This window comes from Rattus rattus, chromosome 1, assembly GCF_011064425.1.
Source record: "Rattus rattus isolate New Zealand chromosome 1, Rrattus_CSIRO_v1, whole genome shotgun sequence".
Lineage (NCBI taxonomy): Eukaryota > Metazoa > Chordata > Mammalia > Rodentia > Muridae > Rattus > Rattus rattus.
The window spans coordinates 237,579,711-237,651,799 of NC_046154.1; the positions used below are offsets into that span (position 1 = coordinate 237,579,711).

Below are 72,089 nucleotides of genomic sequence, written 5' to 3' on the forward strand. Positions count from 1 at the left end.
TGCAAGACATTAGAAAGATTGATGGCAGTTCAGTTAGCTACCAGTGTTAACCAGGGTACCCCAGGCTGTAATGAAACTGCCAGGGATTATTCATGGAGACAGACTTTGGGGTGTAAGTTATAGTCAGCAGGTTGGTGTTACAAAAGACAGACACGTGATTAAACCTTCAGTGTGAATGGAGCAGCAGACACCTAGTCCCAGTGGGCCCCCCTCCCACACTGACTGGGAGTGTCTGCTTTTCCAAACTTCTTTGTCAGGGTGAAAAATGACGGTTTTTTTTTTAACTAAAAAGAAAATGGGTCAAAGAAATGCATTGTTTGAAACTGTTGACTTGGAATGGGACAAGAGTCAACATTAAGGAATTGCTGAGAAGAAACTACAAGAAATACACATGCAAAAATGGTACCTTTACCTAAAGTGAGGTACAAGATTACATTTTTATTATTAATATTTTAAGATCAGTTGGCCATGGCCTTTTTCATGAGCACCAGGGAAGAGGAAACTGAAAGGAGAACAACATTAATTATGTCCTATTGCAATAACCATGATGGAGAAAGCCATAAAGCCCCATTTAACATATGTAAAGTCTACATAGCTTTTCTCAGGACATACTGCTGGAAATTTGATATTTGAATAAATCAAAGTTATGGGAGGGAATAAATGTCAGCCTCAAAACAGTTTTAAATAAGAGTTATATAAGCATCTGTTCCAGTTTGCTTTCTTGTTGCTGTGATAAAACACTGACCCTAAACAGCCTGGAGAGGACAGGCTCTACTTCAGCTTATCCGTTACAGCCCATCATCTAGGCCTCGAACTCAAGAAGGAATCCAGAGGTGGGAATTGAAGCAGAGACCCCGGAAGATTGGAACATAAGTTATTAGCTTCTTCCAGCTTGCTCGGCTAGCACTGTATGTAGCCCAGGCTCATCTGCCTGGGGATGCAATGCACTGTCTGTTCTCAGTGGGTCAGTGGCTAAACCCTCCTAAATTAAATAGCAATCAAGAACATAGCTCCATAAACATGCCTTCAGGCCAGTCTGGTTGAAATAATGCCCTGCCAAGACTCTCTCAGATAACTCTTGGCTGTGTCAAGTTGGCAGGTGAAGGTAGCCTAGAGAGCATCTTATGCATTGCAGTTAGAAATCCTAAGGTAACTAAGGAATGGTACCTTAAGATGTAGTGGCCACTTCTATGCTAGATTCATCATAAGGCATGGCAGAAGGCAAAGGAGTTGGAGTAATGCAATACAATACTTAGCTACTGAAGCCACAAAGAAAGGCAAAGCGAGAATGGAAATGGATTTGAAAGAGGAAAGAAAATGGCTAGCAAATTGTCAAGTTCCTCACTTCTCTAATTACTATATATTTGCTTGTTTTAAGGTATGTGAATGCATGCACATACACACACAAAATGAAAGAACTAAGTTGGAAGAAATGGGATCTCTACAAATATGATTGTGTCTTGTATAGAATATCCAAGAGGCTAAAAATGTAACACGGTCAAAAGTCCCCTTTAAAAGACCCTTTTATCCACTGCCTGAGCATCCTGAACAGAAGGGAAGGAAGGAAACTAATACATAAGTCTGATGATCCAGGTGAAAATGTTTTCTTATTTTTAATTCAGTTCTAAAATATAAGTATCAGATGAAGTGTAAGGATCTGGCTTTCTGAGGCCAAAGACAGCAGACATAGCAGTTAAAGATAGAGCCCCAGATGCCTGTGTCTCCAGAAAATAAGGGGCAGGTGGAGAGGGCAGAGGTGGGCCAGCTAGAATATAAACCATGTGATCTCCAGGGGCCTCCTTGATATAAGCTGTTGATATAGGCTGAAGCTGGAAAGCTGCAAGTTCAAGTCTGATTTGACTATAGAATGAGTTCAAGACCAGATTAGGCAACTTCAAGTGCCTATCTCACAATAAGGATGCTTTTAAAAGATTGAGGATGTAGCTCAATGCTAAAGTTCTTGCTTAGCATATGTAAAGCCCTGCAGTCAATCATTCACACCAGGGGGAAAATGTAAGGGCTTGTAATGGATAAAATAAGGCAGGGAATAAAGATAGTCTAGAACATGAAGAAGATGTATAGAAAACACTGAAAACCAAGCCACTAAAGAAAAGAGGACAAAATTATGCCCCTGATTCATCCTCCAAAATTGATAGTTGCTGCTACAAGACATTTCTGGGTGGCTGCTACACATGCTGAAATGTGGACTGAAACATTAGAGAAATCAACAAAGAAGACACAAAACTCCAGATAAGAGCTAGAGGTGAATTTAGGGGAAGTGATCACATGTGAACTGTGCCTCAGATCATCTTGGCTCAGTCACTTATGACTGATTATGGGGAAAAGGATGTTCGGAAACTGCAAGATAGCTTCACTGTAAAACAATAGCTCAGGAAGGCAAGCTATCATCAGTTGTGTGTGTGTGTGTGTGTGTGTGTGTGTAGATAATATGTCAGCTGTTTACAAAAGTGGATCATGAAAGACAGATGTAAAATGGTGAAGAAAGAAGGTCCGTAACTTGGAATTATGGCAAAGAAGTACATGCCTTTTCCTCAAATGCTCCTGTCTATTCTTTACATTTATAGACACCGAGAGAGAGAGAGAGAGAGACAGAGAGAGACAGAGAGACAGAGAGACAGAGAGACAGAGACAGAGACAGAGACACAGAGAGAGAGACACACACACACAGAGAGAGAAACAGGGAGAGACAGAAAGAAAGAGAACAGCCCTGGAGTATCTTGCAAGGTCCTGTGAACTGAGCAATGTGGAGCTCCTTTTTGTCTTTTCGGAACTACGAATGTTGGATGTGGTTCCGAGGTCACAGTGCCAATAAATATCCAGTACTCATGAAATGTTGGCTGCACATAGTGAATGCTTCCTGTGCTTCATAGTATATTTATTGATGTCATATGATCAATTTATCACAACATATTAACATCCAGGTAGGAATGGAGAACAGATATATTCTCTGGCTTGAACGGACAAAAGTTGTGGGATTAATTTAAAACAAAGAAAAGAGAAGAGAAGAAGACCAATTTACAAACTATGTCTAAAATCTGGACCAGAAAACAAGATTGCTAAATATTCGGGTATTTATAAAAATATTTCTGACTGCATAAAACACTGTGCCATATTAGTCCATTCACTTATTTCCATATCCCTTTAAATTTAGTCATTCATCTACTTCACTTGAAGTTTCTCTTCCTTCTTCAACATACCAACCCTTTGTTATCAGAAATATTGCCACATACATCACTTGAATATTCTCTTCTTTCAACATGTCATCTCCAAAGTACTCTACAAATCTTGGCCTCTGTCAACATATGAAATCTTCACTGAATTCTTATATTATAACCAAAGCTTGACACTAGTTCCAATGCCTGTAGCTCAGTTAAATAAAATAGGGACAGCATTATTTCCTAACATGTAGGAATGGTCAGAGGTCTAAGAGTGCACAGTGGTGATATACAGGCAGAAAGCCTTTGATGAGTGAATATTACATAATACACCCAACCATAAATAGTCCTTTATGTCTTTGTCTAGTGGATAGCAAGGAAAAGAAAAGTCAGAAATTCCAGTTCCTTCCTTGGAGATATTCTCATTTCATCACAGGTTCCTAGCTTAACTATTTCAAAGACACGCCTTGTCTTAGTCACTATCAGCAAGAAGACACAACCCTTGCGTTCAACTTCTAAATATAAAAACAAGGGCCAGGTAACACCTCACCCAAAGCCTTGACAATGTGTCTGCCTTGAAAACGTTAAATGTTTCTTAGTCGAGGAGATGAATGCCATGCAAAGAGTAGAAGTTAAATGTTAAAAGCAAACCAGCTGGACAGCAGCAGAAACATGAGCTATTAGACTCCCGTCTCTGATGCCCAAGGGAGTTTATCCATTCCTATTTTTCACCAGGCAACACAGTCAGAATATCACTTGATGCATTTCATAAGACAGCAAAGCAATAACAGGAATATATGTGTACTTGAAGTGTCCTACATCTAAGCATTTCTCTAAGTGTTCTTAACTCCAGGCTTGTACCATGAAGACCACTGGGAGTTAGTGTTTAATAACACACCTACCAAGAGAATCAGCATCCATAATAACTCTCTGTTTCCAGTGCTGGCTAGATGCAAGGCAGTTTATAAGTCATATTCATGACTACCAGCTCATAATACCTAGAATTCTCATGAGAAGGCAACTAATATTAGATGGTAGGCAAGCCAAGAGCATGGACAGACTAAGACATTGTAGAATAGCCTTCAATATAAAGAGAAACAAAATGTTAAGGAACTACCAATAGCAATGTGGATACTAAGGACTAAAATAAAGCCTCAAACATCTGATTCTATATCCTATACCCTATGACCTTCATGCTAAGTGTGCCTGCTTAGGCCTTCAATACTACCTGACTCATAATTGTTTGATTCGTAAACTTTCCATGGAGTATTCAGAAAGCGTCAAGACTGCAGAACTGCAGCCACCAACCAATCTACTAAACATGTCTCTTTTAAAATCATAATCTGTAAAGTACATTTCATCAGGAAATCTATGTTATAAAATAAATTCAGTGGGTCAATTTTCTCCAACTATAAATTTTAGAAAGTATACCGGAACAATTCTGACTCCTCCTCACAGAATGCTGACATGCTCCACTGCTTGTAGTCCAGATGGATTCAGATCAGTCTCAGAATTTCATCATTGAGGAAAAGGAATCCAAGAGAGAGGAAGGGAACTAGTAAAAGACAACCTCATAAAGTCTTCAGAAAACTCTTTTCTCCATCCCTTAGGAAATCTTATTTTCATTTTCTACATTTTTATTCTTTGGCAATGTTATATGTGTATATAATAAATTGCATTAATTTTCACGATCAATCTTTTTCTCTCTTCCATCATGTTCCCACTGAAAACCTTCTTCCCAAGATCCTGCTCTGCTTTTGTTCTTTCCTTTGTGTGTGAATCATGTATTTAATTAAGGTTTCATGTGTTAGCATTCGTGGAGAGTTTTTCACTGGACCGTGGACAATTTATCAGTGGCTATAAAGACCAGAGTTATGACTGTCAACTGTCTCTTAAAATGGGGTGGGGGTCTTTTTAATCCTTCCCTGATACACAATGGAATGTTGATCAGCCCAGTAGGTCGTAGACAGACAAACAACTACAGTGAATTCATGAGTGCAATGTCTTGTAAAGCCCAAAAGGTGTCTTTTTGCAGCATAACTCCCTCATCTTCTAGCTCTTCCATGATTTCCATCTCCTCCAATAATTTTCCTTGAACCCTGGAAAGGGGTATATAGAAAACCTACTTACATTAAGCATTTCGTGATGTTCTTTATTCTCAGCAACTTTACCAGTTATGAGTCTCTAGTATTAACTGTGAAAACTCATTACTATCTGTTGCAGTGAAAAGTTTCTCTGATGAAAGATGAAAGCAATATTAATCATTAATATTTAAAAGGCAATTTGATCACATTTTCATTTAGAAAAATAATTCTTGTGAGTTCCCCACTGAGGCTTATTATTTCCTCAGCCTCCAGCTCTTCACCAAGTTTACAGTACCAGGTATGAGCACCAGGACCAAGACGCCAATCAGAAAGCAGTTTGTTTCACCGATAACAGCCATACCATTATTGCACTAGTGGGCACGTCTTGCCTGATGTGTTATTATTGTAGCTCACCAAGTTTAGAGCTAGATAGGACTATTGATTACTTTTCTATCCTACATAGCATCTCCCAGAACTATGACATCTGGTCTGTAGGGAAGAAGCTTCTACCTCAATTACAAACTTCATTTCTCACTGTGACTAAAATATGCAGTATCTTCAGACATGTTGAAACCCCTAGTTTCTGTGTGTAATTATATCATGAAATATTCTGAATCGCCCATTTGAACCTGAAGAGGAATAACTGGATTTTACCTCAGCTCTTTTGATTCCTGGATCTGCATCATCCCACATCTGCAGCTCAGGCCTGTCAGGAGTTTAAAAAGATATGCTTTATTAAAAGAAAATTCACATAGCTTTGGAGGTATTCTGTATAATTCTGAAATATCCTGATGGTACTGGCTAGTTTTATGTCAACTTGGCACAAACTAGAATCATCAGAGAGGAGGAAGTCTAATGTCTTCATAAAATCTGGTTATAGGGCATTTTTTTAACTAGTAATTGATGTGAGAGGGCCCAGCCCATTGTGGGTGATACCATCCCTGAACTTGTGGTTCTGAATTCTATAAGAAAGTAGGCTGAAAGAAAGTCAGTAAGAAGCACTTTTCCATACCCTCTATATCAGCTCCTGCTACCAGCTCCCTTCTCTGTATATATTCCTGTTCTCACTACCTCTGATGGTGACATGTTATATGGAACTCTGAACCAAGTAAATTCTCTCCTTCACAATTTGCTTTGGTCATGATGTTTCATCATTGCCATAGTAACCCCAACTAATACACTGACTGTTACCCATTAGTTCCTAATATTTATTTAAAAAGACATCACTTCAGTGGTTCATTTTTAAGTCACCTTTTCAGAGTTTAAACTCAGGACCAAAATCATTCCTTATATCTGCCTCTCTTCCTAATCTCTTGCAGGAAGAAATAACTATATATTGAAGAATGTATATCTGCTGTTCGCCAGTCATATTTTTCTATCATGCCTAAGGCAATGGTGTCAGGGAGAACGTGTTAGAAAGAAAAATGAGTTTGGAGTTAACTATGGAGTTAACACAGGAAGAAGGCAAAGGGAGAGCTTAAATATAGAAAAAGATATTACAAAAGGATGAATCCTAAAGCCCTTCCTAAATTGTCAATTTCCAGATGTGGTCCCCATGGGAGTCACCAGACACCACATCCCAGCACAGCTTTATGTGTTTTCTCCATTGCTGGAGAGTAACAAGGGCACTGTATAACTCTTCATTCTGCTGGCTGTTTAACCCACAAGCAACAGCAGGATTAAACTTTAAAAGCTGCCACATTTAAATAAATGTGTTTGAGTCTCTTAAGTAACAATTCAACATTTATCCAATTCTGTGCCATTTTTAAGCCACTCAGCCATTCCGTCTGTGTAATTTATGCACATGAATGAAGTATTTACATAGATGCACAGGGTAAAAGTGGTAAGTACAAGACATGTCAGCTGATTAAGTGCCAGTGCTTACCAGGTGCCTATTAGATGACATGTGCTATATGAAGCATCTCATGAACAACCACATATAATATTTCTGATACTCAAAATGTCACCATTCCTATTTAAATAATAGTAACCAGAGAGCCAAAGTCATGGGACTAATAAGTAGCAGTAGCTCTGTTTGTTCACTGTGCTCGACAGGAATAGCATTTTCCCCTGTGGACTTTACATTTTAATTCAAATACAGCAACACATGATCCTGAACTGGCTTTCATTTCCCTGAATTCATTTTTATTGATGCATAATAAATTGCAGAGAATTGGCATCTTAAAACAAGGCATGCTTTTTATTTTGCTCTTTCCTTGAGTCAGGAGTCTGGTTATAGCTTTGGGCTCCTACTCAGAGTTTTTACAGTGTTGTAATCAAGGTGTTGGGCAGGACCAAAAACCACCCATATCTCCAGAGTTTAAAGCGCTCCAAACCTGAGAAATATCAATTTGATCACCCTTCAGTATCATATAATTATTTCAATTGAATTAAATTTTCTGATCATGCTTTCTTCACCATCCATGGACAAACATTCTGTGATTGTTACAGAACTTCATACTCTTTTATTGCTGTCAAGTTTCAAGTTATTCCTAGAATCTACATACCTTAGCATGTATCAGAATATTTTACCGTAGCAACATGTGGCCTAGATGTCATCTTGTATGTGCATATGTGTTAACAACTGTGTTAGTGATGGTAAAAATAAGTTATAAATTTATCCATTTTTAGCATAACTAGGGCACATATATCAGTTGGTTACTGTTAAGTAACAAACCTTGCCAAGTCAATAGCCAACATTTAGCTTACAATTTTATGGGTCAAGTAGCTGGGTAGCTCTTCTTGTCTCGGCTGGTTCACTTAAAAAACTGTCATCACTTGATGTACCATCAAGTAGATGTCTGGAACACCTTTTCTTTCCTTACATCTTCTTCTGGTCATTATCTCTTCTACTCTTTCTTCTTTAAGATATTGCTACCTATTTCTTTTAAAACCCATGTTTCGGGGTTGGGGATTTAGCTCAGTGGTAGAGCGCTTGCCTAGCTAATGCAAGGCCCTGGGTTCGGTCCCCAGCTCCGAAAAAAAGAAAAAGAAAAAAAAGCCATGTTTCCCTGCAAGAGTCATAGGATCTCAGTCATAGTAACTTTATCCTTTCTGTCATCTAGCAAGACAAGCAGTCCTCCCTGGACACTGTACTTGGCCAAAAGATAGTTATGCAGTTTAATCAAGATTTATCACAAATCTGCTTTGATGTTCAAATATATTAAGCAACAGAAATGATCATAGGTGGGACAATAAGTTTCAAGGACAAATAAACATTCACAGACTTTTGCATAAGGCTAGTCCAGTCCTATACAGACTCATCTATTTTTAATGTCTAGCAAATAGTAATGAATCAGAGCAAAGAGTTGCTAAGTTCTCCCACACTTTTTACAAAGGTAACAACAGTCTTCCTCCCATGTCACCATCATTCTAATCATTTTAAGATGTCAGAAGTTATGTGCAAGAACTGGAATTTATCTCATGAAAGAAGAAAATTTAAAGAAAAGCTAATTCACTAATACTTTGAAAATGAAGAGCAGTCAGCTTATAGCCACTAACCTATTTCCTGTGAGCTAAAGTTACACCAAACAGAGTGTTCCGTCATCAGTACCATTCTCTTCTACTAATTAGAAATTGGGAACTATTTGCACCACTGATCTGACTAAAACCATACTTGTTGAAATGTTAGAATAGAGATCTAGGAAGGACATAATATAAAACAAGACAAGACCCTGCCATTGCTTTGTAGTAAGGAATGACATTATCTGGGTAGAGATGACGCAGTAGCATAACAGCTACCTTATTGTACTGTACTGTACTGTGTTGTGTTATATTGCATTGCATTGCATTGCATTGTATAGTATAGTATTGTATTGTATGTATTATATTGTATTGTATTGTATTGTACTGTACTGTACTGTACTGTATTGTATAGGCTTGAACTCCCTTCAGCTTTGAATTCTGAAAGCAAGAAGTTGGAGAATGATTAACCCCCAATGGTAGTGGCAGGGAAAGAGGCCAAACCTCAGCTAGGATCCTCTCAAAAAAGGTGACACTCAGAATATAACCAAATATACATTATGAGAAGGCCAATACTTGTGTTCTGGACCTACAGGCTACAGGTCAGAACAATAGCAAGAATAAAGAAACTCTGACATGATAAACAACCTGGAACAACCACAAAAGAAATCACTTTTTCTATCTCTTCTTTTCTCATGCTTAAAACCAGGGAAAGATGGGCAGGGGATCAGGAAGAACACATGGAACTCCTGTCAGAGGCGCACCAGTTGGTAACTGAGGCAAAATAAGGGGTTCTTTAGTCTTTAGTGGAGGAGAGCAAATTGTAGTCCTTGAAAGTGACAAGAAGTTAAAAATATCTTCCAGGATCGCACTAAGTAGGTGGCCATAAAATTTATTGCAAATTCCATCACACTAATGAGAGTTAAAGGGGACGCAAGAGGTGAGCAGCTAAACAGTGCCAGAAAAACTAGCACATATGTCATTCGGCCCTCACAGGAAGGAACTTCAGTGCAGTACAGTTGTTAACACATTTGGGAAAATATGTGCACCGGACTCATATTTAAAATTCAATTATGGAGCCGATTAAGGTCCACTTTAAAATTTGTCTACACTGATGCTATGTTAATAGGACACTGGGAGTCATCTCCAAGTAATATGCCAATAGAATAATAAAGGCTTATCATTATCACAAAAGAGTAAATAAACATTGGTACTAGAGCGTGGCTGGCTCAGGAACATTGACACAGACTCTGCAGTGGTAGAAAACCTGGCATGTGCTCTTAAGTATAAGCAGGAGACATGGGATGGATGGGATGAAGGGAAGGCAAGGGAGAGGTGTATGAAAATAAATGTAAGGCAAATGCTTGCTTCAAGAGGTGAAAGTTGTTCCGATCTAAGAGGAATAGAGGCAACCATAGTACCATGCGAACTCTGCCATTCTTTGTCAATAAATCTTACTGAAACATAATCAGAATCACTGCTTTTTTAATACTGATGCTTGCTTTCACACAAGAGCAGCAGAATTGAATAGTTTAACAGACTACCTTGGCCCATTAATGTCTGAACTATTTTCCATCTAGCTTGAGACTGAAAATCTTTTCTGACTTCCATTTGAAGCTCTAAGGAGTCAACTAGTTGCTTCTGCCCATCATTATTTATTCTAAGAGAAGTATACCAAAGGAAGATAGTCTGTGTTTATCACTACACATAGACCTTTGATTTCACAACTCAGTTCTCCTGCCCTATGAGCATGGCTAGATCCTTCAACAGCATTCCTCTGACATGTGTATATTACAGGAATCTATGGGGATTCATTTAACACCCTGTCCCATGAACCCCATTTTCTAAGTTAAATGCTCACAGAAGCAAGGACTTAGAGCATGTAGCTTATTTTGAAAGAAACATTAGAAGAAGAATGGCAAGGTTATACAACCAGAAGAAACCTGGACAAGAGAAAGTATATTATTCAGTCAGCCACAGTGTGTAATCAGATTCTTTGTGTTTAAATAAGGCCTTGGAACTGTTCTACCTGAGAGAGAAAGAATGCGAGATGCTTACATTCCACCCATGGAAGTTACTTGTTACTGCTCCCTTTATAGATGTCAACTCACATCATGAACTGGGCAATGACGACTCTAATGACTGGGTATGACAGTCTCCCTAAAATAGGCAGGCGGGCAAATCATTGGAAATTAGGCTGATATGCAGGGAAATGTCAGTGGGTCTACAGGATAAGGGCAGAGGATCAGATATCAACAGTTATGTCCATCAGAGCTCTGAATTGACTTTATTCTACTAAAAGGGCTCCATGGAATTTGGAATTTCCTTTGGATTACTGAAAGAAACATTGGAGAGGATACATCTGGAGAGGCATGGGGTGATAATTTCTTTTCCAGTACACTCTATCCCAGATATCAGTTTCCTGACAGAAGGATATTTCTACACTGCTAATCTCATCAGAAGATGGACAAAAATAAATAGAGAAATATGATAGGAAATGATGAGAAGAAGATGGGAGGAAGAGAAAAGGGAGACTAGGGAAGTTGAAACAGATAAGAAGTAGAATTTGTATACCTCAGTACACATGATGATATGCATCACGGATCCAGAATCATTTCCCCAATACCACAGTCCACTAAATGGAAAGAACTAGTGTAAGGTTTTCTACCTAGGAAACTATAATTTTTATAAGACCACATACCAGCCCACTAGTCTTTAAATTTTTGGTTATCAAGTGCTATCAGCCAATAAAAATTAAAGAGTTTGTACATTTTATATACAGAAAATTTCATAGGTGAATGCTATATACATGTAAAGGCTCATGAATATACAAGCTTATGCCTATTCTAAGTGTTAGCAACTAATGTTCTTTCTCTATTACCTTCTTCTTTCCCTTCTTCCATTCATCTATATGCTCTTGCTTCTTCTGTCTTTCTGAAGAACCCATACTAAGTGAGCTATATGCATGATCTATATAGTACATATAACTTCACAGCTTTGCTAAGTTCTATCCTATATTATCTTATTCACTCTATCTTTCTTTTATGTATGGGCTTGACTGAGCTTCTGCATCATGAACAGGACTCCACATCTCAACACATCAATTCAAAGCTCTGTAGCTTTATTCCCTATCTTCCCAATATAACAAATCGTCTTTTTTTCTTGGTTATTTTATTTATTTACACTTCTTTTCTTTTTTTATTGGATATATTTCTTTATTTACATTTCAAATGTTATTCCCTTTCCTGGTTTCCTGTCCATAAGCCCCCTATCGCTCCCCCATAAGGGTGTTTCCCCCATCCACTCCCCTTTATCCCCCCAATATTCCCCTGCAATGGGGGTCTAACCTTGGCAGGACCAAGGGCTTCCCCTTCCACTGGTGCCCCAACAAGGCTATTCTCTGCTACATATGCAGTTGGAGCCCTGGGTCAGTCCATGTATAGTCTTTGGGTAGTGGTTTAGACCCTGGAAGCTCTGGTTGGTTGGCATACAACAAATCCTCTTGTATACAAAGATCAAAGATATGTCTTCAATAACCCATAAAATCAATCTCTCTCTCTCTCTCTCTCTCTCTCTCTCTCTCTCTCTCTCTCTCTCTCACACACACACACACACACACACACACACACACTACACTGCATGTAGTTCTAATTTCTATTCACACAGTCTCATACACATACATTATTCCAGGTTTCATACAGTTCTGTACATCTTTATCCAAATGTTTCAACCTTAACTAGATCCTTGGAGAAGACTGCAAATAAGATTGTAAAAGTAAAGCCTAAGCTGCAATGGAGGCCATAGGACGGTGAAAATACTACGTACATGGAACATCTCTTCAAAAAAGTTGCAGGCATGGAGTGGTCTTAGTCCAAGACAAATGCCATGTGTTCCTTAGTCAATAGTGCTAGAGGAATGGAGCTGTCCAAGCCTGCTGAAGGGTAGACAATTCCACAAGATTCATATGTTGGACATGGAGCTTCAGGATTTGATGTTCATTCTTATGAGCTGATGTCTTGAATTTAATGGTCTTTCCTTCCTTGGACCATTTCTTATTAGCATGAATGCATTTACATCACTCATGGGCATAACTTGTTCTTTGTTTTTATCCAATCTCACAGTCCAATTGCCTTGAGACACAGAAGACAGATATTTCAGATCTTTGAAATATGTTTGGAATCTAAGACTATGAGAATTTTGAAGTGTAAACTGAATACATTTTCCATTTCGAGGTGGCCATAAATGTGCAAGGTTCAGGAAACTGAATTCTACATTTGAATGTGGAATGCCTTTGATGGCTTGACATGTTTGAATATTTTCTCTCCAGCTAGCAATGCTGTTTAAGGAAACAAGGAGGTAGGTTTTAACTAAAGGAAGAGGAGTTGACCCCTGTCTAAGCCTGATCTGCCAAGGTGTAGGTAAGCAACCTCCCACTACCACTCCCACAGCTGTGAGTCGCCATGAATTATGATATGCCTTCTGCACTGTGACAGACTATGTATGAACTCTCAAACCATGAGTCAAAACTCAATCTGTCTTCCTTTAATGAGTAGATGTCAATGTCAATTTGACAGGAACTTAGAATCACCAGTGAGATACACTTTTGTGTATGACTGAGATGTGGTGTTTGGAGAGGTTTAACTGAGGAGGGAAGACTCTTCCTAAGCATGGTTTGGTTGCTCACACTGAATACAAAAGGGGGGAAGACAGAAAAAAACAGGAACACGAGCATTCACCTCCCTTTATTTTTGAACTGTGGGTAGAATGGGACAAGCTGACTCAGTCTTGCCCTCATCAGGAGCTACCCTCAACACCAAATTTCTTTCTAACACTATTGAGTGGACCCTTTTTCTATGAGCTGAAAACTTTTTGCCTAACCTATTTCTTCTATCAGGTATAACACCACTGAAATAAAGAAAGGAACAAATGAGAGAAACAGAGACAGAAGGCAAGAGACAGAGATACAAAAGCTATCAGAAAGGGAGGGAGAGAAAAGGAGGGAAAGATGGAGAGAAGGGAGGGAGAAGAAAGGGGAACAAGGGAGGGAATAAGAATAAAGGAAGGGGAAAGGAAGGAAGGAAGGAGAAATGAAAGGAAGAGGATGGAAGGAAAGGGAAAGGAAGAGAAGGGTAGGGTAAGCTTCTGCCTTCAAAGGAGATTTTCCCAGATGCCCTTTCACCTAATTCAGCTTACCCACACTCGTCTTTTCTAATGTTCACAAGTGAATCAATGTCTCATTTCACATTTTCAGAATGCTTACCACCTAGCACTGCTGACTTGTTTTTACATCTATTTTCTCTTTTGGTCCATCTTCACTTGTAGATGAAGAATGCCTTCTATTTCCTATGTAAATGTATTTATATTTGCATGTATTTATAGATCCCGTATGATGGACTGGCAAAAGAGACCTTCAACAGACTGGCAATCTCTCCAATATATGCTGGTTCATCATTGGAAACCAGGCAGAAATATAAGAAAATATAATCTCCCAACAGAGATTGAGTTTGAACTGGTAAAGTGATCTTGGAAAACTACTGAAGTTCCGTCACCCTATGAATTGAAGATAAGAAAGTACAGAAACAATATAGCTATCAATTGTGGGTGTCAACCGTATTTCAGGCATTGCTCTAATCATTTTATATTCATTTTGTTTTCTCAATATTATAGCATGTTTTAAACTTATGTTTCTGTAAGAGCTGAAAACACCTAAGCTGAGGCTGAGGTATGGAATTTGGTATCTTTCAAAGCTGGAAAGAGGATGGGGGAGAGTACTACCCATGTTGAACTTTCCAATCTGAATGAAGCAAAATTGTTTGAAATGTAAGTTCCATATGCCTATCATCAGGTCAGCTCAACAAACTGATACCATAATATTTGAGGAAGGAAACTTACCTTACGGCTTACTCTTCTGGACTACTATTACAAAATTGAATTTTATAAAAGCAAATTGACTCTTGCAGTGGTAATAAATCACAATCAGGAAGCTAATCAAGATGATAATTTCCTACTGGGGCTAGATCATTCAGAGATGCATACAATTAAGAGTATACATGGTAGAGCATGAGTTTTGCCTACACAAGCCTGGGAACTTAACTACAATGACTTTACTTCCTCCTTCTGGAGGCCTACTTCGGGCTCACTGGAATACCAACCAACATTTGATGCTTGAGCTTGAGAGGGAGTTAGTAAACCTTATTCCTTTCAGAGGCTTTCTACATTCAAAGCAAGCAACCTAGTGACCTCTGTTCAACTTGATTCAGAAGTAGATACTTTATTCCAAAATTAGTTGCCTCATAGTCATGTCAGTATTCACCTTATACAGGGTTAGTGCCATCCTTACTCTAAATGCCAGACCATCTGTTCAAGATTAGTCAACAACAGAAAGTCATGGCCAGTGGAAATGATGACCACTTGGACTAAGACCACAGTCAGAATCAGAGGAACTTTCAATGGACCCCAGTGTTATACACACTAACAAATTCAAGGCCACACTTTGAGATGCATTTCTTACTTCTTGCTTAATTCTTACTTCTAGTCACTACCACGATGCAAATATACTCCACAAGTGCCTTGAGCACCACATGGTTGTGTTTGTAGAGTGTCTTTGAGAAGGAGTTTTGGGTGACTGGGCAGAGATCCCAGTAAAGGGTTAAAGACACCAATCCACCAACAAAAATTTAGACCTAAATTTTATCCTACCTTCAAAAGGTACAGGAACAAAGATAGATCAGAGACTGAGAGAATAGCCAATTAATGACTAGAAAATTTGAGACCCATTCCATGGGCAAGAAGTAATCCCTGACACTACTAATGATACTCTGTTATGTTTGCTGACAGGAGCCTAACATAACTGTCACCTGAGAGGCTCCACACAGCCGCTGACCAAACAGATGCAGAGATCTACAGACAAACATTAGTCAAAGCTGTGGTGTCTTGTAGAAGAGTTGGGGGAATGATTGAGGAACCTGCAGGGGATAGGAACTCCATAGGAAAATCAATGGGATCAACTAAGCTGGACCTTTGGGAGCCCCAAGAGACTGAACCAACAAGCAAAGAGTCAGCATGGGCTAGACCCAGTCATTACCACACACATATATGTATCAGAGGTACAGCTTGGCCTTCTTACAGGTCCCCTACCTGGAGCAGGGGCCTTCCCAGACTCTGTTGCCTAGCTGTGGATCTGCTTTCCCTAACTCCGCTGCAAAGTCCTGTAGTGACTTGATGTACCAAGTAAGGTTGGTACCTGGAGGATATCTCCCACTTCTCAGAGAAGAAGGGGAGAGGGGTGGGAAGAGAAACTGTGTGAGGGAGGCACTGGGAGGAGGCAGCAGTAGGCAACTACAATTGGGACATAAAGTAAATAAATAAATTACTGGAAAAATAGTTTAAAATTAAATATAAATAAATAGAAGGAGTTTTAGAGGGTGTCCTTAGTGTCTATATAAACATGCTAAGACTACCATTATAATAACCATTGTAGCAAAATGAAGTAAGAAAATTAGTTGATGGTCACAGCATCATTATGATACTCTAAATTTTAAACTGAAATAAAAGTCTATGCCAACTCCTTGCATTCCAGATCGTCATTGTTATTTAATTAATAATCACAAAGGAAATATCCACAGCTTGTGGAAATAGACTTGCTTATATGTTGGTTTAGAAAGCACTATTAAGAGCATCTACCATCTGCCACACATAACCTGGCATAGATTATTTTTCCCTTGTTATTGGTCTCATTTCACTGTCTGAATATAAAGGGGTACCCTACACAATCTCTGAATCACTTTTTTATGACTCTGTGAATTGTTACAATTTATTTTTTTATTTAAGTGAGGACATACATTCAAACTAAATTTGCTATAAGGAAGGATTCTATACCCCATTTTTATAATGTAGCTTATTAAAGGCATATAAATACAAGGAAATTTTTAATTTCCTATCTTCAGGCAGTTTTGCCACTCTGAACTTCAGCTTTGGGCCTCATCATAAATTGCAATGCATTGAACATTGAGAGAATATGCAGCTCAGATTAAGGGCACTTTTAATGCCCAATAGCTGGTGCTGGAAACTGTATGACTGAAGACAACAGGATTATAAACATACAGTCTTTGGAAAAGCAATACAGTATCAGGTTCACACCTCAGGTTCATAAAATAGCTCCTTAGGTTATATGAAAGTCTTTGTAAAGTATTGAAATTGATCCATTAGTGGTTGGGTTTTGTGCAGGATGATAAATATGAATCCATTTGTCTTCTTCTGCACTTAGTTTAGCTAGCAGAAGTTGTTGAAGATGCTATCCTTTTTTCCGGTATGCTTTTCTGGATTCTTCACCACAAATATGTGGTTCTTCAGTATGTGGACTTATGTCTGGGTCTTCAATTCGATTTCATTGTCAGTATGTTTGTGTTTATGTCAATACCTGGATGGTATTGCTGCTGTTGTTGCTCCTATTGTTATTATTATTGCCCTGTAGTAAATTTTAAATTGAGTATGATAACAACCGAAGTTCTTGAGTCATTCAAAATTGTTTTAGCTACCCTAGTTTTTTGTGTTTGCACATGAAACTTAAAACTGTCCTTTTAAATTCCATAAAGAATTTTTTGGGGGCTTTGATGGGGATTGCCTTGAATCTGTATATTTCTCTTAGTTGGATAGCCATTTTTACTATATAAATCTACTGGTCCATGATCATATCATATATCTAATCTATTTTAGTTAGAGTTTTTACTGCTGTGAAGAGAGATCATGATCTTGGCAACACTTATAAAGAAAAGCATTTAACTGGGGCTGGCTTACAGGTTCCAACATTTAGTCCATTACTGGCATGGCAGAAGCATGGCAGCACACAGGCAGAACTGGTGCTGGAGACGTAGCTGGGAGTTCTATATCTGTATCACAAGGCAGCAGGGAAAGAGTGACCCTAGCCTGGCTGGAGCATTTGAAACCTCAAAGCCCATCCCTAATGATACACTTCCTCCAACAAGACCACACCCATTCCAACAAGACCACAACTCCTAAAAGTGCCAGTCTTTCTGAGCCTAAGTGGGTTTTTTTTTTTATTTACACCACCATAAGGTCTTAAGTTTTCATCATAAAAGTCTTTCAACTGTTTGAGTAGTATTATTACCCCTTGATAATTTTTGTTTTCCATGTTACTGTGAACAGTGTCATTTCCCAAATTTCTTACTCAGCCCATTTACCATTTGTATATAGGAGAGACTTTGTTAGTTAATTTTGTATCCAGCTACATTCTTGAAAATATTTATCAACTATAGCAGTTTCTTGGTGGAGTTTTTAGGGTCATTTCTGAATATCTGTTGCAAAGTAAGATGACATCAATTCCTTGTTTTCCAACTTGTATCTTCTTAATCTTCTTCAGTTCTACTGTTGCTTTAGCTAAGACTTCAAGTACTATATTGAGTAGGTATGAAGAAAGTAAATAACTGTGTGTTGTTCCTGATTTTATTGGAAGTGTTTGAGTTCCTCTTTAGGCTATTGTAGGCTATGGGCTTGCTGTAAATTGCCTTTATTATGTTGGGGTATGTTCTATGTCCTAATCTCTCCGGGACTTTTATCATGAATGGAAGCTGGGTTTTGTCAAAGGTCTTTTCTAATTATCAGGAAAGGATCATGTGGTTTTTCTCCTTCCAATTTATTTATATAGTGGGTCATATTTTTTGATTTATGTATTTTGAACATCCCTGAAGATTCAGGATGAAGACTACTTGATCCTGGTGGGTAACCTTTTTTATGTGTTTCCAGTTTCAACTTGAGAGCATTTTATTAAAATTTTTTGCATATAAGGTTCATTTAAACCATTGGCATGCAATTCTCTCTCTCTTTTGGGTCTTTACGTGGTTTGAGTATCAGGTTAACACCTTATAAATTAATTAGTCAGTTCCTCTTGTTTCTGTTATATGGAGTAGTTTGAGAAGTGTTTGCACTAGTTCTTCTGTGGAAACATGTTCTAATTCTTTGCTGAATACATCTCACCATGAGTTTGTTTATTTGTTTTGTGTTGTTTTGTTTTTGTCTTATTTTATTGGTTGGAAGACTTAATTACAACTTCTATTTCACTAGGGATTACAGGGTTTTTTTTTTTATTTCAGTAGCTTATCTGATCTTACTGTAATTCTAGTAGATGGTGTGTGTGAGTGTGTGTGTGTGTGTGTGTGTGTGTGTGTGTGTGTGTGTATGACTCACTACTTTTAGGTTTTTCAATTTGATAGAGTACAGCTTTTTAAAGTACGTCTATATGATTCTCCAGATTTCCTCAGTGCCTCTTGTTATGTCCTCCTTTCCATCTCTGATTTATTTATTTTTATCTTCTCTCTTCATCTTTTTGTTAAGGTGACTAAGGGTCTATCAATCTTACTGATTTTCTCAAAGAATCAACTCTTTATTTCATTGATCCTTTCTATTGCTTGTTTCTATTTGTTGATTTAGGTCATGAATTTGACTATTTCTTGCCAACTACTCCATTGAGGTGTTATTTCTTTTCAATATATAGCTTTCAGGTGTGCTATTAAAATATGAATAAGATATCTCCATTTTTAAGATGTAGGCATGTAGTGCTATGAACTCGCCTCTTAGAAATGCCTTAATTGTGATTGATAGGTTTGTGTATGTTGTGATTTCATTTTCATTCTGTTCTAAAAAGTTTTTGATTTTTCTTAATTTCTGTCTTGAATCTTTTTTTTATTCAATAGTGAGTTGTTTCATAGCAACGACTTTGTATGCCTTCTGTTCTTTCTGTTGATATCCAGCTTTAGTTCACAGTGGTCAGATGTTTTATAGGTTGTTATTTCATTTTGCATTTGTTGTATTTTGTATTCATTGAGACATTATTTGTTTTCATATATGTGGTCAGTTTTAAGAAAAGGTTCATGAGGTACTAAGGAGATGTTATATTCTTTTGTGTTCAGGTGAAACAATTTGTAAACATTTGTTAGGTCATTTTGGTTTATGTTATCAGTTCGGTCAGCATTTCTCTGTTTAGTATTTTTCTGGATGACATGTCTATTGGGAGAGAGTGAGGTACTGAAGTCACCCAATCTATGTGAGGGTCAATATGTGGTTTTAGCTGTAGTGTTTCTTTTTTGAACGAGTAACCTTGCATTTGGTGTATAAAAGTTTATAATTGCAATATCTTCTTAATGAAGTTTTCTTTTGATGAGTATGTAGTAATCTTCCCTGTCTACTTGTAATAGTTTTGGTTTACAGTGCATTTTGTCAGATAATAAAATGTGGTTATACCAGTCTACTTCTTGGGTCCATTTGCTTAAAAAGTCTTTTTCCATCCGTTCACCTGAGGTAATATCTATCCTTGATGGTGATATGTTGGTTGCAATAGAAGGGTGGCTACTGTTTGAATCTAACCTATTAGTCTGTGTCTTTTTGTTGTTCAGAAATCAAGATCATGTTGCGATTTACTATCAATGAATAATGTTTGTTAATTCCTGTTAACTTGTTTTGGTGGAGTTCCCCCACTTTTGATTTTTGAAAAATATTTATTTATTTTAACTTCTTGTATGTCATTAGCCTCTTTAGACTTACACATTTTATAGGACTGGATTTGTAGATAGTTACTACATAGTTGCTACTTAAATTTGGTTCTATCACAGAATTCTCTCCTCTCCATCTATTGTGATTGATAGTTGTGCTAGGTATAGTAGCCTGGTCTGACACCTGTGGTTTCTTACAGTTTATAGAACATCTGTGCAGACTCTTCTGGCTTTTTTGGTCTTCATTGGGAAGTCAAGTATTATGCTAATGGGTCTATCAATATATATTACTCAGTCTTTTCCTTGGAAGCTTTTAATATTCTTTTGTTGTCCTATGTGTTTAGTGTTTTCATTATTATATGTCAAAGGCAGTTTCTTTTCTGGTCCAGTCTATTTGATGTTCTGAACACCTCTTGTACCTTGATATATACCTCTTTCTTCAGATTAAGAAAAATTTCTTCTCTGACTTTATTAAAAATACTTTATGTACCTTTGGCCTGGGTTTCATTTTCTTCCTCTATCCCTATTATTCTTAGATTTTTGTCTTTTTTTCCTGGGTATTTTGATCATGGAATTTTAAAGATTTAACATTCTCTTTTGTCAGAGATACCCATTTATTCTTGTCTTCAATGCCTGTGATTCTCTCTTTCATCACTTGCATTTTGTTGGTGAGGCTTGTATCTAAAGTTCCTGTTTGATCACCTAATTTTTTTGGTTTCCAGTTTGTGTTTTTGTTAGTAAGAACATTTCTATTCTCATGTCTTAAACTGTTTTTTTTTATTTTACTGCACTGTTTCTGTTTTCACAGATTTTATTAATGGACATATTCACATCTTCTTTAATGTCTTTGAGTATATCCATAATAGTTATTTTGAAGTCCATGTCTTGTGCATCAAGTAGATTGCATGTTTCGGGGTCTACTGTAACAGAGTTGCTAGGCTTTAGTGGTGACATTTTCTCGACTATTTTTGATTTTTTTTAATGCTGGCATCTATTATTTTTTTAATAAAGGCATTTGAGTTTGCAATGATTGCAATTCTAGGTTCTGATATCTATTCTTATTTTAGGGGAGAAGAGTATTTAATTCCTTTGTTTCTTCTTCTTCTCTACTTCTATGTGGTGCCTATGGATTTCCTGGTATGGCATACTTCTGAGATCCTGCCAGGTATGGATACTGGAGAATCTTGTTTCTAGGTCTTGAAGACTGACACTTAGAAATAGGGTTCTGCTAGTAAGAGGTGGGCTGAGAGTTCTACAGGAAGTGAGAATAGATAAGTGTGCCACCAATGGGATCTGTGCAGATCCTAAGAAGGGGGCAGAGAAGAAAGAGAGGCAAATAACACATAGTCTTCTATAAAGCTAGAAGTAAGATTTGGGGATTGGAATTGGAAGGGAGGAGGCAGAGTACCTACCTGATTCCTGTACCAGCACAGTCAGTGGATTTTCAGAGAGAATCTCTGAGAATTTGGAGTCCAGACAAAAAGATAAAAAGATGGAGGAAAGCTGTAGATGCTCTTTATCATTTCGCCATGTTTAAATTGTAAGCCATATTCATCCATAGCTTCAAAGAAACAAAGAATTAAATGTAGTTGCTACAAGCCAAACAACTGATGTATTTGATGTTATATAACCTGCTGCTTTGCCCTTCATTTGACAGTAGATGAGTCCCAGATGAATGACGCTCTCACTAATCAGTTCAAAAGGCTACTTCATAAATCCTATTTTTGCAATTCTCTGCAACATCTCTAATTTGTACTAAGGTTGTTTTGTTTTGTTTTTTTAGTTACTGTGGGAGAAAAATTACAGGCCATGTCTCTTTAAACATAAAATCAAATTAAACATGGAAGCATACAGTCACATATCTCCTCAATGATCCAAATAGTAAAAAGAGAAGAAATGGGATGCTTTAAGAATTTATATTCAAGGACAAAGAGACTGAGAGGACATAAGTGTAACAACATGTTCGAAGCTACACAGCAGATGGATGACTGATGGAGTGGAGTAACTGAAGGATGCTGAGCTGTGGAGACTGACTGATGCCACATGTGTCTCTAAACAGCAGATATCAGTAATACTTCTGGGACTGGAAAAATCCACAGAATAATAAAAAGGAGGGAAAAAGTAAGAAAACAAAAGAATCCAGCTTAAACTCCATCTTTGTTTAGGAATGAATCACACTATGATGGCCGATTATTTGGAAAGAACTAATTAAAGGTATTTTGCTATAGGTAATGGTAGACACCGCAAAATATGAACATACATGCCGTTAACAAGTATTTAATGACAAAGCCTGCAGACTGTCTTGAGACAGCCTCCTTTCTATCCAAATCTCTGAACAATTTTATATCCTCAGAAAGCAGAAGTAAAAGAGGCTTCTTGGAGACTCTGTCTAGCTCCATAGAACACAAAGAATGAAAACCCAGATCTCCCTTCAAGGAAGACCTGGTTGCGCACTTGTAGATCTGGGTCTCAGGTTCTTCAGGTCCCTAGCTTAGCTATGGCAAGTCCAATTGCCCAAATTCATAAATTCTTGAGATGTTACACTCTTAACAGTGGATTCACCAGCCTAGTAGTGGGCTGATAGACAAAACTTCTTCCAGATTCTGCTGGGGTAACTTGCATGACAGTCTTACTTTACTAGGACTTGACCCCTTCTTTCCATCTCATTAGATTTCTTCGAAATGTTTTACCCCAATTTTGATTTGATGTTTGCTTCCAGAGAAACCACAAGTCCCACACAATGAAGAACTAAAGACATTAACAGTTTCCTAAAGATAAAACCAGACTGAACATCCCACTATAAAATCCATGCTGAGAAGTCTGATGTATACAATCAGACTTTCAGCTTCCTTTGTACAGTGACCTACATAATATAAGTCAGTGGACCAATTGAATATAAGACATCCAAGTATTGTTCAATAACTTAGAGAACTCAATTAAGTGAAAAATTGTATGTCTGTGAAAAATATTTCTATCAAGATGAGACACAATACCAATAAACCAAGCAAGAAGCAAAAAATATATCTTAGAACCATAAAATCTCCTTGAACTCAAATGTATATGACCAGTGAGAGTGCCTATTAGAATACTCAAAAGTCTTTAAGGTGAAATTAATGTATGTTTCTAATATGTAGGGGGGAAAGAGTAAAAACAAGTACAAAATAATCCAATAAAAACTGAACAGTAAACTATGTGTAGGAAGATAATATTTCAGCTTTCATTTCTGAGAAAATTGAAAAAAGTAAATAAAAAACGTAAAATAAAAATTGAACAGTTGGGACCAGAGCAATCCTAGAGTGCATTGGTTGCTCTTCCAGAGGATCCATGTTCAATTCCCAGCACCCACAGAGTGGCTCACAACTGTCCCTGAGTCCAACCATAGTCTCAGTGGGTACTGAGCATACATTCTTGTGGGAAAATGAGACATACTTGTGGGCAAAACACCCATTCACAGAAAAAATGACAAGCCTTAAACATTTGAAAAATGTTCCCAAAATGTAAGATGTCAATTTCCAGATGAAAATAAGCATGTAACTAACATTTAATACCTAACTAATTATTAATGCATAGACTTTTGGACATGCAACATACCAAAATAAGGAAAAATAAATTAGCTCAAATTTCCTGGAAAAGATGAGAAATGAGAGCAGCTTCTCTCCAGAGCATCCAGAATCAAGAGTTCCTGCGCACTCCCTTATGAAGAGATTCCTACTAGGAATCTTGTCTTGCACTCTGCTGAGAGCAGCAAGTGGTTCCTAAAGTTCTCTGCAGTGCCTGAAGCTAAGTTAGGATGGGTACATGTCTCTTATTTGTTTGTGCTACCACAGAACAGCATATACACAATGGTTCATAAATACCAGTAACTTGTATCTGTGTGCTCCACGCTAGAGGCTAAAAGACCACGTTCAAGGGTCCAGGATAGTCAACAACTAAAGGCCCCATTTTCTGGTTAATATATGGAAACTTCTAGGCATGATCTCAGATAGTAGAAGGGGCATGTCAGTTCCTGGGGCCCCTTAATCAGAGACTCCCCAGAGGTCCCAGCTCCTATCATTATCCTACTGGAGTTAGGACCTAACATGCAAATGTGGGGATTGAAAAAAAAATTCAAGCCACCACAGTGTTCAATAAATATGCTCGTAGGTTTACCTCACATCAAAAATGTCAAATTCTATGTTCAGTTTTCTTCTGTACCCAATTTGAAATGAGAACTCTAAAAGAAGAAAACATACTTTCACAAAGCAAGAGGACTGGGGAAGTGGTTCAGTGTGTAAGAGCACTTATCCTATAAGCAGAAGGACTTGAGTTCCAATACCCAGAACACATATAAAAGCAGGCATGCTAGCATTCTTCTGTAATCATGGTTCTCCTAAAAAGAGATGGGATGTAGGGATGGTTGACATTGCAGAAGCTTGTGGGGGAACTGGTGCCATATGTAGTGGAACTCACAAAGAGAACTTCTCTCAAACAAGGTGGAAGGCAAGGAAGAAGGCCCAATCTTGTCAACTTAAGTCAATACACTTGCTATGGTACATTCAAGTTTGTGTGTGCATCCACACTCACATGCACACACACAAACACACAGGCATATACCTTCACACCTATGCACCAACCGCACATTGATACACATGAAAAAGTTAAAAGAGATTCAATAGTTGAAGGAGATGAACATCATAGCCAACATAGCATCATGTCTCAGATAAGATGAAAGGAAAAGACAGACTAAGGATTGCCTACCATGATATAACTCAAAGGAAACAAACAGAAATGGCACTTATTAACTTCAGCAAAGGTAAAATATGTACAAAAAAAGGCAAAACATGGATATACATATGCACATAAACATACAGATACACATATACATACATGTGTATATGTACATATAGACACATATAGGGCATACACACACACGTGTGCGCGCGTGTGCATATTCATTTGCTACACTGATATTTTAGTCAATAAAATGCCATATGGGACAGTGGTCCAATAAAGCTACAATGAGCTTTGAAAAAGTCCTAAAGCAATATTGTTACTGCCATTTTTTCATGCTGAGATATGTTGATATACATGAATGTCATCTATCTTAGTTTGCATTTGCCTACAGTAGTCAGCACAGGACTATGCTGCATAGGTTTGAAGCCTAGCAGACACACTGTCAGTATATTACTCGGGTATGGTGTAGGCTATAGTATATGGCAGGTACTCTGTGATATCTGTACTGTGCAACTATTTAATGATGCCTTTCTTAGAATGTATTCCTATCAAGGAATACATTACTGTACCTATTTACCTGTGGGTATTTCAATATATGAATATTTAAATGTGCATTGGCAGATTTTGACTACTTAAACTGAGAAAGGCATACCATAATTAGATAAATGGAGAAAAGGAGGAAGGAAAACAGAGTTTTACATGTGTCTGTGGTGACAGATTAAGGAGGAGAATGAACTTGCTCTTTAGTTCCAATAGAAGAAAGTAAACAACTAAAGTATGTAAGTAAAAAAAAAAAAAAAAGGAATGTTTAGAGATCCAGAGAGTCTGCATCAAGAGAAAAAGGGCTATCATGTTTTTAATGGTAGCTTTGAGAACTTATACAGTGGGAAAGTACAGAAAAGAGCACCTCGGTTTGTTTGAATAAAGCTTGGGGTTGACTAAGCCGTGTTAATGGACCACACACATAGCAAGTACGTTTTGGGAGGAGTGGAGGGACCTGACTCCCCTCATAACCCACAGTAAGGTGAGTTAGCCTGAGATAGCCTCCCATGACCCCATTTTCAGTGAGCTCTTAGCTGTTGATCTTAAAACCTGCTGAATCTGGACCATGGTAATAGAGGAGTCAGACTCTTCCAGCAAAATGAACACATTTTTAAAAGGAGAAGCTCCTTCGTTTGGAGAAGGAGGAATAGCATAACTGAAGGATGAAGGACAAATTACCCAACAGTCCTCCCAGAAAGGCTGATGCCAACGATTGTTGGGGGTGGGTAGCAAGTGTCAGCTTAGTGGCAGCTGTTCCAAACAGTTGCCAAAGTTATGTGTGCAAATTTCTCCTGAAGTTTTCTGGCAGGACTTTTGTGCTCCCTTCTTATCTGTTATCAGTGTTTGGTATTTGGACAGAGCTTAGCCCGAGGACAGTCACCTGGCTCAGCATTGCCCTAATGTCGAGGAACACGAAGCAAATGTCCACCTCATTATAATCATGCCTATGCTTTGCCTGAAGTAGGACAATAATAAAAAAAAGTCCTGGGGCCTCGACAGTTTGTTCTAGACACTAGAAAATAATGCATTTTTATCACCTTCTGCTTCTACCTAGAAGAGTTGACATAAAGGGACTTATGGTAGGGGAACTTAGACATTTTTCTTTAGGTATCTGCCTTTCTAAAAGTGAGTATAGCCAGATCTTATGACACAATCTGGATTCCAGGTCCTTGGGAGGGTGAAGCAGAAAGAGAGCAAATTCCAGGCTTACCTGGGCAGGGTATCTGTCTCAGTAGCAGAAGGCATTCTTAGCATGGTCTGATCCCTACTATTGATTCCCAGTGCTAATAAGTCAACAGTCAGGATACATAAGTGACTAATAAATTTAGGAAGAACCTTGGGTTAATCCAGAAAGAAAAGCTTCAAACCATAATCTAGGAGGAAAGGGGTAATGGTTAAAAGGATTCTGAATCTAGAGCAAAAGCAATGTGATTCCCAAACCCTACCAATATTTCTTAAATTGGCATTATAAACATTCTCATGATGATGTACTTCAGAAAATAGAAACAAAAATGGCAGGTAAGAGACGGTGAGAAGGGAGGGCTGTGACCTAGAGGACTCGCATGCACTGACCTTTAAAGGGACATCAGAAGTTTGAGGCAGGGTATCAGAACTCCCTCACATACACGTAACAGGAGTTTGAGTTCAGGATGCAGACGGTAAAGAAGGGGTGATAAGGCAGGAGGCAGAACTCAGGAACATCCAAAGGAACCAGCTCTGACCATCACGGAAGTTGGAAGTGGCTGTTATCGCTTAGCCACAGACTTCCCTCTTAGCTTTGCTTTACAGATGATGTCATCAACTGATTCCTCAGATAGCACAGGGTATGAAAGGTACCCTGCCAAAGCATGGACCTGCCTGCGAGCATGCTCAGGTGCTTGATCTTGACAAATGTAGCTCAAAGGAAGATTCCATTTCATGTCTCATTATGTGGTTTAAGTGAGAGGAAAACAATTGAGTTGTAAATAAATTCTGAAAAGTGTTTGAAGGTCAAACCTAGAAAGCAGGGAGAAAACGAGAGAAACCAGAACACACCCAGTTACGTAGGATCATGATGTGATAATGAGGACAGTCACATATACTGTGACCTGGAAAGTTTTCTATGGGAAGGTCTTGAGGGAACACGGGGAATGAGATCTTAGGTATTGTAGACAACTGTGTCTTCTGATATAGGGCCCATGATATAGATAATAAATTGAATATTTGGAATGAGCACTGCTTCTCTTGTTAATATACAGGTTTTTTTTTTTGCACCCCCCAAGTGACGTCCATTAGAAGCTAGAGCATTGACCCTCTGGCTGGGTTTGTAGAGACTGAAACTTAGGGATCCAGAAAAACCACATTTGGTTCCTTGTATTAGTGGTTCATTTTACTGAATAAGGGGTAGATTAATAGTATCTCTTCCAAAGGGCCTTTGGCAGGCTAAAGTAAGTGACTGCAAATAAATGCTTTGAAAGGTGGATAGTTCATGCAACATCCCTGCTTTAGTTATTAATAAATACTTAAGAGAACCTAAGAGAACTATTGGAATATAAGCAAGACTCAGGAAATAATTGTTTATCTGTTTATCATTTGTGATGGAAAAAGAGAGAACATGAAAAAACGTGTTGCTTGATAGCCAGAAGGTACTGGGAGGGGCGCTGGGGTGATCAAATCCAAATTACAGGGATAGATTAAAATATCAAATTTCAGAGTTGGATCAAAGTCCTCCTTCTTGCACACAGAGACAAAAAATATTAGGATTTTTTTTGAGACATCTCACTATGTAGTTCTGGATGGCTGACTTGAAACACTCAATGGCTGCCCTCCAAGCCACAGAGATGCTCCTGTCTCTGCATTCTTAGTATTGGATATGGTACTTTTAAAAGAAGCTGGAGTGCCCTTCAGAATTACAGTTAGTGACAAGTGTCTTACTCTCTCTAGTGCACCAACCGAAGACATTCTTTGCTGAATTTCTCACATTCAGAGAAAAACCATGCCAAGGTGCTTATAGAAATTTGAGAAACTTATTCTACCATCTGTGACTCAAGAGACCCCTGGCATCAGGTTCATTCTTGTCTGCTGACCAACTTCAGCTTCTTCATTCCCCTAGACATCGCCCGTGGCCTGAACTGGGCTCTCCATATGTCCTACTTGTAATCCTCATAGTTGTGACTGTGGAGAAATAGTGTCACTATAGATGCCTTCAATAGTGGGCTCAAATGGAACCTAATCCAGGTACTGGTGTGTTCAGAGGAAGAGAGAAATTTGGCCACAGAGAAGAAAAGAGATACCGAGAATAGACTCAGACAATAATGTGTTGTACAAGCAAGATAAGCATTGCCAAGGATTCCCAACATCTCCAAAGTCCTAAAAACAGGCAAGGACAAACCAGGACCTTCCAAACCTTTTGATTTTACATATTGGACCTGTAGAACTCCGAGGAATACCTTTCTGCTGTTTTAAGCTTCCAGGTGTGTGGTAATTTGATACAGTACCTTCAGGGAGGTAATGACAGCAGTGAGTACTGGTCCCATTGTGTGTGCCTATATACATTAGTCATGGCCCCTGGGCTAACAGAGTATCTCTTTCTTAAAATTTTTGCGAAGGGAAAGGGAAGAGGCATCAGTCTGTTCTAATTTGAGCCACGTGCACTTCTCTCAGAAGGAAAAACAAGCAAAAGACCTCTTAGAACGATATTGATGGAAATAAAATTTCTGATTCACCTTTCCTTCTGGGTGGAATTCCCTGGCATATGCTTGTGCACCTAACAAAAACCCCAAATCACTTACCTTTGCAATTTTACTGCCACCTCTTCTGAAAGTATCAAGATAAATTTTGCTGCTGAACCAGAAACAGGCAAAGTAAATTAATTTCATTAAAAATTTCAACTTGTTTCTCATGTAATGATTGCAAAAACTGTGATGTAGAAGGCAAAACTGAGAGAAAATTGCATGCCATGATAGAAAATTTATATTGATGTGTATTTATCAGATTGTAAATCTGGTACCTTTACATAGTAGGTTCTCTAAATAAAATAGAGAGAAAAATAGACACTATGAAGAAAAATGTTCATTACTTTCTTTCACTGCAATTTTGATTGTTCCTATGTGTATATTTTAGGACATGTTAGGGTCCTCATGAGATAAGGACATATATTAATAACAGTATGTTGTGTTTCCTACTTGAAAACTCTAGAGAAGGAACAAGATAATCTGAGGAAAGATATTAGAAACCAGACAGGAAGAAATGAATAGCTTTAAGATAACAAAAAGGACAAAAATGTTCAGAAAATATGAAATCATCTAAAACTGCAGAGGCTTCAGTTGTGATCTGAGGCACCGGGTTCAAACACCAGGGAAAAATAAGCCCTGCTTCGAAAACCCCACTGTGATGGGTGTGAGTCAAGCCAATGCTGAGATTCAGCTTTCTCTTAGATATCGTCACTTGTAGAGAAGAATACTGATTTAACAAGAAATTTCTGGAAGGAGCAGAGAGTGCAGAATTAAGCCCTCAGCAGGTACCCATGTAGGCCCCAGTGTCTTAAAGTGGCAAAGCCAGCCTTCTTGCCATTGTCCTTTCAGTTGAGGACACATGGAAATAGAAAGTCATGACCAGTTCGGAGAAAACACTGACAGTACCTTATGGAGGAGGCTTTGCTGGAGAACCATAAGTGTCCACTGACAAGCATTAGACCTTACATGAGTCTCTTCCCAGGTGCTTACTTCACCCTGCCTCCTAGTGAAGGCTAAAGAGCAGCAAGAACAGCCAGCCTTTCTGGAACCTTCCAAAGTAATAAAGGAGGGTTCATTCTTTGGGTGAGAGTGGCCCCATGGGTCAGGGACTGAGTACACCCACTGAGGGCTGCATCTCAGCTCTGGTGCGTGCTCACACCTGCCTCTTGTCAGGGCAGGATATAATTACACATTATTATTGATTAGCATTATTGCTGAATCCTCACTGTCCCCATGCCAAAGAGTTGTCTCTCTGCCCCTACCTTCCAGGAAGGGCAAACAAAGTACAAGGTCAGTGCCTCAGATTAATTTGCCGTTGCAGATGCTCCCCACAGACACTCCTGCTGGACTGAAGACCCACCATGTCTCTGCTGACTACTGTACTACTTCTCTGGGGTGAGATGTCCTAAGACCTAGAACCTCTGGGGCAGGTGTGGTATGAATGGAGACTCACACACTCTGTCTCTACAGGTTTCACTCTGGGCCCAGGAAATGCTCTTTGGCTTGGTAAGTTCAAAAATAAGGCCTAGGAACCATGGCCTATGGGTTATGGGGAACCCTGTATTTCTAAAAGCAAGCAAGCTAATCCTGGCTTCTTTGCCACCCAGATTCTGGCAGTGAACCTGAACTATGGGCAGAGCCTCAATCCTTGCTGGAACCCTGGGCAAACCTCACACTGGTCTGCGCAGTTGATTTGCCTACCAAGGCCTTCGAGCTGATCATGAATGGGTGGTTCCTGAGTCAAGTCCGACTGGAGACACCGGTGCTGTCATATCGCTTTTCCCTGGGGGCCATTACAAGTAACAACAGTGGCGTCTACCGCTGCCGATGTGGCGTGGAACCCCCTGTTGACATTCAACTGCCAGCGCTGAGCAAGTGGACAATGCTAAGCAATGCTTTGGAGGTGACAGGGAAAGGTAAGCAGGGTGATAATGGGGTCAGGAGGCTGTGTAGGGAAGTAGATGGAGAAGCTTCCATCCACATGACTTGCTATCTCTTAGCCTTAATTCAGTCCTCTGTCAAGTGGAGACATTTATGAGGTCCCCAGAGGCTTGTGAATAGTAAATTCCATAGAGTTCTTGGGATCCACCTGGCCCAGAATAGTATTATGAACCCTTTCTCTTACTCTATCCATTCCTCCTTCCCATTGCTGGCCCTGACTCCTTTCTATTTTCTGAACCTGAAGTCCATGCTCTCAGAGTCTCCCACAGTAAGACTAAAGCACTCACCAATGTCCCCTCCCCCATCCACAGAGCCCTTGCCTCCACCCTCAGCTCACGCTGATCCAGTCTCCTGGATCACACCTGGTGGCCTGCCTGTCTACATCATGTGCCGGGTTGCCATGCGAGGTGTAACCTACCTGCTGAGGAAGGAAGGGGTGGATGGTACCCAGAAACCTGATGTCCAGCACAAGGGAACGGCTGGCTTTCTAATCTACAAGCCTGGTAACTACAGCTGCAGCTACCTAACCCATGCAGGAGGCGAACCCTCTGAGCCCAGTGCTATTGTGACCATCAAGATGTCTGGTGAGTGTTTGAATCCCAACACTGAAAACCTTGGAGTCAAACCTGACACATACTGTCCAAAGATAAGCCAGGTTCTCCTGAGCTATCACTGAAGGTCAGAGGTTTGGGGGCTTAACAGACTGAAGTTCTCAGCAAGACCCTACAAATCAATGTGTCCCGAAAGCCTCACTCAGTGCGCTTCCCTGTCTTGCAGCCACACAGCTTCCACCCAGTCTGTGTTTAATGGGAAGTTACCTAACGATCTACCCCCAGAAGACACATGAGACGCTTGCCTGCAAAGCTCCTCGGAATGCAGCCGAATTCCAACTCAGACAAAGAGAGAGGGTGCTGAATATTCAAGGGTTCAGCCCCACCAGAGATGCTACCATATACTATGTGAACTTGAGGGAACTGGATAACCAAAGTCCTTTTACCTGCCGCTACCGTATGCACAAATACATGCATGTTTGGTCGGAGGACAGCAAGCCCTTAGAGCTGATGTGGAGTAACGGTGAGCCTCCTAAGAGGGTGAACTGTTGTTGAGAGGCAAAGATGGTGGTCTGAAGAGCAGAATGGGGATGGCAAAATAGAACCTCCAAATATGAACGTATATGACACATTTAGCCTCAGTTTCCCAAGCTTTAAGTAGGACAGTTAATACAGCAACCTTGAACCCTGGAAAGAATTCAGTCACCAAAAAAGTCTGGCCCAGACTTTAGTGGGTCTCTACCTCTCAGTGTAGCCTAGCAGAGATGAGGTGGGCTTGTTGGCTGCCAATAGCCTGGCAGGGCTGGGATGTTGAGGGGATGGCACAGTGTTAAGCAATGTTGTCTTTTGGTGCTCTTCAGAAGCAGGCAAGAGAAGGAGTAGGGAGGTCACTTTAAGCGGAGTACTTAGCAGGAGCACAGGTTAGGCCATGAACAGGGCCCTTGCCAGGTCTTCAGGCTGGAACAATGTGTTTGATCTTTCACAGAGAAACTACCAGCCCCGGTACTCACTGCAGAGCCATCAAGTCACAACCTGGAGCCTGGTTCAACGGTGCAGCTTCGATGTACTGCACGCAAGGCTGGCCTGCGCTTTGGCCTGCAACGCCAGGGCAAACCAGATTTAGTTGTGGTGCAGATGCTGAATTCCTCTGGGACCGAAGCCATCTTTGAGCTGCACAATATCTCAACAATAGACTCTGGCAACTACAGTTGTATCTACATGGAACAGGCACCACCCTTCTCAGGATCTGCTTCCAGTGAGCCCTTAGAGCTGCGGATGAATGGTGAGCTGAGAATGACAATGAGGGTGGAAGGAACAGAGCGTTACTCACATAGGGACCAGGGTTCATGTGCTGTGACCTCCCAGTTATACCTTAATGAAGTGTGAGGCTTTGAGAACCTTGAAGAGATCTCCCTCAGGTGTGAAACATGGAAATCTGGTTTGTTTCGTATACTCTGAGCTGGAAGGTAGCTGGTACAATGATGTTCAATGGTATTAAGGTCATAAGGGTTTTTTGTCTGTGTTCCTATGCACATTCCCCTGCCTCAGTTTCCTGATGATGCATGTGTCTCAGAGCCACTCATACCACTGACTGCTTTTGATTGATACATAATGTTATAGAACTGTTCCTGGGGTTACTGGATCAGAAGTCATTCCAGAAAGAGACCATGCAAAGATTTCAGCCCACCTTTGGTTTCAGCCCACCTCAGACATTTGAACTGTGCTTCTGTCCCAAGTACTTTTCTGAAAGGACTCTTCACAGGTTCAAAACGTTGGGTACCCTATGAAACACCCCATGGAACAGGCCAGGACCTGAAAGATCTCATGGCCCTTGTGACTCTAGGTGTCAAATACCTAGATGTTACTATAGCAGCACTTAAGCAGGAGAGGGAGCTGCAGAACTCAGAGTGGATGGCATAAAAGAAGTATCTAGAGCAGACCTGACATAGGGACCCCTCTGGCAGAAGATGCTACAACCTCATTGACATCATCCCTCACAGGGCCACCACCCAAGCCAAGGCTGGAAGCTCTGTGGAAAGGCAAGGTGCCTCTGGGCCATGAAGCCATCTTTCAATGCCATGGCCATGTGCCCAGGGTCAGCATGGAGCTGGTACGTGAGGGCTTTAAAACACCCTTCTGGATGGCCTCAACAACAAGCACCTCAGCTTTTCTGAAGCTGTCCTTCGTCGGTCCCCAACATACAGGCAACTACAGCTGCCGCTATACTGCCCTGTCACCCTTCACATTTGAATCAGGGATCAGTGACCCTGTGGAAGTTGTAATAGAAGGTAAGGCTCTTCTGAGCTGTGTTTGGGTTGTGGCTCTTAATATTTCTAGAGCTGTACACTGGCTAATTGCTTAATCAGGGCCAGTATGGAAAGGCTCTGTGGCAGTTTGCTGAACCAATGTATCCCTTTTTTGTCTAGGTAGCTAACATCGCTGCAGACACAGGAAAGTGCCCTTGGAAAGGGTTGAAGACAGACATAATACACATTCTTCATGTAAGATGACTTCATTTTCTCTAGACTTAATAAAGGTCAAGTAAAATTTTGTTTAAAACATGTCTTTCGTTTGTGGGTCTAAGGCACCTGCAGATGGAGGAGGATGTTCTTCCAGGCCTGGGATCCTGTGTCTGTAAAAAGAAGAGGCTCAAAGTTCAGTCCTAAGGACAAGAGGGTAAAAGCCTGGTCTTCGCCCACATCTCTCAAGATCGCTTTCTCTTGCTGACCTGTGTCTGGCTGTCTCATAGCTCCCCAAACTTACTTCTTCCCCTTCTAGCACTTGTATAAATGCAGCTTAAAACTCTAACCCCACCTCTCTTAGCTTGGAAGGGTTTGTCCCTGCCCTATCAGTAAGTTAGAAAACAGCAAGTTAAGAGTTCTGGCTGTGTTTTCAATTTTTACAAATATGCTATGATGGATGGCATCAGAGATTGTCTCAATCAATTCATTGTCTGAAGTAACTCAACTGGAAAAAAATAAAACAGCAAAATATCTTCAGAGCTGAACAGATATTTTGTTCCCTTCAGGCCTCGGTGGAGCCTGAGACTGAGATCTGAATTGATCCCTGAGGCAGAACCAGTAAGCCATTCTGCCTTCCTGTGTGTCCTGGTCCCCACAAAATACTCAGAAATACTCCACATCTCCTTGCAAACACTGCAAGGACCTTTCTCGCTCCTTTCACCACTTACTTGGATGTTGCTCCATCCAAGTTGGATGAATACTGGTTCATGCTTCAAATCTGAAAAATCATTTAATTCAATTATTTTTTCCCAAAAAAATCTCCTCAGACATTCAGAATAATTGAGAGGTCAATTTCGTTAGTGGCAATCTCAAAGATGAACAATACATGGTCCCTCTTCTTAAAGAATATACAGTCTAGGGCAGGGCAAATTCTTCAGTGAGAAAGCTCTTACCTCAGAAGCAGCACAATGTAAGCTGATACCTAGAATCTACCATACAATAAATAAGAAGGCTGCAATACATAATTGGCATGCATATATAATCCCATTGTTCCTACAGTGAGATGGAGGGAAGACAGAAAAATAGAACACTATGAAACTTGAAGGACACAGTGACCAGAGGAAGAGACATCCTGCTTCAAAATGGTAGGATGAGATCTGATTTGCATAGACACAACCTTGTACTCACCCCCACTCACACATACACATCTAATAATGAATGAATGAATGAATAGTTTAGTTAAGTGCTGTAGGCTGCAGAATAAGATACACGCATAGCCTAAGATGCAGAGAAAGAGTTTTAATGAGCTCTCAGAGCTTGTGCATCAACCTCCATTTTGAACACCTGAAAACAAAAGAGGTCACATAAGGCTCTTTAGAGTTGTTGACTCCTCATGTAGCTCAAGATGTGAAGGAGAAAACAGAAATTCTAAATGACAGCAACCATTTCGATCTTTAAACTGTGCTTCTGCCAGATGCACTTTCCTCAAAGGTCTCTTCACCTCTCTGGGAAGCCACAGAAGCACTAGAACAGGTCAAAGCCTGGGAGATTCATAGCCCTTGTGATGCTGGGGGTTGCACACCTAGAGGAGATATAAACATTATTAAATGGATACCCAAAGAGCAAGGCAACAGGGAGATTCCTGGTGTGCAGTGCAAAAGGAGACACACTAAGCTCACCACAGGGCCTCATAGGAAATGGCACGAACTGAGTACCACTCCTCACAAACTTCCAGGGCCACCCCCACCACCAAAGCTCCAGGCTCTGTGGACAGGTAAAGTGCCTGCTGGTCATGATTCTGTCTACGCTGTCAGAATGATGTGCCTGAGGTCACCATGGTACTGCTTCGAGATGGCAAATTTATACCTTACAGGATACTCCAAGTACTAAGCACCTGAAGCGACCAGGGGCTGCATTTTGTGAGTCCCCAGCATATGAGCAACTGCGCCTCTGTTCTACCTCCTGGTGGCCTGAGCCTGTCCACTCAGAGCCCAGCAACCCTGTGGAGCTCCTAGTGGAAGGTATGACTTCCAGAGTGGTTGGGTTTTGTCTCTTGATCTTTGCTGGGCTATATATTTGGTTAATTGTGCAATGAAGCCTCTGTCTTGAATACCTTAAAAACTTCAAAATAGATCAAAAAAGGCTCTTAGGAGTTGTTGACTCCTTACATAGCTAGAAATATGAAGAAAACATGAATTCTAGACGATAGGAACCATTTCACCTAATATTCTCATTTCCAATCTAAAGACGTGTAAACACTAAACACGTCTCCCAAATTGCAGAGTTAACAAACAGCAGAGTTGTTTTCCATCCCAGTACCTATCAGCCTAAGGCACTCTTAAAATTATTAACTCAGCCTGTCTTTCATTTGCCCTGTGAATTCAGTCACAAAGCATCCCAGAGATGACTTTTTGTTTGTATCTTGAGACAGGATCTCACAACATATCCCCAGCTAGATGAAAACCTGGACTGCCTCATCCTCCTGTCTCAGCATCCAAATCACTGAGATTTTACTCATGTGCCACTGTGCCCAATGCGACTATGAAGATGGAAAAAACAGAAGAAACAAAGAAAGGCGGCTTTGTGCTATTATTCACAGGGCCAAACCCTAGGTACAGAAAAGGCTAGCAGAGGAAGCAGGGCTTAGTGTAAAGCTGGAAAATACACTGATGGGACACCCTTACCATAAAGGCAGGTCTGCCATAGTGAATACTGAGAACCTGGGTGTGATATATGACCAGCATCCTTGATTTGAATGTGGAACAAACTTGTGGGTTTTCACTTTTCTTCTCTACAATGTGGACAAAGTTATCTACTTTATGGAGCTGTGGTAAGGGTAAAATTAAGTTAACATGTGGGAGAGAACATATCCTGTTTCCTGGGATACCTCATGAGCTGAATTCTCATGAACTTCTTTTTCATCAATGTCCTGGAACGATTTTTCACTGTTATGGAAGTGGGCCTGGAGCCATTCATTTCCTCTGCCACAGAGTGAGCAGGAGGCTGAGACCCTTCCTCATATGGTTGGAGAGATCCTGGCAACAACAGTACCAGGGAGTCGCTTGGGACAGATCACCAGCACACTGATCAGAGCTTGGTAGAGGCAAAATTAGAAAAATAGGGGCCATCTTTAGGATCTAGCAAGGGACAGAGAAACCGCCCATCCCCTGAAAAAGATAACAGTTACTTGTATCATTAATAATATTTAGCATAGTTCCAGTGCTTCCCAACCTAATTAATTCTGTTCCAAATCCTGGAAAACAATTGACTGGGTGTGTCAAAGAAGAGCTCCATTTCTGAACTAGGGATGAGGAGAAGCTTGTCCTCCACAACATCTGGTGAAGAGAGAAGCTTCATCACTGCTTTCTAGAGCCAAGTTAGCCTAGGGGGGAAGAGGCCAGTAAACGCTGGTGAGGATTTAACTCTTAACCAAGTCTGTCTTTACATATAAGTAGAGTTACCCAAGGACATAACAACTCAAGAAGTCCCACTCTGTCCAAGAGACAGGACCAGAAAGTTATGGGGTTTGCTAAGCTAGAGCGATGATTGGAATCGGTCTTATCTCCTTCCCTGGAACTTAGACTCAAGCCCTCGTGCCAAGACACAATGCGCACTGAGCTGCTCAACTCCACAGCCCTTTCACTCAGTGTGTTTTGCCAAGTAAAAGCCTGGATTGGTAATAAAATGCACTATTTCATTACCTACATAGCAGGGCATTGTCAACTATAAAAAATTAGAGGAAATAGACCAGGTTACAGAATAAAGGAAAATACTTAGAGAGAGAGAAAACAAAAGCACAATGTGGGAACATGGTTTATGTCAAACTCTTGGGTCTTAGGAACACACAAACATAAATGTATTTTCTTTGTACTTCATAACTGGAATTTTGCTGCTGAGTGATGTCTTGGTTCCTAAGATCATCCAAAATACATGTTTTCCCTGATTTAACACGATGGATTGAACTGCAGGTTTAGAAGGATGCAGAGATGCATTCCCATCAGCAAAATTGCTGGCAATGTTCCATCCTCTAGGCTTGTCATGATCACTGCTGGCTTGAAATCAGAGCTGGTGTGATCAGAGGCCAGACATTATCAAAAGACCACTTCGTCAGTCCTAGTAATAATATTCTGTGGTACCACAGAAGACAGTCATCAGCTCCACACTGGAGACTCCAGCCACTGTTCTCCTGTTCCCACAGCATGGGTAGTGCTAGAGTTAGAGAAAATTAAAGGTTGATGGCACCGGGCCTGAAGAGAAATTGTAGCTCTTGTGAGTTGTCACCCATACCAACATGGAGCTTTTCAACAACACAGCCATTACTGTCACTATTATGCCTAGAAGAACAGCTCACCGATGCTCTTTCCAGTAACCCCACACACTCCTTGGTTCAGGAGCTAGACCTGAAGGGAAACATGCCTGATGTCAATCTGTGTTCAATCTAAAGGAAATGGGCATTTCTATGTATCTTCAAGGAGAATTCATGCAACCTTTGTTCAAGTACAGATGAGATGTACAGTTTCTTTAGTCACCTAAAGCAAAGCACATGCAGAATCTGACTGTCGTTCCCAAAGGAGCTGGGAGTTTCAATGGTTAATGGGCGGGACACATGAGTGGCAAGACACACACATAAAAGACAAGGAGGACCCCAGGAATGAATGTGGATTAAGGAAGTGAAAGAGCACATTTGCCGTGCAGGGTAGTGGCAGGGCTGATAACTTCTTCCAGGATCTCCTTTCTCATGGGGAGATATTTCAGTCAGCATAGATGGAAACCTTGGCACATAACCCCAAGAGATGTGGCACATTATCAGGCCCCATTCTGGGCAGGTTGGAAGCAAGATCTGGCTTAGCATCAGTGGGATGTGACTCTAGAATGCTCCGTTTGCAAATCGATCTCAAAAGTTCTGGCCCCTGCTATGAGGTGGGCATGATGTTGCAAATGGGGGTTTGTAATCTCCTCTCTGCAACAACAAAACAAAATCAAAAAGAAAAACATCATTCTGACATAAACTTCAGAGAAGTTACCTGGAGGTAAAGGCATGTCTTTTGAGAAGGCATATCATTGCTCTTAACTCCCACTGTCCAGTCTCTAAAGAACGGACGGGGTTTTTGTTTCTTTAATGGAAAATGCCCTCTGCAGAGGTTCTGAACCATGGTAGCGCTGTATAGGGACAATCTTCCTAGGACACCAATGTCCTACATTCTCTCCTTAAACATGTGTCCCCATCCATCGCTTGTCCATGGTCACAATTGCAGGTGGCAGCACTCTGGCATGTTTATAATGGGCTGTTGATTCTGCCAATATGGAGGCTGTGTGTGGTTCCTCCAAAGTGCAGTGGATAGAAGAAAACTCACCTCCGCTCTCTGCTCCCAGGAATGTGACTGATGATCTCTGTGTTTCAGTCTTCTTAATGAAGGGTGACAACGGAACTATTTATTACCTTCATGTAAAACTCCAGTGTGATCAGCAAGTGCATTAATGTTGGATCAGAGAGTGAATAAGTGAGCAAACAAAAATGATCTATCCCTCGAACAAATCAACCAGGGGACGGAAGTTTGCCCTGACTCTATACTCCTCTTATTCTAAGACTCAGAGCCTGGCTGCACCTAAGAATCTGGATGCTCTAATACCTTATAGTGTGTTAGCAGACAATCAATGCATATTTGTTGAACAAATAAATCACAAAAGCAATCAAAACTGCAATCAATCACAGGACTGCTTGTGGATGTTGACAATTCCACTTTATTGATGAGCAGTTTTCCAGGAATATAGCACAAAAGGAAGTAATTGTATTTTCCTAAAGGTAAAAAAACTCTAGCATAACAACCAGTGAATAATTAGACATTAATTGTCTCTAACTGGAAAAAAAAGTAACTCAGTTAATCCCAGAAGACCCAGAATATGAATAGGGAAAACAATGAGTCAGACTCTTACCTATTTATAACCTCGTCCCACAAATGATCTGTTGCTAAAAGAGAAAAAAAATAGTAATTAATCTCCCAACTCAAGGAGCTATGTTATGTTTTGAATAAAAACAAAATAAACAAAATGAAGGTGGGAAATAAATCAGATATGCTGTAATTAGGTTGAAAGCCAGATTTTCCTGCCTAACTCTCCCTACAACTCCAGTCTCATCCATCAACAGAAAATGTATCCTTGATATGGAGATTTCTCCATTCCCTTTTCAGACTGAATTAGTCAGGTGATCAGAATAGTAATTTGACAGGACGCTGGAGAAAAAACATGAGAGATAGGACTGTAATAGAGGCAGGGGAAAATGCTTAATGAAGTTTGGTGATGCCCCTTAACTGTGCATATGACCCCTCAGCCTGTATATCTCTTCCTTCATTCCATTGTTACTTTTCTCTCTAGGAGATCTTAGGCTGTAAATTCTTTTACTAGAATCTGAGAAGGATCATGTGCATTTTCTAATCCATCTTTACAGATCTCAAAGGCTCAGCCTGGGACTGTTACTGGTCTTCTTACACAGGTAGAATAAAACAAACTGGAGCTCCTGGACCAGACTCCTGGGCATGTGTCTCCAGAGCCATATGCGACACAGGTCAATAATGGCAGAAATACAGGCAGAGAGTGACAAGGTGGTTCCATGCTGAAGGCAAGCTTTATCTTCCTGGTCATTTCTGGGTGGGAGCCTCTTGAATATTCATGATGTAGGGGGGTTGGGTCTTCCTTTCTGATGTTCCATAATTGACACACTGTTCAGATAGTCCTCCTCCAATCCTAAGTCCTCCTCCAATCCTAAGTCCTCCTCCAATCCTAAGTCCTCCTTAGACTCCTGTTCAGGCACACAGCCTTTGTTCTGCATTCTAGCATTGTTATTTTCTCTTTTCCTATCTTTGACACATCCCAATTTTTCTAGAATAGTTAAGGAACTGATTCAGTGGCAGTAGAGGTAGAATAAGAAACCTTTGGTTGTGTATATGGAGCTCACATTGCTCCCTTTCCTATTATGAACAGGGCTCTGTGAGCAAGCCACTAGTGAGCACAGGGACAGCAAAGGCAAGTGGTGCTTACTAGATACCTCCACGCTACCAAAAGCCAAAGCAGGCAGACAAACAGTCTAATGATGGCAGATTTCTACAGAAAAAAAAAATTAATGGATGACATTACCAAATAATGTATACTATTGTATGTTCTAGGGGTGGAATTTAAATATTTTGATAATGGTGATTGAACCCAGAGTCTTCATACACTTTACCTTTGAGTTATTCTCCAAGCCCTATGCAAGATTTTGTATTCCTTTCTGTGATAGGATTTTTTGTGATGTATTATGTTCCCAAAGGAAAAACCCAGTTACTATTTTTAATGGAAAGTAAAATACACAAAGAATTTCCCTGCCTACTTGAAAGATAATTTAAGAAATTAAGTTCAAGTGTTGACTTTGAACATGTAAACTGAGTACTGTTGAGAGAAACCTATGGTCCCAAGTTTTAGTAGAGTACTTTTCTTCATCGAGAAGTTTCTAATGGCACATATCTGTGTGGGCTTTGTGCAGTTCTCATAGCTCTATAGCTTGGAAATATACTCAGTCGGTAAATGAGCCAGTACTGAAACTCTGCACAGTCTTGGCTGTTTGCTGAAAGATAAGACTATCATGATTCCTTATATCTTAGCTCTAAACGTTACAGAGAATTTGGGGTAGTCAATGTAGAAGCATGAAGCTCAAAGGCAGATGGGAGAGAAGACAGTCTTAGCCATTTCTACAAAACTGGCTTGCTTTCTGTCTGTACTAGTCCTGCTTCCACAAATAAAGCTGTGGGCACGAATTATTCAGAAGCATGTTCATGGACCAGAAATGCATCCTTTAATTTGTTGCAGCAGATGCACCTTTTAAATATTTGGGTTTAGGCTAAAATTACAATATTAAAATTTAATATTCATACTTGAGTATGGGTTTCCATTCCATGAACATGTATCTGCTTTCTCTTCCAGAATAGTCACAGAGGCAAGGAGAAAGGGATTAGAGAAGAGTAAACTGTGGCTGATGTCCAGATCTCTGCATCTAAGTGGCCAATACACATAAAACCAATCACTTCCCTGCCGGAGAGTATTGTCCCCTGTGTGAGCCTGCATGTTCTTCAAGGCCCCTTCAGCTGGTTACAATCTCAAACCTGTGTGTCTCACAGAGACAAGAGAGGAGAATGAAGAACAACAGACAGCTGAGCAGGAATTCCCATTGGACCATTACCATTGCCACAACTGGGGAGGGTTTTGGAGCACCACGAAACTGAACATTGTTCAACACTGATAGGTAAGTGCCTTAGATGGACTCTCTGAGACATCTAAGAATGCAATGCAGGAAAATGTCATAGTGGCTGCTCTCTAGCTTCTTCTGCAAATGACAAACTGTAACCATAGCATCCATGTCAAAATTAAAGATTTCATGACTACATAGAGATTACATTACTTATGCTTCTGGAGCTGCTTATGTGTGAGAGCATGTGGACTTGCACATATGTGCCTTGGTTTCCAAGGTTTCCAAAGAAAATTCCTAGTCTTTCTTTGGGCTAATGGTACACAGGAAAGTGAGATTTATAGCGCTTTTTCTGCTCTAAAAGCTACCTTTGGATTCTTTCTGGTGGCAAGAGCACACATTGATGTCACGTTTATATCCTTGCTTCTTCCTTTCAGTCTGCAAATAAATGATTGTCTTGCTATGTGTCCCCACTGACATCTACCCAAGAGTCCTTCGTCAGAACTTGGAAATAAATTGAACAATATACAGTTGACTTTTTTTCCTGGCTCCCTTCTTGACAAGCTCCACCAATCAAACTGTTCATAGAACAACATTACTGTCCTGTGTTTGATGTAAAATGCCCCAACACCACCAGCACAGACTTAGATACTTGGTTCCCAGAGCTGACTTAGAGGCTTGTGGAAGGTTTCAGCAATGGATGGAAGCTAGACTGAGTCTATGTGAGACAAGTCTTGAGGTTTACAGCCTAATGCTATTTCCTGTCTCATTTCTGTTTCCTGATCTGTCCCAATGCAAGTCCTCACTCTTTGCAGTCACAAATGGGAACCTCTCCACATCTTGCTCTTCCTCCATGATAGGTTACCCATGAGCCACACAGATCTTAAGAGTTGCTTCTCATTAGACATTTGATTGAGCAATAAGCCTTACTAACACAGTTGCCAATGCCAGTGTTTTACTCCAGAATCATCAGAACGGTGCTGTAACCTGATGATGGAAAAGAGACCTTTCAGATGACACAGAATTTGGTTAAAAGGATTTTCTTTTTCTTTTTTTTATAAAGGCAAACTTTTATTTGTTTTTTATTTATTTATTACTTTATAAGACCATTTTTATTGGATATTTTATTTATTTACATTTCAAATGTTATCCCTTTTCCCAGTTTCCCTCGGCAAACCCCCATCCCATCCCCGTCCTCCTGCTTCTATGAGGGTGCTCCCCCACCCACTGCCTCCCTCACAACCCTAGCATCGAACCTTCACAGGAGCAAGGGCCTCACCTCCCATTGATGCCCCACAAGGCCATTCTCTGTTACATATGCAGTTGAAGCCATAGGTCCCTTCATGTGTACTCCTTGGTTGGTGGTTTATTCCCAAGGAGCTCTGGGGGGATCTGGTTGGTTGATATTGTTGTTCTTCCTATGGGATTGCAAACCCATTCAGCTCCTTCAGTCCTTCCTCTAACTCCTCCATTGGGGTCCCCAATGGCCAGTTTGCCATATGATTTTGTTTAATGAAGAAAATGATATTCCATGGTCTTTTAAAATCTTCAAGGTTAAAAACATGGTAATTTGGCTCATATTGAAAAGAAAAGATAACTACTTATTAGAGAGTAGAACGTATCTACCATATCATGCTTCTACACAAGACTGTAAAACCTATGGAGTAGAACCCTGTTGTGGAATGATTTGACTCGTTTTTAGGCTGGCTACCTAGTGTCCTCTGGACATGGCAGAACCACTGCACTTATAAAGTCACAGCAGCTATGGTTGGCTATATAAGATCTGCACACAATCATGACAGTTAATACTCAAGCACTGAAGGAAGGAAAAAGGGCTCAGGAAATCCCCCTCCTAAAAGAGAAGCCACTGACAATTGATGCTCCTGTGGGAGGGAGATCCCTGTCATTTTTCTTTAAGGCCATTGCTCCTAGTAGGTCAGGAATGCCCCAGTGGGGGGCCCACATCCAGAAGGATATGGACAGCAAAACTCAAAGTTGATGAGTTATTAAATTTTAAACCTAAGACATCAAGTTTTGGCATAGAAAGATGGCGTGAACTTGAATGGAGTTAAGGAGAATTATGGGCGTGGGAATATGATAAAAATATATTCTATGAATTTGTCAAATAATTGTAACAATGTTTTAAAAAATAATTACTACCTACATTTTGGGAATTTATATAGAATTCTATGATAGCTGATTACCTCTACTATTTTATTAAATGAAGTAGATACATGTGGTGGTTTGAATGCTGTCCCTCATTGTCTTGTGCATTTGACAACAAAGAAAAGCTGTAGGGGAGGGTTGCTGACACCCTTAAACACTCATAGGTCCTATATTGTCTCCTATGTACTGTGTATGCTGTTCACCTCACACAGAGGCAGGATGGACTCAGTGTTTATCTTTTCTTTTTCAAAAGAATATTCCAACACTCATGGTAATTATACAATCTAATTGAGGTCCAAATTATTAATGTAAATGTATAGTGAAAATTTGAATCTAGACTTGAACATAGTTTCCTCTGTCTTGAATGTTCTTGCTTGAGTACTAGAGAGTTGGGTGGTAGAACCATAATAATATCCTTACATATAAAATTTTAATACAATCTAGATAATAATTCACAGATATTAGAGAGGACCATATATATACTGTGAATGACTATGTCAAAATAGAATAAATAACCAGGCATGCATTGCTGAATCAAACCAGTGGTCAGTTTGTTTTTTTGTTTATTTGGTCATTTGGTTTCCATCAGAGAAACTAATTGATGAAAACTCTGTGTTCTACACCCTTTAGAAACAAGCAAAGCCCGAGCAGAGGATGCTCATGGGGCTTAGTGTCTAGGTGGAATATGATGTACTGGCTTGTATTTTAGCACTGAAAGGGATCATGAATGGAAAACTCACGAAATGACTAAGGCAATGCCATCTTGTTCTGACTTCATTTTCTGTTTGCATAGACTCTTCCCATTCCCTTCTACCCCTCCCGAAATGGTCACATCTGCCTTGGCAATGCATTTGAGATTTCTGTGGCCTTGACCATGGCCCAGATATATTAACCAAAATAATTAAAGTAAACTGAAGTAATTTAGAAAGATATGGGTCAAAAATGATCTGCACGTTATGTCTAAAATAATTACTATGCTTCGGAACAAATATTTCAAGGTTACTCTGACCCTCATCTAACTTTAACGTAAATTATGGTCTTTGTGGTTTTTGCCTTTAAAATTTTAAAAACTCTGTATCCCTTAGTTCAGGCACCAAAAGATTCTGAATCTCTGGGAGACAGTCCTTGAACCTTATAGCCAGAACCTGTTTCCTAACCAATTTCTGCTTGCTGAGGTCTGGATGCAAGTAAGCAACCTCACTCTTTGCAACCACAGATGGGAACAATTCCCCAAATCTCACTTCTTCCTTCCTGATAGACTAACCCATGAGACACACAAATCTTTAAGTTGCTTCTCCTCAGATATTTGGTGAAGCAACAAAAAAAGGCACTATCACAGTTTCCAATGCCAGTGTTTCACTGCAGAATCATCAGAAGGGTGCTATGGGCCTGACAACAGCAAAGAGACCTTTCAAATGGATATCAAAATTTTTTAGAAATATCTACCACACTATACTTCTGTAGAAGACTGTAAAACTTTTGGTGTAGAACTCTGTCTCGGCATGAGTTTGGCTCTTTTTCAGGCTAGTTACATCATTATAGTGTAATGATACCTATGGGTGACAACACATGTCAGTAGTCCCAGGAAGGACTTTTTAGGGCACATGACCTAGAGAGCTTTGCCAGTTGGTTGGCCCCATTTTAACCCCCACAAAATATGTATAAGAATTGTTATTTTGACATATTGTACTAGAATGAACTGTGCACTTTATACACATGCATACAGAGCCATAAAGTAGTATGATAAATTATGTGTAAAGATGGGAATAGATGCTTTAAAATATTTATTCCATTGCCATTATAGATATATCTCATATTTATACTTTACAGAAAGTAGAAAGAATGAATCTAATCTTTTGGTACCAGATGATTACGTGTTTCAAATAGTCTTAAATCGTGCTAGCCTGTTGTATCAGATTCAGAAAACTCATCTTGATAAAGTCCATTTGTTTGTTTCAGCTGCACAGGCCAAGAGTCAGAACAATTTTCATTCTAAAGCACATTCCCAAAGAATCTGGTTTGTATTTAAGCAATAAGTGGGGTGTGTAATTAGTTTTTTAAAATGATAAAAAATTTTCATACCTGATTTCTCAGTTACCATTTGAGCTTCTGATTAAAATTCATTCCTGGTATACATAATAGTATCAGATAATGTTACCCTTATCACATTATGTAATAATTACATCTGAGGCATTTGGCTTTATTTTTAATTAGTTTCCAGAGTTCCTTACAAACAATATGGGGCAACCAACACAACTCAATATTTTGTGACAGACAAAAGCTTAAAAAACAAAGAAAACATCAAATGTCTGTTAGCATTCCATGGGCAATATCTCAGTGGTTTGGGTAAAGTTGATTTTATTCTATACACACCTTTTTATCTTACCTTAATTTATTTTACCGTATCTCTCATCATTATCAATTATTATGACAAGGCCATAAGGAAAGGGATTTGTGGTCAGTGCTGGATTCATCTATTGATAAGGTGGTATTGTGACATTTTGTACATTTTGATTCTGTTCTTTTTTTTTTTTTCCGGAACTTGTCAGAGTGCTTGCTTACTCTTGAAGGTCAATATGTCAATACTTGGTGTAGGTAACAGGACAAGATCAACTCCAAAACGTAACCTAGTGTATTAATCAGGGTTGTCTAGAGTCACAGAACATATGAAATATCTCTCCATATTGAGGGGATTTATTGTAATGACTTACATTCTGTAGTCCAACTAACCCAACAGTGGTAAGCTGTGAATGGGAAGTCCAAGAATCTAGTAGTTGTTTCAGCTGGTCTTCTGTAGGAGTAGGTTCCAACAGATGTCCCGGCAAGTAAGTGCAAGTAGGAGAAGACTGAATCTTCCTTCTTGCAATGTTCTTATGTAGGCCTCCAGTAGAAGGTGTGGCCCAGATTAAAGGTGTGTTCCATCATGCCTGGATCTGACACTTGCTTTGCCACAGTCTGACCCTGAACTCGGAGATCCCCTTCCCTCTTTCTCCTGGGATTAAAGGTGTGTACTACCTTGCCTGGGCCTAAACTTTTCATGACCATGCCAAGATCCAGGTCAGAAACATGTGTCTTCCAGCCTGAAGATCTGCATCCCAGGTGAACCCTCCAATTCTGGATTCCATATATGTAGTCCATTCCAAATATAGTCAAGTTGGCAACCAGGAATAGCCATTATACAAAGGAACTGTTAATGGAGCTCCTGAAGTGGGAGTAGGGTGGAGTGGAATATCTATGCCAAGAATAATTGAGGTAGAAGATTGTAAGTTTCAGCTCCAAGAGAGCAGGAATAGGAATATACAGAAGGAAGACACTAAACTAGAGAGGCAACAGAATGCACATGGAATTGGTGAGCAGAAATCGAGGACTGTGGAGAGAGCTGTTGGAGCTTCTGTTAGCATTCTTGTTGTTTTTCGGACACCCACACAATGTATCTCAAAATGGACTGAAACTCTCTAGGGTTTTTAGGTGCGTACCCTTGAACGTGTCATTGCCCTGTCTTAGTCTATTCTGTAGGGTATTACAAATGTGCACCCTTAATTGCTATTGTGTTATTAACTTTGAATACTGAACCTAATATACATGTGCAAATACACAGCAGAAGAGAGGACGGGTGTCTTTCCATCACACCAAGTCTCTCAGAAACAGTTCTTAATAGCTAATTCATATATTGGTATAATTTAAGATTGGTAAGGGGAGGTGATTTGCTTCCAATTCAGCCTGTCTCAAGCTCCACTTTTATTTCAGTTTAATCTACTAAGTCTCTAGGTACATTAGCAATTACATTTGGGGAAAAAAATATCATAAGAAGGTATCCCAAGTTCTTTCTGGAATACCATGCATCAGTATCAAGTTGACACAAAGTAGAAGGAGTTGGGAAGAAGAAACTTCAGTTGAAGGAGACCTCCCTCAGATTAGGGTATGGACATGTCTGTGGAGCATTTTCTCAATGATTGATGTTGGAGAGCCTACTCCATTGTGGTTGGTGTCACTTTTAGGCTGGTGACCCTGGGTTGTATTAGACGTCAGGGGGTGATGGGGTGAACGGGCCAGAATGCAGCTTTACTCCATGATCTCTGCTTCAGTTCCAGACTCTGAGTTCCTGACTTAAGTTCCCACTTTGTGTTCCTTCAATAATAGACTATAAACTGTAATCTAAATAAACTTTCCCTGACCCAGTCACTTTTGTTCATGATGTTTATCTGAACAACAGAAGAAAAACTAGAAGAGACTCATACAGAGAATGGGCTGTTACTGTGACAGACCTGACCACGTTATTTTGGAGGAGGAAATGTGGAAGTGTTTGAAATATTGAGTTGGAAAATATCTTAAGTACTCAGAGTTATTGGGCTATTCCATAGGAGCTTGGAGGATAAGAATGCAGATTACAGAGGCTTGGCTTATGAAATTTTGCAGAGAAGCTCATTTGTGAGATATTTAAATTAGGAATATATGGTTTCTTGTTATCTGGGTCTAAAAAATCAACTGTGACTAATCAGAAACCAATGCCTTTAAAATGAAACATTTGTTCTCCTGGGATAATCTAAACCTTTCTAATCCTTTAAGTACAGTTCCTTATGTTGTAGCGACACCCAAACATAAAATTATTTTCTTTGCTATTTCATAGCTGTAATCTTGCTACTGTTAGGATTCATAATATCAACATCTGTTTTTCTAGTGGTCTTGGATAACACTTGTGAAAGGGTCTTTTGATTCCCCTCAAGGTGTCAAGACCCACAGGTTGAAAACTGCTGATCTATGTTGCTTAGCTAAAGGTGAAAATTGTTGTGATTAATAAGAGAGGAACAGCATTTAAGTGAAATCTTCTAGGAACTTTAAACAAACACACACACACACACACACACACACACACACACACACACATTGATATCCATGAGTGAAATCCATGAGTTGCAGATCTCAAACTCAGAAGCCAACCAATATGTAAGAGGGTCCGGGTGGTTTTGAAGGTTTGAGGGATCCTAGAGAATAGATGAAGCTTGATATTGTGAGAGACTAGAAGTTATTGCGAAAGGTATAATGTTGCAGTGAAGATCCCAGGACTGTCAAATGACCTCTGAGGACAGGGTTGGGTATGGAATAGAGACATCATGAGCTTGCAAGACAAGCTGTGCTTGTTGAAGATTGTAGAGCAGGAGAGACAGGGCTATTCAAGCCCATTGGAGGAGCCCAGGAGAGCATGAGCCAATCCTAGACATTGGACATTCAGCTATTTACAATGTTGAAGTTTGTGTTTTTCCTTGATCTGATTGTTACTGTGCCTTGGTTCTTCTCTCTGAGAATAAGAAAGAATACATTTGTTTGTTTGTTTGTTTACTCAAAGTCAACTTACAGTTTTCAACCTACAAAATTCAAGTTGGGATTTTAGAGAGACTGAACTTTGAAAATGTTGACATTTTTAAAGACTGTGGATTTTAAAGTTATATGGTGATATGTGAGATCTTGGGAAAAGTTATACGTTACTAACGGTTTCTTTGTATATTAAGTTAACAATGGGTCAATGGTGCTAGTTAATTCCTGTCAATTTGATAGAAAATAGAGGCACCTGTGAAAAGAGAACTTCTGTTGAGGAATTGTTGAGGAGATTGCCTGTGTCTATGTCTTTGGGCATTTTCTTGATTACTGATTTATGTGGGGTGATATACAATGCCAACTCTGGGAAAATGGTCTGAGTTGTATAAGTAATCAAACTGAGTAGCTATGGAGAGCACTCAAGAAAGAAGCTCTCTTTCCTGATCTCTGCTTCACTTCCATCCCCAGGTTCAAGTCTTAAATTCCTGCCTTGGCTTCTCTCAGGGACAAACTGTTACCTGGAAAAATGTAGGTTGAAATAAAACCTTCTCTCCTCAAGTTGCTTTTGGTCATCACAGCAATAGCAAGCAACCTAGAATAATAATGACTCCACAGAATATAGGAACGATTACCAAGAAAGTCCTCAAATAATGCCAACATGCCTCTATACTTTCTGTAGTTGATAAAAAGCACTTGGAGCCAAAGATCTAGTTGGATTTCTTTTTTTCTGAATAGTGACTGTGCTTCAAGAATCCCCAACGTCTAAATTTGTAAAATTAAGACAAAGATCGATCACAACTCACAGGGTGAAATTATGTCAGAAAAACCTTTGGAAGCATCAAAGTGTTACATAAAGAACTGCTATTCCTCAACAGGAGCCAAGTGAAAATTTCCACAAAATAAAGACCTTTGGCCAATTTCAAAAATGTAGATATTGTAAGTAAAAGGGAGAGTCAGACCAGGAAATTTAAAAATAAAATTGAAAAGTGACATGGATCAGAGAAGCATGAATACTGGACTCTGCCTCAAATCCTTTCAAGTTTTGCCACTGAATCATCCCACAGAGATCCACTGCTATCAGTGAAATTAGCCCCACTCTACAGATATCCTCACAAAGTACATGTATCTTTGCCAAGCTCAGAGAGCTCTTTTTGAAAGAAAGAAGTGCTGGATTTGGCTGACTGTAGAGTTCATGTGCTTCCCATCTACTGCCATGATTCTCTGGACTTCTTTTGGTAACGTCATTTCTCCGACTATAGTCCTTTGACATCCCTCTGTTCTCCCAGATTAACCTCAGTAAATTACTGGTGTTCCCTCTGTCAATAAAGGCTCCCCTAAGTTTCCATATCATACTTATTACACCATTTGCTGACGACAGTCCTTCCATCGATCTTCCAGTTAATATCTGTCCTTACTCTGTATGAAATGTTTCAGCTTGCTAATCTGGAAACAAATGCACTCTGGCATTCAAACAAACAAAAGTCTTCCTTAAGCAATACCACTGATGTCTATTTTCATCTTAATCCTTTAGGAAAGAATTTTGTTAGGGCAGAGTCTTGAGGAGGGAAGAGGCTTGAGGGGTGTATGATGTCTAACCTTATTTGACCTCTTGAGCTGGATTTGTGGAAGAGAAGTATTTAGTCATTCCAGGTTTAATTAAGTAAAGAAATGCTTTTTATTAAAACTCTGGGGGAGACCAGATGACATCTGAGTTTCAGCAATTTTATATTCAAAATAGAATTTCAGCAAGCATATGTTGACTATACCATGCTCTGTGCCAAGGGATTGTTCTTGAGCTGAACACAATAATTGTAGATAATAATTAGCCTGGTTCTTAATAAACTTGCTAATTCTGTTTTACTTTCAGTGCTTGAAAGAATGTCACTACTCCATTTTAGAACCAGTGCTTTTTGTCTCACAACTTGCATGCTCCATTCTACATGTTTAGGCAGTTATCAAAGACGTTTGGTCAAGACTCCAAGATACAGGTTCTGCCTTCACATCTGGTCTTTTACTGGGAAACCACAGCGTCTTCATCTTCAATCCCAGCAAGCCTCTTTACAGTTCTAACTCTGTGAACTGTTTCCCATCACTTTACCCCCTCTACCCTAATCACACAAGCATATGACCTAAGCAGGGTCACTCCTATCTCCTCTAATCACCCTAATGAATGGCATTTTTCCCTCCTTCAGAGTGATGCATGTTTTTGTAGCATATAAAGGGTTTTTGTTGCCTAGTAATAAGATAGTGGGAACTCTCCAAATGTTTCATGAGCCATGTAACAAATGCTCCACGGTTAAGGTCTATAAAATCCTCCCTGCCAATTTCTGAAGAAGCATAGGATGGCACTATATAGACCTTTAACTTCCGCAGCCTTTCCTGCAAAGACATGTGATGCATGGCAGCCTGAGAAGAGCTTTCTGTTCTACAACTATTTCTGAGTACTCGCCAAGCAATGGGTCTCAGTCAATATTCCACCTGGACAATCTGACAGTGACTCGAAGGGTCCCCTGTGAAGTTAGCACATCAAGAAGTCAGGGTCATGGACTCTGGGGTGATCTGCTCTCAGGTCGTACCTATACAAATCTTTATGACACGGAAGTTTTACCTAAAGTATAAAGATAAATTTGTCTCATTTAATAGAAATAAACACCAATGCTAGTTCACTTTGTGGTCCAACCTTCTTCTATTTGCTATCAGGCTTCTCTTCGCCTTTTACATTACTCTCTAGTAGATAGAGAAAACAAAAATGGACTCCACCGCTTATAGTTCCAGGCACTGGTAATAGATTCTGAGCATCTTAACTTCTTTTCAGTTCCTCTCAAGCTACCTCCTCACCGGTGATTTACTTGAATTGCTCATAAAAGAGGATACGGGTGTCTGAGAAAGGATAGGGACAGATGCTGCCCTATGTGAATGCCAGAAGGATGCACAGACAGATGTAATCTAGTTCTACCTGGATTGGGAGTAAAATTCTTTGCTTGTAGAGGTTCACAGGGGAAACCTTGGAAGAGATCTTTACATAGCTTGTAGCTGTTAGCCCTAGCACAGTAACCCCTCACAGTTGGAACAGAGCTACAGGGTACTTCCTCTTCCTGCCTTGTCCCCAGTGTTGCATGGCAGCATGACCAGCTGACTCTTTGTCTAGACAGAGGCTACTCCCTGTCGCTCATGTAATTTCTCTGAGCCTGCCAAACCCCTGCCTCTTCCACACTTCCCTCCCCCTTGCTAGCTATTCTGTATTCTCCTCACTTTCCTGATCCTGTGGAAATGAACACATCAAAGCCATATGGAGTCATTCTTCCTGGGCGCCCGTGTCCTCCCTCTCCTCTCTTTTTCCTGAAACATTAATATTAATAGCTTGTTTCTTTGCAGTTGCTTTCTTGCTGAACCTCAAGGGACCAAAGCCTTTCCTTGGTCTTTGTGCCAGACGGAGCACTTGTCTGAAGGCTGCTGAGGCTTGCTGGGTTGGTGATGTCTCTGGTGTAATTCCTGCTGTGCAGTGCAATCTTAGGATGCCACTCTACTGTCAGCTTAGTTGGACAAATAGTCCTTGTAATATGCACTGTTTTGGAAAAGGAGGGGAAATGATGGCCATAAAACATAGGAAAAATTCAACAAACCAGCCCCATTCATAACCACTAGCTTGGAAGCCAGGCTGTGAGCTTGACTGTGGTTGGTTGAATAGGTTTGGCCCCATAGACTCATGTGTTTGAATGCTTGGCCTAAGGGAGTGATTTGATTAGGAGGTGTGTCCTTGCTGAAGTATGTGTGGCCTTTTCAGAGGAGGTGTGTCACTATGCAGATGGACTTAGAGGTTTCATATATATGTTTATGTCTGGTTAGAGTGAGTCTTCTCCTGGCTGCCTCTGAATAAAGATGAAGAACTCTTCAGAAACTCCGGCACCATGTTTGCCTGGACACTGCCATTCTTCCAGCCAGGATGATAATTAACCAAACCTCTGAAACTATAATCCAGTCCCAAGTAAATATTGTTCTTTGTAAGAGTTGCCTTGGTCATGGTATCTCTTCACATCATTGGAAACCCTAACTAAGGCATTGACCCAGTCCTCATTTATAACCACTGGTTTGAGAGTCAGGCTGTGAACTTGACATTCTTTCATGCTTTCCAAGAAGTACAATTCTACAATACTAACCTGAGCATACTCATTTCAAAGGAGTAGGAACTTGACAGATATCACACAGGATAGGGATGCAAATCCTTCTATCCAATGCTATTTTAACCCTCACAATCTGGCTATTTTCCATCATTTTTTTCTATTTCTGGGAAGAATTCACCAAAATGGAGTTACAAAGAAAATCCTCTTTTCTTCAGTGAGTAGAGCTCCTCCTCAGCTCCCAAAGACCAGGAATGGCAGGGCTTAGCCTTTGTGATCGGTGTCTTTTCCTTTCACACCCACACCTTAGCTTTGTCATCATCATTAGGTTCACGGACACTTGACATGAGAATACTATACAGGCAGAGGCCCATGGTCAAATCTGTCATGAAATTTCCTAGAGCAGCTTCTCTCTCTCTCTCTCTCTCTATCTCTCTCTCTCTCTCTCTCTCTCTCTCTCTCTCTCTCTCTCTCTCTCTCACTCTGTCCCTCTCTCTGTCCCTCCTCTCTCTCCCCCCTCACTCTCACTCTTTCCACAAGCTAAAGTCTCTAGATGCTCCGATTTCACTGGAGAGAATTACATTGTGGCTGTGTGAATATTGGATTAAGGAGCAACGAATATGGAAAGAACAGGTGGATGTAGAAGAGATGGCATCTCTGCTGGGATTTTAATAATAAAAGCTAAAATGGACAAGAACGTCTGCCACACAATGGAGTACTACACAGCTATCAAAAAACAATGACTTCATGAAATTCATAGGCAAATGGAATGAACTAGAAAATATCATCCTGAGTGAGGTTACTCAATCACAGAAAAACACAGGTGGTATGCACTCATTGAAAGGTGGATATTAGCCAAAAAGTTGGAATTACCCAAGATGCAATTCACAGACCACAGGAAGCTCAAGAAGAAGGATGACCAAAATGTGGATGCTCCCACTCCTTCTTAAAAAGAGGAAAAATATCCATAGGAGGGGATATGGAAGCAAAGTTTAGAGCAGCAACTCGAGGAATGACCATTCGGAGCCTGACCCACATGTGGCCCATATATATACAGCCACCAAAACTAGGTAAGATTGATGAAGCTAAAAAATGCATGCTGAAAGGGACTGGATATAGATCTCTCCTGAGAGACACATTCAGACCATGACCAATATAGAGGTCAATGCTAGCAGCACACCACTGAACTGAGAACAGGATCCCCTTGGGGGGAATCAGAGGAAGTATTGAAAGAGGTGAAGGAGCTTGCAACCCCATATGAACAACAGTGCCAACCAACCAGAGCTTCCAGGGACTAAACCACTACCGAAAGACTATACATGGACTGACCCAGGGCTCCAACTGCATATGTAGCAGAGAATAGCCTTGTTGGGGCACCAGTGGAAGGGAAAGTGCTTGGTCCTGAGAAGGTTGGACCCCCAGTGCAGGGGAATATGGGGGGCAGCAATAAAGGGGATGTATAGGGGGAATACCTGCATGGGGGAGAGGGAGTGAAGGGAATGGTGGCTTATGGACAGGAAACCGGGAAGGGGAATAACGTTTGAAATGTAAGTAAAGAAATATATCTAAAAAAATTAAAAAAAGAATATCTGCAAAGTTTGTCAAGATTTAAAGTGATTTCTGTGGCAATGCTTGAGGAACTCTGTCCTGCTAGAGTTCTTTCACATGTTCCATTAACTCTGATTACATCACAGTTGCCTTTGACTCCTGAAATACATCTAGCCCCTCCTTGACTGAAAGACTTCCAAGGGTTTCTTACTTATCTTTCTCATCCACAGTTCCCGTTAGTCTTCATGTATCTCTTGTGTTACATTAGGTTAATTCCCCAGCCTGGACAAGTAATGGGTACTGATTCACACAGAATGCAAAGACCAGAGAGTGCTCTGTGAGCCATATGGCTTGAGTAACATCTACTGTGCTTATATATTCCTCTTCTCCTTCTTGTAGCAAATAAGTAAAAGAAGCCACTGGTAATAGGAAATATTTATTTGGGATTATGGGTTCAGAGGATTTCAGTCCACCATAACAGAAGAGCCATGCTGGAAAAGGCTTTCTGGTAGCAGAAGGAGCATGTGACAAAAAAGGAGAGAACTAGACCAAACCTTAAAGTGCTTATGAATTCTGGAATCACATCTCTTATTAACTACAAGCATCAGATATTTAGCTTTCCCAAGTGCTCTGTATGCTTACAAAACAGGACCACCCGCTGTGGACCACATGTCCTAACACATGAGTTCCGTGAGGGATATTTCACATTCAAACCATAACATAATACATTCTCAAGTAAAACAAAAAAGAATCCAGATACACATGCTTAATAAATATTTTTTATATAAAATAGGTAAAGGGCCTGACCTTGACTGTGGGACATCACTGACCTTTTCTATGAGACATTATTGACATGTGGAAAGTGAAAGAAATTCATCTTGAAATTCTATAACAAATTACAAGGTTGGCACAGGGATGAGAAGATTGTTCAGTTGTTAACGTAGTTACCCTAGCAAGGTAAAACATGTGGGTTTGATATCCAGAACCTATCTTAAAAAAAAAACAAAAACAAAAACTGACATTGGTTCTAAATAGCATCTTCTTCAAATGAAAGGGAAGCTGTACCCAAGAAGTCTCAGCAATGTGATGCCCACAAAAGACGTGCACAAACTACCAGTTGACATGTTAACATGAATTCAGGACATTTCACATGTTACCACCTCCAGGTATAGAACTACAGGTAATCAGTGGCTCCTGGGAGGATAATCTGATTTTTGCAGTGACAAACTCCCTAGTAGTTTATCCAGTCTCTAGTTGTCAGCCTTAAAAACATATGCATATGAGCATCTTACTCCCTCCCACAATATGGAGACATACACACATGCACAGAAAGAGAGAGAGAGAGAGAGAAGGAAGAATGACAGACATCACATACATACATGTGATACTACATACTTATCATGTACACACACAAATAGACACACACACACACACACACACACACACACACACACACACACACATATACACCCAGAGGGGAGAGAGAGAGAGAGAGAGAGAGAGAGAGAGAGAGAGAGAGAGAGAGAGAGAGAGAGAGAGAGAGAGAGAATAGTGATAGCATGTAAATCTTCTCTTAGTTCCAGAAAAGTAGGTCACACCTTTAAGCACACACTGAAGCAAATTCCCTCTGGTGTGCTGAGCTCGCCAAGGTGATGTATAGATTTACATATGTAGGTGCTGGCCAGGCTCAGGATTTGAATCCAAATAGCCCATAGGAAAAAATAGAAGCAAATATTTTTCTGTCTATATCCTGGACCACAACGCATTTTCTCAGGTGCTGCCTAGCTTGGGAAATTGCAACAGAAAACTTAAGTGATTGGAAACAAAACAAAAAAAAAAAAAAAAAAAAAAAAACCAAACAGAGAATCAAAAGGTATCTGCCAGAAATGTTCAGTGTCAATTCTCTTTCAGTCAAGTGAAATGAATTCATGGTTTAGACTCAGTATATACAATTTTTATTAATGTCAAATTAGTTTCTTGAAGGTCCGGTTGCTGCCTGCTCCATGGGTAAGCCACTTAAGCTCTGCTGGTACCATCTACTTCTACTAAGGATTGTACTCAGCTCCACTGTTACAAGGTCCACTGCTGTGTGTGTTTTGTGCACACAAAGGATTCCTAATGACCCCTAGTACTGGAAGAGCCTAACAAGAGCCAACTAGCAGAAGTTCCTTTTTATTCTTTTTTTTTTTTTTTGGATATTTTCTTTATTTATGTTTCAAATATTATCTACCTCCCTGCTTTCCCCTCTGCAAACTCCCATCCCATCCCCAGTTCCCTTGCTTCTATGAGGGTGCTCCCCCACTTACCACCCACCCACACCCTCCCTCCTCCCCGCCCTAGCATTCCCCTACACTGAGGTATGGAGCCATCACTGGACCAAGGACCTCTCTTCACATTGATGCCTAACAAGGCCCATCCTCTGCTACATACGTGATTGGAGTCATAGGTCCCTCCATGTGTACTCTTTGGTTGATGGTTTAATACCTGGGAACTCTTGGTTGTCTGACTGGTTGATATTGTTGTTCTTCCTATGGGGTTGCAAACCACTTCAGCTCCCTAATTCCCCCATTGGAGACCGAGTTCTCAGTCAAATGGTTGGCTGTGGGCTTCTGCCTCTGTATTTTTCAGGCTCTGGCAGAGCCTCTCAGGAGACAGTTATATCATGCTCCTGTCAGCATGCACATCTTGGCATCCCCAATAGTGATTGGGTTTGGTGACTGCATGTGGGATGGATCCACAAGTGTGGCAGTCTCCGGATGGTCTTTCGTTCAGTCTCGGCTCCACACTTTGTCTCCCTATTTCCTTATGAGAGTATTTTGTTCCCCCTTCTAAGAAGTACTGAGGCATCCACACTTTTGTCATTCTTTTTCTTGAGTTTCATGGGATCTGTAAATTTTATATTGGGCATTCCAAGATTTCTGGCTAATATCCACTTATCAGTGACTACATATCATGGGTGCTCTTTTGTTATTGGGTTACCTCATTCAGGATGAAATTTTCTAGTTCCATCCATTTGCTTAAGAATTTCATGAACTCATTGTTCTTAATAGCTGAGTAGAACTCCATTGTGTAAATGTACCACATTTCCTATATCCATTCCTCTGTTGAAGGACATCTGGGTTCTTTATAGCTTCTGGCTATAATAAATAAGGCTGCTGTGAACATAGTGGAGCATGTATCCTTGTTATATGTTGGAGCATCTATTGGTATATGCCCAGGAGTGGTATAGGTTAGTCCTCAGGTTGTACTATATCCAGTTTTTTGAGGAACTGCCAGACTGGTTTCCAGAGAGATTCTACCAGCTTGCAATTCCACCAACAATGGAGGAGTGTTCCTATTTCTCCAAAGCCTTGCCAGAATCTGTTGTCACCTGAGTTTTTGATCTTAGCCATTCTGACTGGTGTGAGGTGGAATCTCAGGGTTGTTTTGATTTGCATTTCTCTGATAACTAAGGATGTTGAACGTGTCTTTAGGTGCTTTTTGGCCATTCGATAATCCTCAACTAAGAATTCTTTGTTTAGTTCTATACCTCATTTTTAAATAGGGTTATTTGGTTCTCTGGTAAAGATCTTTTCCCAATCAGTTAGTTACCATTTTGTCCTATTGACTGTTTCCTTTGCCTTACAGAAGTTTTGTAATTTTATGAGGTCCCACTTGTCAATTGTTGCTATTAGAGCATAAACCCTTGGTGTTCTGTTCAGGAAATTTTCCCCTGTGCCCATTTATTTGAGATACTTTCCCACTTTCTCTTCTATTAGTTTGAGTGTATCTGGTTTTGTGTGGAGGTCCTTGATCCACTTGGACTTAAGCTTTGTACAGGGCAAGAAGAATGGATTGATTTGAATTCTTCTACATGCTGACCTCCAGTTGACCTAGCAACATTTGTTAAAAATGCTGGGTTTTTTTCCACTGGATGGTTTTAGTTCCTTTGTCAAAGATCAAGTGACCATAGGTGTGTGGGTTTGTTTCTGCATCTTCAATTCTGTTCCACTGAGCTATCTGCCCATCTCTGTATCAATACCATACAGTTTTCATCACTATTGCTCTGTAATACAGCTTGACATCAGGGATGGTAATTCCCCCAGATGTTCTTTTATTGTTGAGAATAGTTTTTGCTATCTTGGTTTTTTTGTTATTCCAAATGAATTTGCAAATTGCTCTTTCTAACTCTATGAAGAATTGAGTTGGCATCTTGATGGGAATTGTATTTAATATGTAGATGCTTTAGGCAAGATGGCCATTTTTACAATATTAATCTTGCCAATCCATGAGCACGGGAGCTCTTTCCATCTTCTGAGATCTTCCTCAATTTCTTTCTTCAGAGACTTGAAGTTCTTGTCATACAGATCTTTCACTTTCTTGGTTATAGTTACACCAAGGTATTTTATATTATTTGTGATACTGTGAAGGGTGTCATTTTCCTAATTTCTTTCTCAGCCTGTTTACTCTTTGAGTAGAGGAAGGCTACTGATTTGTTTGAGTTAATTTTTATCCAGCCACTTTGCTGAAGTTGTTTCTCAGTTGTAGGAGTTCTCTGGTAGGATTTTTGGGGTCCTTTAAGTATACAATCATATCATCTAAAAATAGTGATATTTTGACTTCTTCCTTTCCAATTTGTATCTCTTTGACCTCCTTTCATTGTCCTAATTGCTGTGGCTTCGAGTACTATATTGAATAAGTAGGTAGAGAGTGGGCAGCCTTGTCTAGTCCCTGATTTTGGTGGGATTGCTTCAAGTTTCTCTCCATTTAGTTTGATGTTGGCTACTAGTTGGCTGTATGTTGCTTTTTCTATGTTTAGCTGTGGGCCTTGAATTCCTGATCTTTCCAAGACTTTATCAAGAACAGGTGTTGAAATTTTGTCAACTTCTTTCTCAGCATCTGATGAGATGATCTTGTTGGTTTTATTTTTCTTTGAGTTTGTTGAAATAGTGGAATATGTTGATGGATTTCCATATATTGAACCATCCCAGCATCTTTGGGATGAAGCGTGCTTGATCATGATGGATGATCATTTTGATGTGTTCTGTGATTCAGTTTTTGAAAATTTTATTATTTTTGCATCAATATTCATAAGGGAAATTGGTCTGAAGTTCTCTTTCTTTGTTGTGTCTTTGTGTGCTTCAGGTATAAGCGCAATTGTGGCTTCGTAGAATGAATTGGGTAGTGTTCCCTCCGTTTCTATTTAGTGGAATAGTTTGAAGAGTCTTGGTTATAGGTTTTCTTTGAAGGTCTGATAGAATTCCACACTAAACCCGCCTCTTGTTCTATCCATCAAAGGTTAATTAGCCATTCCCTGTAAACCAAGGACAAATGGAGATGAAATAAACTCCTCCTGTAAGGAGTTCCCTTAGTAGGGCAGAGTGGTGTGGTAAGTGCATACTATGTACATGTGCAATAGAATTTAAAGGAACCAGAATGAAGTGCAGCACTAAGGAATTCACATAAAAATGACCACCAAACCCACCTGCCACATGTATAGCTTTCAACACTCACAATCTTATGGATACTACAACATCAGCCTAAGATAGTTTATATGTAAGGCTGGAGTTATGTGGGAGCATTTGAAGACAGTAAGGCTATAAAGTAATCGTGCTACTGAAGAATATGTTATCAGGGCAACATATACTTTGTATGAACTCAGATTCCCAAATACTCTTCTACAAATGAATATTTTATCAGCTGGATAATTGAACATTTATAACTGGATAGTGAATGAGACGACCTTTCAGGTAACAGATTTCATTCCTTTTATTTTTTGGCTTCTCTTTTCATCCCCTCTAAATGCACCCCCTATTTGTTTCTGTGAATCATCTGGAATATCATAAGGAGCCAATGGCCATGCATGCTCAATCAGGTCAATAAAATAAAGGCAAAAGACACTGGGATATGTGAGCTGCTTTGGAAATATTTCATTGGCTTTCTAGCTTTGGCATAGACAGAAATTATATATGCATACCCCAGAGGTAGGACAGGCTCACTAGACTAAGCAAAGACAGAAGAGAACTAACTGATGTCGTATTTTGTTGTTCTTCTTGCTGTTGATCTGTTTGGAGGTTCTTTATTGTTTTTTGTTTGGTTGGGTTGTTGTTGTTTGTGTGTTTGTTTGTTACTGAGAACAACTGCTGAGTCCTCCCACCTCCTCCCCAAAACAAGCCATGGAACCACAAAGTCTTGCCACATGAATATGTAATATGTACCCTTGCTTTCCTTATTTCTAAAGCTTTTTTTTTAATTGTTTGATTTTGATAAAATGAGATGACTATTTTTGAATTAGCTTATTTGAACTTCCATTAAGTGAAAGGTAGCGAGTATTTTCCTTTATTTTTACATGTTTAAAAACATTCTAAAGTATTGTTATCCTGCTTAGATACCGATATGTATGTGTCCCTCTGACACACTTTCCCACTGTGGATTATCCTTCATTCATATCACTTCACAGGTTAAATGGCTTACCTATGTATATTTTTAGTCTCACTCTCTTTCCTGATTCTATGTTGTATGAGACTAGTCCTATCATGTCAAATACTTTCTGTAGTCATTTGTTAAATAAACACACAGCAAAATGGAACAAACTCACCACTGTCTGCTCTGGCACAGGGAACTGATTAGGACTGATTTTGACACCCAGCTTTCTAGTAAAATGTGTTCTTACTGCATATACAATGCAATTAGTCCCCTTGACTCTTGAAGTGGAAAAACAAAATAAAAAAGGAAAGAACAGGGAGGCTAGAGGGCGAGAGATCTGCCTCCTAGTAAGTCAAGAGTATTAATATTCTTCAGAAAACAAACCTGTTTAGTATTCTATCGCAGATAGAAAAAATAAACACTGTAACAAATAACTTCCTGCTGGACCTTTCAAATAAGCCAGACTCTAATTCTATTACCCATGAAAAACTGTGTGTCCCATAGACAGAGAGCCAAGGCTGAGTTACAATGAGCAGGGCCAGCATATTTCCCAGCTCTCTCTAGAAGACCTAATGGGAAAATTCAAATGAGGCTACCTGCTTTATTACATGTCACAAGGAGCTTCCCCCCCTCCTCTCACAGTGCAATTTATTCTCCTAACCTTACAGCATGGGAAATGGATTTTTTTTCCAATGGATTTTTCTCTCAAAGGTCATCATCTTCACTAAAGCACAGAGCTTTTTGTTGGAAATAGATTTAGATAATTTTGAGGCTGGTATGTCAAGCTGTATTTTTTTTTCTTTTCAATTTTCTTTTTACTTTTTTTTTTTTTTGTTCAGGAAGAGATCCATTCTGCTGTAGTCATGCCTCATTGAACAGAGCCAAGCCTGGTATAATTATTTCCTCTGAGATGAAAGACACCTAATATGGAAGAAGCTAGGGAAATTAATATCTCAGAAACCTTCCAATCCAAGATGAGAGTATTTTTATCAATGATGCACTTTCCCAAGAGGAGGGTCATTAAATTTTCAAATATGCACATGTGCAAATGTATGCATACACAAATGTTCACACATAGCTCTATGTGTGTATATAAATACATATAGCCTTCAGAAGGAAGACACACAGTAATTAGCAGAGAGAGCAGAATCACTATCATCTAATTAGAAGAGAGAGGGAAGTCATTTTTTTAAATAGACATATATTTAGTTAAGAAAATTAGCGTTTGGATACACGGCTACCTGTTGATAATGAGGTAAGAAAGGGCAGGTTTCCAAAGAAAACAATAAAACCAAGGTGACTGTTAAATGCACGGTACCCAACAACTGCCATCTATAGCTATTTCCTATACCTAAAAAAGCCACACAAAGAATTGAAACTCTGTCTCCGAAGTTTCTCTCCTCACTAAAAAATCCACTGGTTTATCCAGTCATAAACCTTACGCTTACAAGTTTCTGGCTTCTAGAGCTCTGCAGATGATGAGTAAGGGGTAGACTGAGTAAATACGGGAAGTGTCTGAAGTCCTGAATTCATTGTTGCCACTAACATGGCTATTTCAAAGAAGGCCTAAGACCCTGGGAAATTGGCAAAAGCTTACATTCCCCATCCCCATCCCACCCCCCAGACAAGTCTTTGAGAGATGCCAAACCCTTCCTCTGGTCCAGGTACAATGTTGCAAGTGTGTACAAAAGCAACCACAGCTTCTCCATCTCAGATCTCTATAGTCTGAGACTCCATGCTAGAGAGCCTTCCCTCCAAGACTAGTTAAGTCCCCCCACTGTAGTGCACATAATAAACATGCTGAACTTCCAGATTGCCTTAGTTAGGTTTTAAGCTGTGAAGAGACACCATGACCAAGGCAACTCTTATAAAAGAAAACATTTAATTGGGGCTGGCTTACAGTTTCAGTCAATTATCATCGTGGCAGGACGTGTGGCTGCATGGTGGCAGACATGGTGCTGGAGAAGGACTGAGAGTTCTCCATCTTGATCTGAAGGCAGCCAGGAAAAGAGTCTCTTCTACTTTGGGTGGAGCCTGAGCATGGGAGCACTCAAAGGCCACACTCAATGACACACTTCTTCCCACAAGTCCACACCTCCTGATAGTGCCATTTTATATGGGCCATTCAAACACATGAATCTATGAGGGCCCTATCTATTCTACACTACACCGATTAGTTCATAGTTGGTATGGATTCATTAGAGTTCTAACTGATGACCTGACCCCAGTTTTTTTCCTTTCTGTGCCTATGTATCTGTTCTTTGTTTATACCCTCAGATCCCCAATCAGGGTTCCACCGTGGGGTGGGCTGCACATAGTACAGATGTGACAGATGACCATGGATCCATCTCCAGCTTCCTTGCTTTTGGTGTTGTTCTCAGAGACCAATATTTTCCTTTGGATATCTAGAATGAACATGAAGATGAGCCAGAAGTCCACAATGTAAGGTTGATCAAGCAAGATTCCTGAGAAATAAATAATAGATTGTTCTACTGGCCCTGCTTCTCGGCTTATTTACAGGTTATTCCATTTATTTCTCACAAGGTTTTTATCTCTAACTTGTGTTTTAGTGAAAATTCACTGGGACAACATAGTTTAGAATGTGTACCTAATTCCATGCCCTCCAAAACTAAACAAAGAAACAAACGAAAGTAAAAAACCCCCCATATCTCATCTCCCCATAAAATACAGACTTCACTTCAGGGCACCTACAAAGTTGCTACCATCCTGCAGATATGTCATGGGCTCCTTCTAGGTCCAGAATTTTATCTCTGATCTTTCCAACCTCAATCTCTCATAGACATCATTTAAGAATCTCTTTCAGTCTCTGTACTGTACTTACCTCTAGGGTCCTAGGGAGAGCATCCTGAAGGAAGTCACATAAAATCAAATGGCCCTCCTATGTGTACCCTCGGATTTCATACATCGCACCCTCCCTGACCCCATGGCACAGAAAAGGTTTAATCATGCATCTATTTGCCCCAGGATGTCTAGCTCAGCAGGCATCCATCTATCTCTAGTCTTTATACCTGTAACAGAAAATTCTGAGTAGGTAATTTTAAAATGATTAACTCTTTAAGTTTAAATGATTAGACTTCTGCTTCCTGTTTGTATTTGCAACAGGGCTTTGAGTTGAATATTTCTACATCTCAATGAAGAACAAGGAATTACCCTAAACATTTTCTTTTCCTGCCATACTGGGGCAGCCATGTGCAAACTGAGAACTGTCTTCCATTGGGGACTCACTCTGGACCCTATGATCCTGGAGCAGACACCATGTGAAATACTACAGGGATAGCATGAAAAGATTTATCCTGTTAAATAAACTCTGATCAGAAATCATATCCCAACCATCCTGTACACAGCTTCCTGTCAGGAAGTAGCCACAAGTTTGTACAAATGCCAATTAGCCTAGCAATTTCCTTTCTGATTTAAAATAGGATACAGAGAGTTAGTGATTTAGACAGGCTGTTAAGTATATTCACTCTGAATTTCTGGTGTATAGAATTAGAAGTGGTCTGTTACAAATACATGAGAATTGTCTCATTAACTTTAGAAACTTCACCTAGTGTTTGCCCTGCTTTCTGTAACTGTGAACAGTACAGTTTCAAGTAGTTTTACCTCAGCTCCTCATGCTCTGATTTTTTTGGAGGTGGGGGCTGGAAATTTTATTTCAGAAATAAGCATTCATTGTACTTTAAAGTGATTAAAAGAGTTATTTATAGATTACTATAATAAATGCTTCTCAAAAATTGTTACTCTGTAAATACACATATAGACTTCAGTGAAGAACCCCTCACAATGAACATGTGAGCTGTATCAAAATCTTCTAAATGTCACAAGGAAGTTAAGCGATGGCCTGGACAAGAAAGAAAGTTCTAAAGGAGTCAAATGAAACACCTCCCCATTACATTTTTCACTCAAATATTTCCCAAGGTCAACTTAGTTTGTTTTGTTTGTTCATGCTTAACCTGACAAGGAACATAGGAAGCCAACAGTTTTAGAAGAAAAACAATTCTAATCTTAGCATAAGTCACAAAAAGGCTTTTCTGACAGCTGTCAAAACTGTGTTGAGAAAATCAAGCATGCTTTCAATTAAACACTGAGGGGGAAAAAAACCCCCGTCCAACTGCAAATATACCGTATATTTGAAAACAAATGAATCTTGGGCTTTGGTGTATGCTATACTGAGCATAGCTGGTAGGTTTTGTTGTTGTCATTTGTTTGTTTGTTTGTTTGTTTGTTTTAGAGACAGGGCCTTGGGTGGCCTGGAACTCACTTTGTAGACCAGGCTGGTCTTGTATTTAGAGATCTGCTTGCCTCTGCCTCCCAAATGCTGGGATTAAAGGCACATGCACCACCGCCAACCAGCTTGTTCTAAAAGACTTCATAATAAAACTCACATACACATAATTCTAGCAGGGATTCTCTGTATGATTACCACTCTGGACTGTCCTGACAATGACTAGTCAACCCTGAGGCCATTAACAGCACCTGTGTGTTTGTTAACTCCCAGTACGGTGGTCCCTTGTTTCCACATCTCCAATGTCTTTCATTGGCTCACCAATCAGTGCTGTCCTAAGCATTCAAAATGACTGCAGATGGTTTTTATCTCTCTGACCTCTATACCAAAACTTGTCACTCATGACATCATTTAATAATCTTCAGGCTCCCACAATATGAAGACACACAAATTTGCTAGATTTTACCTACCCAATAAATAAAACAATACTTGAAAACTTCTAACAAATCTTTGTTCACACATTCATCAAAGTGTTTTTAAAGTACAAAAGCATGACAGATGAAAATGTATGTGCTTATTTGGAAGACATCTACCGCATTTATTCTCTAAAAGAAAAACAGGTCTGAAGGGTCACATTACTGAACATTTTAAACATAGTGACAGGTTATCTTTGAAACCTCAAGGAATTCTGATGGTGCAAACTGCAAGGACTTTCTGCTTCTACTAACCAAGCAAGACATCAATGAGCAGAGATACCACAGCGGTCACTTCGTTTCTTTCTGTTGCTTCCAGTGGCTAGCATAGTTGCAACTTCCATAAATATAGTTAATGTATCTATGTAGATTGTCAACATCAAATTGATGGGATCATACTTTTGAACTCCACACATGGGTGTTATTTCTGCACGTTTGATTACTTTTATTTTTGATCAAATGGAAGGAACATGCTGAAAAGAACTAATCCACCATACATTGCAACAGAGTACAGAGTGGTACCAGCCACGGAGGAGGAGGAAGAAACATAGACCCCAGTGAAGATACAAAGACAAGACCCAGGCCCACTCCCAGAGGTGCTCCTATGTTCAGAAACTTCTCACTAGATGCACACATGGCCACAGTAGAGAGGCCTCCCACAATACTGGTGGTATACCATGCAGCTCTCAGGAGAAGAGACCCCCCAAAATTGTCAGAGGAACCACCACTGCATCCAGAAACATCATTCAAGCCAGATGCTTTGGGCCTGGGCTCTGCTCACATGATATTGACTGAACTAGCACCAGCTCCAGTCATGGCTGCAAAGCTTGCACCAATTGTCACTCAAGAGCCTGTCATCATGAAGTTCATAAGAGCAGGTGTTCTGGAGACTGCCAAGGCAGACAAAGCTGTTAAACCAATACTTCCTGCTAAGGCCATGTAAGTAGAATAAATTCTATCCTTTACATACTGAGGCCAAATTATAGCCTTTTCCATAGCTCAAACTTCATTAGACATTCCCAAGTCACAGTAGCACAGCGCTTCACGACCAACAGCTACTTCTCCAGCCAACAAACCACCTTCCCATCTGATTAATTTAAAAGATTTTTTCCAATGATAGTTCCAAGACTGCCTTTTCCAGTTCTTGGCCAGTTTTCTTAGGGTGAGTCCTAATTCTTGTCTTCGTAACATATTCCCTGCTGGGTATTAAGAGCCATTGGTTCTTTGTGATGGAATTCTTCACAAGTAGAGAGGTCTTAGTGATGAAACTGAGCTGGAAAACCCTGGAAGGTAGTGTCCACACACACACACAAGCCTTGCAGCCAACATGGTGTGTGATCTACCGGTTTACTAAGCAGATCTGAAGTGCTCAGCTCCAGTCACCTCTGCCATGAGGCTCCCTTTCAGGCCACACCTCTGATTTTTTTTGTCCCTTCACACATGTTGCTAAAGATACCTGGAACGCTCTGCTTCTTGCCTGTATTCTTGCCTGATTTCATTTGATGATGGCTTCTCATTTTTCTAACATGGGATTGATTACATGTGACGTTCCCTAAGATTCCTTCACTGGACACCCTCACAATCCCATCAACCAATCCAACCTACTAGCCTTTGTCTTTTTTCACAGTCTTCCTTGTTTCTCCATCCTAGAAATCGACTGGCTTTCTTTCAATTGCCCATCGTCTACAATCAGACATAATAGCCTATGAAAATCAAGATCCACTGTTGTTAACCACTGTTTCTCACTGTATCTCTAATGCTAAGTGCACATTACTTGCTGAAGAAATATATCTATTTTCAAAGTAGTAGCCATCTGAACAAACTCCTTATGAAATGGGATCAACTATGGATCACATATTTGTATATTGAAGAAGATCCACATGCATTAGGATGCTGGAGGAAAGGCATTATCAGACAAAAACACTGTATCATGGGCATTTTATTAAACATCCCCTAGACTTCAGACAGCTACCTTTAAATCAAGCAGCTACTCTATGTACACACACTTTCACGAAATTTTAGACCAGTAAATCCTTTGCAAGTATTTCAGGTGTGTTTTGTTAATTAATTTTACTTTTCATCCTACCCCTACCTCTCCTTCCCCATCACTCCTCTTCTTCCATTTCTCTTCAAAAAGGGGAGGCCTCACATGGATACCAACCAGCCCTAGCATAGCAGGTTGCAGTAAGACTAGGTGCATCCTCTCTCATTGAGGATACATGAGGCAGCCCAACTGAAGGAATGGCTCCCAAAGGCAGGCAACGGAATTGGAGATAGCCACTGCTCCTGCTCTGAGGAGAGCTACTTGAAGACTAGACTACACCAGTGGAACACATGTGCAGAGGGCGTAGGTCAGTCTCGTGCAGGCTTCCTGGTTCATGGGTCAGTCTCTGTGAGCTCCTGTGTACCCAGGTTAGTTGATTATGTAGGTTTTCTCATGGTGTCCTTGGCCTCTCTGGCTACTACAATCCTACCTCCTCCTCTCCCTCAGGATTCCTCAAGCTCTACCTAATACTTGGCTTTTGGTCCCTGCATCTGCTTCCATGAGCTAGATGCTGGGTAAAGCCTCTCTGATGATGGTTTTGTTGGGCTCTTGTCTGCATGTATAGCAGAGTGTCATTAACAGTGTCAGAGAAGCGCTCCCTCTCATGACATAGATCTCAAGCTGCACCAGTCATTAGTTGGCCACTCTCTCATTTTATGCTCTAACTTTTACCCCTGCACATCTTTTAGGCAGAACAAATTGTACATTAAAGTTTTTGTGGCTGGGTTGGTGTCCTAATCCTGTCATTGATAGTCTTGCCTAGTTACAGGAAATGATCAGCTCAGACTCCATATCTTCCATTGTTAGGAGTCTTAGCTAGTGTCACTCTCATAGATTCCTGGAAGTTTCCACTGCCCTCAGTTTCTAGTTTGTCCCAGAGATGCTCCATCCCCATTCCAATTGTCTGTCTTGGCATTTTTTTAAACTCAACACCTAGAGCATTTTCATCATGACACTTTCTTGTACATGTTGTTCTTATTGGTCCCTCTCTCTTTACCACTGCCCTCTCCCATCTTCCTGTCCCTCTCTTACTGGTTTTCTTCCTCCTCCCCAATACTCCCCTCCTTTCCTGCCTCATGTATCCCATGCTGTTCTCTTTCCCGTCTTCCCACTTAAGATTTCTTCAGGAAATATCTTTGAAGAAGTGAATCAGTTAATGATTATTCATGAATAAATGAAATCTCATCCATTTCTATTACTTCAAGAAAATTTACTCTAGTGCTCTAATGTTCTTAGTGTGCTCAAAGAGCAGAATATAGTCGAGTTGTCTGTCCTAGGGCTTAATCTAGAATACTTGTCTAATTCTAAACCAGTTAGAACATTCTCATGCCAAAACCCTCAGTCAATTTCTTTCTAATGTGAAAATGTTCTTTTCATAGTAGAAGACATTTCTGAGACTCCTACACACTGAAATCTGTAAGTTCACAACACACACACACACCCACCCACCCACACACACACACACACACACACACACACACACACACACACACGCCCTTGTTCTACCTTTGAAAACAGAGGTTTGTCCACAGCTGCCATCCGAGTGCCTTTGTTGGTTCCAACACTGATTTTGCTTTCATGCTTTTTCCGTAGTCAGCCTGCTCACCAGTGCTCTTCCCCCTGCAGAAGCTTAAAATAAATCCCAACCTCTGACCAACTAAGCTGCCTCCAAACAGCTGTCAGAAACCTTAGCTTCACCTAGAAAGTTTTCTGTGACATCACTGGCCCTTAAATAAACAGAAAACATCTCCTGTCATGAACACTGTCTAAAATGCTACCACGCATTGGATTTTTGTTTTCATTTATGTGACAAGTGCTATTATCGATATTTCCCAACAGGTAGGTCTTCAAGAATCAAGTTTGTTTGTTTGCTTGCTTTTTCTTCTGCTCACGTCCCGGTTCCTCTGAAAGGTTCTCTCATGTTGTCCCCTCTTTCCACAGGATGCTTGCTCTTCCACCTTTTCCCGTTATTACCTCTGAGCACTGAGGTGGAGGAAGGCGGTTCCAGGATCCTTTCACTTAGGCATGGCTTTTTGCAAACTGTTCCAACTGCATGCGTTTCTGATAGGAATCACTGTCCTCCTACCTTGTTTCAACTATTTAAAGTATGTTCTTCCAGAGAGAGAGAGAGAGAGAGAGAGAGAGAGAGAGAGAGAGAGAGAGAGAGAGAGAGCTTCCTAGAATATGTCTTGGGATTGTTTTCTACAAACATCTGTTTCCTGGAGCTCAGTCCATTATCCAGGTGCTTCATTCATAGGCATATAAAGAATATTTGTCAACTGCATGAGAGAGAAAGTCTAGTTTGACTGAGCTGTACAATCACTGCCAAATTGTTACACCCTCAGTCTGCGCACATGCTTAGGACACTAGGGGGATTTGTTTCTAAATTTGGACTCTAACATAAACAGCTATGCTTATGTTATGGTGCATGACTATATTATACTATTCAAAAACTTTAAATTTTAACCATGACAAATTCTGAATCAGAAAATAACCAAAGTTATATTAGCTAAAATTAAACCTATGTTTTCTGAAGCTTTAAGCTAGACCTTTACCCATGCATTTAAAAATATACTTCTCATGTACTATCTGTGCTGTGGTTACCAATTCCCAACTGAACAGATTCCAATAAAAAGCTGAATATTTAAAGTCCAAAGAAAATCTCACGACTGTGGCCTAACAAACAAATGAAAACAGAAGAATCTCTAGCTGGACTCATCTTGAATGAAATCAGCAGTGTTGTAGTGTTGTGGTGAAGCTACCTAGAGAAAGTTCTAGTGACTCTCTCAGCTGCAAGATTGCTTGTAAGCATGAGTGAGTTTAGCACTATTCAGCTGTCAGGTGGACAATTCAAAAGTACATTTCTTTGTAGTATTCTAAGTAGCCAGAATTGTCTTCTCATAGAAATCATCCTGGCCGGTTCAGGAAACCTCCCTTATTCTCTAATGTACTAGAAATACATTTGCAATTACCAAAGGAGAAAAAAAAATCCAAGTTCATTTAAATGCCAAACATATAAAGCATAGCAAGATACACCTAAAAGTCACATTGTTTTTTCAGGCCCAATGCTTACTGATACACAAAATTGAAAATGAGGAAACCTTGCAGTGTGTCATAGTACGGATTACAAAAGAAAGGTGAGGCACGTGGCTATTCTCTAACATTCCTCTACCCCTCCTCCTTCAGAAGGAGAAGCTAAGCGTGAACTGTAGTTGGATACAAGAACAAGCAGAAGAGTCTATTCACAGTCCCTGCTCAGCTAGATATGGTTACATGTTCAATCAATGAGGAACATACAGAAATAAGAAATGATGCATGAAACATATAGATACCCCTTATAACATAGGTTCACTTTCTTTTTTTCTTTTCTTTTTTTTCATCTTTATTAACTTGAGTATTTCTTACTTAAATTTCG

The 72,089-nt window shown here is 40.0% G+C and overlaps 1 protein-coding gene and 1 pseudogene across 1 annotated transcript; one reads left to right on the plus strand and one right to left on the minus strand.

The window, feature by feature from the left end:
- The first annotated feature begins 30,527 nt into the window (after positions 1 to 30,527).
- On the plus strand, positions 30,528 to 34,246 carry A1bg (alpha-1-B glycoprotein). The gene is made up of 8 exons (XM_032890857.1): positions 30,528 to 30,590; positions 30,666 to 30,701; positions 30,803 to 31,111; positions 31,448 to 31,720; positions 31,914 to 32,210; positions 32,673 to 32,969; positions 33,688 to 33,975; positions 34,114 to 34,246. Exons 1-8 carry the CDS (start codon positions 30,557 to 30,559, stop codon positions 34,119 to 34,121), a joined length of 1,542 nt encoding a protein of 513 aa, XP_032746748.1. The 5' UTR covers positions 30,528 to 30,556; the 3' UTR covers positions 34,122 to 34,246.
- Positions 34,247 to 66,896: 32,650 nt separating this feature from the next.
- LOC116889335 lies at positions 66,897 to 67,959 on the minus strand (annotated as a pseudogene).
- Between the last annotated feature and the right edge of the window lie 4,130 nt (positions 67,960 to 72,089).

Coding starts and splice junctions, on each gene's coding strand:
- A1bg (XM_032890857.1), top strand. CDS start 30,557: ATGTCTCTGCTGACTACTGTACTACTTCTCTGGG. Junction 30,591..30,665: donor TACTGTACTACTTCTCTGGG/GTGAGATGTCCT, acceptor CTGTCTCTACAG/GTTTCACTCTGGGCCCAGGA. Junction 31,112..31,447: donor TTTGGAGGTGACAGGGAAAG/GTAAGCAGGGTG, acceptor CCCCATCCACAG/AGCCCTTGCCTCCACCCTCA.